The 72089-nt window shown below is 36.7% G+C and overlaps 4 protein-coding genes and 2 long non-coding RNA genes across 17 annotated transcripts; 3 read left to right on the top strand and 3 right to left on the bottom strand.

Moving 5' to 3' along the window:
- The first annotated feature begins 24598 nt into the window (after positions 1 to 24598).
- Positions 24599 to 29731, top strand: LOC113288270. 10 transcript variants are annotated; one of them, XM_026537250.1, is made up of 15 exons: positions 24603 to 24877; positions 25145 to 25296; positions 25519 to 25697; positions 25877 to 25958; positions 26068 to 26171; positions 26331 to 26457; positions 26551 to 26645; positions 26863 to 26986; positions 27196 to 27276; positions 27540 to 27638; positions 27811 to 27996; positions 28326 to 28418; positions 28543 to 28611; positions 28707 to 28859; positions 29218 to 29731. In XM_026537250.1, the coding sequence occupies exons 3-15, from the start codon at positions 25657 to 25659 to the stop codon at positions 29446 to 29448; spliced, it is 1485 nt and encodes a 494-aa protein (XP_026393035.1). In that variant the 5' UTR covers positions 24603 to 24877; positions 25145 to 25296; positions 25519 to 25656; the 3' UTR covers positions 29449 to 29731. The 10 variants fall into 10 exon arrangements, 8 of the variants coding, with proteins under 8 accessions (XP_026393035.1, XP_026393037.1, XP_026393034.1 ...); XM_026537252.1 differs by having other exon boundaries at positions 25510 to 25697; XM_026537249.1 differs by having other exon boundaries at positions 25145 to 25303.
- A 302-nt stretch (positions 29732 to 30033) lies between these two features.
- LOC113288273 (probable calcium-binding protein CML21) lies at positions 30034 to 32787 on the top strand. Its single transcript, XM_026537260.1, has 5 exons — positions 30034 to 30363; positions 31294 to 31539; positions 31742 to 31944; positions 32103 to 32277; positions 32374 to 32787. The coding sequence occupies exons 2-5, from the start codon at positions 31344 to 31346 to the stop codon at positions 32490 to 32492; spliced, it is 693 nt and encodes a 230-aa protein (XP_026393045.1). The 5' UTR covers positions 30034 to 30363; positions 31294 to 31343; the 3' UTR covers positions 32493 to 32787.
- Positions 32788 to 33198: 411 nt separating this feature from the next.
- Positions 33199 to 36434, bottom strand: LOC113288272 (myb family transcription factor PHL7-like). Of its 2 annotated transcripts, none has more exons than XM_026537257.1 (7): positions 36199 to 36434; positions 35344 to 35591; positions 34757 to 34833; positions 34637 to 34679; positions 34406 to 34463; positions 34056 to 34125; positions 33199 to 33930 (listed from the first exon to the last, which is right to left on the bottom strand). In XM_026537257.1, the coding sequence occupies exons 2-7, from the start codon at positions 35474 to 35476 to the stop codon at positions 33379 to 33381; spliced, it is 933 nt and encodes a 310-aa protein (XP_026393042.1). In that variant the 5' UTR covers positions 35477 to 35591; positions 36199 to 36434; the 3' UTR covers positions 33199 to 33378. The 2 variants fall into 2 exon arrangements, with proteins under 2 accessions (XP_026393042.1, XP_026393044.1); XM_026537259.1 differs by lacking the exon at positions 36199 to 36434 and adding an exon at positions 36078 to 36196.
- Positions 36435 to 37851: 1417 nt separating this feature from the next.
- Positions 37852 to 39787, bottom strand: LOC113291008. Its single transcript, XM_026540590.1, has 5 exons — positions 39305 to 39787; positions 39037 to 39188; positions 38562 to 38653; positions 38441 to 38455; positions 37852 to 38321 (listed from the first exon to the last, which is right to left on the bottom strand). The coding sequence occupies exons 1-5, from the start codon at positions 39785 to 39787 to the stop codon at positions 37852 to 37854; spliced, it is 1212 nt and encodes a 403-aa protein (XP_026396375.1).
- An 8835-nt stretch (positions 39788 to 48622) lies between these two features.
- LOC113285827 lies at positions 48623 to 50294 on the bottom strand. The gene is made up of 3 exons (XR_003328967.1): positions 50149 to 50294; positions 49767 to 49857; positions 48623 to 48807 (listed from the first exon to the last, which is right to left on the bottom strand). It is a non-coding gene; the product is annotated as an uncharacterized LOC113285827 (long non-coding RNA).
- Positions 50295 to 52611: 2317 nt separating this feature from the next.
- LOC113288269 lies at positions 52612 to 55720 on the top strand. Of its 2 annotated transcripts, XR_003330548.1 has the most exons (4): positions 52612 to 52794; positions 53055 to 54126; positions 54211 to 55284; positions 55360 to 55720. It is a non-coding gene; the product is annotated as an uncharacterized LOC113288269 (long non-coding RNA). The 2 variants fall into 2 exon arrangements; XR_003330547.1 differs by having other exon boundaries at positions 53055 to 55284.
- Positions 55721 to 72089: the final 16369 nt, after the last annotated feature.

Below are 72089 nucleotides of genomic sequence, written 5' to 3'. Positions count from 1 at the left end.
TTTATGAACGTTATACTCCAAATGATGATTATTATTATGGAGTTGAAAGAGGTAGTCAGGCAGGGACCAGTCGTAGGAGGAAGGGACTGAGAATTGATCGAACCAATGATGGGTACTCAAAGAGATCAAGGCGTGAAAGAGATCATTCCAAAAGGAGAACAGACCTTGTTAGGAATGAACGAATTCGCAAGGAAACGGAGGATGACTCGGAGAAGGACGAAGTGCTTAGCAGAAAGAAGCTTAGCGCCATGATTGATGAGTTGTTAACGCAAAAGCAATCTAGAGATGAAGAGCAGCAAATCTTATCCATGAAGAAGTCAATGGATTCTCCATTTTTTGGGAAGATAAGGCGATTCCGCCTACCCTCAAACTTCAGCCAGCCTCAGTTCAAAGAATTTTTTGACGGCAAGAATGGGAATCCGGTGGAGCACGTCCAGCGTTTTCAAGCCTCGATGAGTTTGTGGGGATACAGTGACGAACTACTTTGCAGAACTTTTCCAATGACTTTGACGGGTAAGGCTCTAACTTGGTTCTCACATTTAGAGTCTAATTCAATCAAGGATTGTGGAATGTTGTCGGATGCCTTTTTCGAGCAGTACAAGATTAATCTCGGGAGCAAGAAGGGAAGCAGTCATTTATTCCTCTTGCATAGGGAACCTGGCGAAAGTTTAGGTGATTTTAATATAAGGTTCCGTCAGGAAGTAAGCGAAGTTGGAAAAGTTGATGAGAGTTTCGTGATAGAAGCATACAAAAATGCAATGGAGTATGACGAATTCGGAATTTACGATTCATTAACAGTCCAACCAGCTGGAAGCCTCAGAGAGTTGTATGACAGGTCTGATAGATATGCTAAGGCAGAGAAAGAAAAGAAAGCAAAGTTGTCGCGAACATCAAGAAGGAAAATGGTCGAGGGACCGGCGAAACCGAAACAACAATTTGAAGGTAATACCAAAAACAAGAGCCATGAAGGTCCATCAAGGAAGGTGAGAAACGATGAAGATTCACGTAAGCCGCAAGAAAAGCAAAGAGTAAAGTTTCCCAAGCTGAATATTGGACTTGGGGAACTTTTTAAGAAGATTAAAGACTCGCTGCCCATTCCGGAGCCCCTACCAGCGGAAACAAGGGATAAGAGAGACAAGAATAAATATTGTTCTCATCACAAAGATCATGGGCACAATACAGATACTTGTCGTGCTCTCGCAGCGGAAGTCCAGAAAATGATTGAAGAAGGAAAGATGCAGCAATACGTGAAGAATAGTCTGGCACAAGTCAACACACTGGACAATACTCTAGATTTACGAGAGATTAGAGTAAGCCACGCAAGAGTTAACACAACTTCGAGAAAGGCTCAGGAGAATGCTACACGGTTGAAGTTACGTCATATTAACGATTGGCGAGTATCGAACAAGGTCGATTATGCCAGTCTGATTGGTACGGAGACCTTGGAAGAGGGGAAGACTGAGATTTCTTTTTCGAACGCTGATCTTGCTGGAGTATATCAACCACATAATGATGTAATCGTGATTCTATCTCTCATTGGGATGTATAAGGTACGTCGAGTTCTGGTTGATACTGGAAGTTCAATTAGCGTCATATTCTCGGGAGCATACTCTTCAATGCATTTGAGCGAGAGGCAAGTTGAAGCAGATGATAACCCTATCATTGGATTCAGTGGAGAAACGATGACAACAATAGGAAGGATTAATCTGCCTACGATGGTGGGAGGAAGGACGGTTATGCAATATTTCTCGTTGCTAGATTGTCGTGCACCCTACAACGCTATCTTAGGGAGTGATTGGATCCATGCAATGGATGCGGTAACTTCCACTGTCCACCAGTGCTTTAAGTTCATTACTCCAGCAGGGGTGATGAAGGTTAGAAGCGACCAGGTGGCATCTCATAAATATCACGAAAGTGCAATGGAGGAGTATAGAAAGTCAAAACTAAAGGGTTCAGAAATACTCCAGGTGGAAAAGAAATTGTAGCAATCACAGTGCTTCCCGACCTCTTATCAAGGAAGAGGAAAGGAAGGACCACCAACTATTGAGGAGTTGGTGGAAGTGCAAATTGGGGATCAGAAGGAGCAGACAACGTTTATCGGAGCAGAATTGCCGTTAGGAGAAAGTGAAAGCTTGATCACCCTACTGAAAAATAATAAAGATGTCTTCTCTTGGAGTCTCAGGGACATGCCAGGTATTGACCCCGACATTGCATGCCATCGGTTGAATATCAGTGAAGGATTTAAACCAGTGAGGCAGAAGCCACGAAAAATGGCTCCGGAACGGAAGGCAAAGGTTGCTGAGGAGATTGACAGGATGTTAGAAGCAAGAATAATAAGACCCGTCAAGTATCCAGAATGGTTAGCAAATATTGTAGCAGTTCCGAAGAAAAATGGGAAAATTCGGGTATGTATTGATTTTACAAATTTGAATAAAGCATGCCCAAGCGATCCTTACCCCGTACCCAGGATAGTTGAGTTAGTAGACGCTACCTCGGGATTTGAAAGATTGGCACTCATGGATGGATATTCTGGTTATAATAAAATTCCATTGTATGAGGAAGATCAAGAACATACGGCGTTCATAACAGACAAAGGGATATATTGTTACCTCGTTATGCCATTTGGTTTGAAGAATGCGGGAGCAACTTATCAGCGTCTCGTGGATGAAATGTTCAAGGATATGATCGGGAAAACCATGGAAGTTTACATCGACGATATGGTGGTCAAGTCCAAAAAGAAGGAATCTCACCTTATGGACTTGAAAAGAACCTTTGATCGGCTCCGGCAATATGGGATGAAGTTAAACCCATCGAAGTGCTCTTTTGGACTCACATCTGGGAAGTTCCTTGGGTATATGATGACACAAAGAGGAATTGAAGCCAATCCAGAACAAATTAGAGCAATTTTGGAGATGTCATCGCCAAGAAACAAAAAGGAAATACAAAGGCTTACAGGGAGATTAGCAGCGTTGAATAGATTCATTTCTCGGTTTTCAGACAAATGTAAGTCCTTTTTCTTAGCCTTAAAGAAGGCCGAAAAATTTGGTTGGAATGAGGAGTGTGAGCATGCATTTAACGAAATAAAACAGTATTTAATCTCACCGCCAGTCCTCACAAGTACAAAGACTGGCCAGACGGTCTATATCTATTTGGTTGCAAGTGATTATGTTATTAGTGCAGTATTGTTTGTTCGAGAGCCGGAGGAGAGGCCAGTCTATTTAGTTAGCAAATCACTAACAGATGCTGAGACTAGGTACTCAAAAATAGAAAAAATGGCATTAGCTCTTATGCATGCAGCAAGGCGTTTAAAGCCATACTTCGAAGGACGGCGACTTGTGGTTTATACTGAGTACCCGTTAAAGAAAGTATTAGGGAGAACTGATGACTCCAGCAGGCTGGCCACATGGGCTACTTATCTCGGTGCTTACACCATTGATTATGAGCCAAGAACAACCGAGAAAGGGCATGCAATAGCATCGCTGATGGCGGACTTCCCAGTAGATGACATTCCATTTTCAGAATCCATACTCGAGGAAGAAATATTGCATGATACGGAAAGTATACCTGCCTATCCCGCTACCGTGGGAACACATAAACGTTTACAAGAAGTCTTCAAAAGCAACTGGGATGCAAATGGGTAATAAGGACTCGATGATGACACCCAAAGGTGATAGTGGAATGTGGAATATCTACACAGACGGATCTGCAAATACCGACGGGGCAGGTATTGGGTGTGTGCTGATTTCACCCGAAGGATTACGGATTGAGAAGGTTGTCCGATTGGGATTTACATCCTCAAACAACCAAGCTGAATACGAGGCTGTAATTTCAGGCTTAAAAACTGCTATTCACTTGGGGGCGCGGAAGGTTAAGCTGATAACGGATTCAAGACTGGTATCAAACCATTACAGTGGCACATATAAAGCCAGAAATGAAAGGTTAGCATCTTACTTGGAATACATACATGAATTATCAAAGGAATTTGAGTTGTTCGAAATCGAGCAAAAGCCAAGGCTAGAAAATAGGCATGCAGACGCTCTTTCTTACGTGTCGGCAGCCGTTGTGTCAGACACAACACGGTATATTGTAGTCGAATTCCAAGAACTTCCCAGCACTCACAGCACCATCGACGCTGCACGCAAAGTTTACGCCGGTGAGAATAATTCTTCCTCACTCGAAATCCCTGAAGATTCTATGGATACCGATGAAGCAGATAACATCCAACCTAAAGATTGGCGTCAACCATACATTCGTTTCCTGCAAAAGCGAGAGCTTCCACAATATAAGAATCAAGTCGGGAAGATAACAAGGACTGCTGGGAGATATGCTCTTATTGAGGGAAAGCTATACAAGAAACCGATGTCGATGGAACCATACCTGCGATGTGTAACTCGAGAGGTAGGGAAACAATTGCTAGCAGAAGCACATGAGGGGTGCTGCGGAAATCATTCTGGAGGAAGAAGTCTGGCGCATCGGTTGCTGTCTCAAGGATATTTTTGGCCTTACATGCAAAATGACGCTAAGGAATATACCAAAAGGTGCGTGGCATGTCAGCTGCATGGACCTCTAATAATGAGACCAGCAAATGAACTGCATCCAGTCATGAGCCCATGGCCATTCAACAAATGGGGGTTTGGATATTGTAGGTTCATTCCCCACGGCACTTGGGGGCGTCAAATATTTGTTGGTCGCAACTGATTATTTCATGAAGTGGGTAGAAGTTGTGGCACTGGTAAGAACGGAAGCGGTTCATGTCCGTAAATTCATATGGGAGAACATCATTTGTAGGTTCGGCGTGCCAGCAATGATCGTTTCCGATAACGGGAAGCAGTTTGATTGTGAGTCGATAAAATCATTGTGTGAAGGGCTGCATATTAAACACAATTTCTCTACCCCATACTATGCACAAAGCAATGGACAGGCCGAGGCGACTAATAGGGTTATCTTGGATAACCTAAAGAAAACCTTGGACAAAGCCAAGGGAAGATGGACGGAATTCTTGCCTGGGGTTTTGTGGGCATACAGAACCATACCAAGACGATCGACAGGATTTTCACCGTTTACACTAGTATACGGTACGGAAGCAGTACTGTATGTGGAACTATTGGTTCCAACCACCAAGACACTAGCAGAACGGTAGGGTCAAAACTCAGAAATTCTTTCAAAAGACAAGGAGCTGATAGAAGAGGTCAGGGATGAAGCTTCGAGAAGGTTGGCAATATACCAGCAATCCATGATGCAGCAGTACAACAAAAAGGTGCGAGAACGGACTTTTCTTCCTGGAGAGAAAGTCTTGAGAAGGGGAAGACCTAAATCATTAGACGGAGGCGGTGGAAAGCTGGGAGAGAATTGGGAAGGACCCTTCCTAATTGATAGACCCGCTAGTGGTGGTGCCTATTGGTTAAGGAATATGAATGGGGGGGAAGAGCCCAAGCCATGGAATTCTTCCAACCTCAAAAAATATTTTCATTAATGTAGATTTAATTTCGTATTAATGTAGATTGCATTTCTTCAATAAACTTTTTTCCTACAACTAAAGTGTACTTTCCAAGAGTTTGGGCGAATAATGATTACTGCGCCAGAGTAAGATTTGCAAGCATGAGATATAAGCAAGATTGTCGAGGGCGCCTACATCCGAACAAGGTGTCTTTCCAGAAAAGATTGCAGGTCGACGAGCTAAATATCAAGGTATCAAATGACAAATATTGTATAAGTGTCAACATGGAATTCTCCAGTCAAAGTGAGAAGTTAGAGAAAATAAGCAGACATTCCGTTAAAGAAGGAAAAATAAATTAAGAGTGACAACTGGTCGCTAGGTCCTTACGAAGTAGTAAAAGGTTCATTGCTGCGCATGTACGGGAAGGGAAATAAGCAGAGCTAATAAGGAGCGCAAAATTGAAGCATCAAACTAGATGTCTAGAGTCCTATTCTAGCCTAAGAAGAATGGCAGGGAAATTTCTAAAAAAAAAAAAAGCAGGCAACTACTCTTCATTCCTCTTCCGGGTCGTAGAGTTTATCGTCAACACCGTCAATGGATTTTTCGACATCAGAAGGAGCAGCAGCATAACCTCCAAGGCCTTTAACCTTAATGTTGGCACGATCGCGTTGCTTACGCATCAGCTTCATAGCATTGTCAGCATCACGACCCTTTGCGTGGAGGCCTTCGATCTGGCGCTTCAATCTGTCATTCTCGCGCTCGAGACGGTGCAAGGCAAGTTCATGAGCTTTTTGTCTCCTGACTAAGGCCTCGTAATGGAGCTCACCAACCTTTCGAACAAGTGAAAGACCCTGCAAGGAGATAGGTTAAACATTGCATAAGAATTCGGAATTCAACAAGGAAGCAAGACGTATAAATTAGTAAAACACTTACGGCGAAGTGAAATTGAGCTGCACGGTCAAGAGCTTGATCTATGTCAATCATCTGGTCGTAACAATGACGATCTACAGGCAGCATACCGGAGAGCATAATGCCGCGAGCTACAGTTGGGTTCTGAATGGCAGAATCACCAATAGTCACCGCAGAGCCTGTTGAATTGTACAAGCCTGGGTGAAAAGGAGCATCTTCGAATGGCAGACGAGGTTGTTTTGGTGTTTTTGAGGGAGGTGTAGCAGGGTTGTACTCAGGCGACGAACAAGGATTGTTGGCTCGATTGATACTTCCAAGCTCGTCGTCACTTATTGCCACTAAGAAAGGTATTTTACTTCCCACCTCAGAAGTACCAGCATCTGCATTAGGAATAGAAGTTTTGTCCGCCTTGGTGGCTCCGTGTAAGTTGAGAGGCCAATCCCTGACAGCTGACGGGCGTTTGGTGGCACATCGTTTGTGAACATCTGCTTGAGCTCTAGTTTTCTGACGAATTGGCCCGACATCTGTCGAATTCCCTTGGCGGTTAGTAGATCGCTTGGGAGAAGTCATGCTACGGGTATTCAGTGGACCAGACGCTGGTTCTTTAGAAGATTGTTAGTGCTGCAATAGAGACGAAAGAGTCAAGGGATGATCAGTTAGTAATCTTCGACACGGAAGACGCTTCAAAGGGAAAGCAGTAATCAAATACGGGATTAGCTGATGTATCGATGTACCATGCAGCGCAAAACAAAGCAAGAGAAATTAAGCTGGCTCTGCAAGTTCGAAAGCTAATGTACTAGAACAAAAAAAATGAATAAAATGAACAAAGCCGCACTTACCCAAGGGAGCTGGCAAGGGAAGAGGGATAGCTGCATATGTGATTTTTCGACGACTATTTACCCATATTTATACAAAAAGATAAGGGTGGACGGTTGAAGTTTCAAAAGAAATCAAACTCTTTGTTTGAACGGAGACTAGATTCCTGCTGGCTATAGGTACGCGGTGAAGGAATATCATAGCCAGATTTCTCGTTGTTGTATAGGCTTAGAATTTAAATGAAAACGAGCTCTCTTAGAGTTCTAAGAGCTTTCAAATTCATTAGTTCTGTATGGAGTCATATTCCTCTTGGCAACGGTAGCCGTTGATGGAATATTGTTGTAAAATCTTCGGTCAGTAATGAATCCAAGATATGTGATGTACGCGGCAAAGCAAAGGCACTGGCGTTATCTGGAAGACTGGACACTTATCGGAGAATTGGCGAGAAGTGAAACCTGGAGAAGACGTGTCTCTGTGAGGTGAAACTTGTGGGCTTAAGTCACAAATATTGAGGTTATAAAGTTCCAAGGGACTATTGGAAGCCCATAACCATGATTGGCTTGTGGTTTAGCAAGGACGTACCCATACTTGACAAGCTGCATGTTTAGGTGACGAATTTCAGATACATATCATGTTTTTCTAAGAATAACAAGATAACATTCTTCAGTTTTCGTAGGAAAGGTCATGCATGATTTGCACTACGATGAGTCATGGTTCGGATTTAATATTCTTAACTCTTCGAACAAGTCGAGAGTTAAGAGGGGGCGATGTTTGTACCCTATCCAAAATAGCACTCGTACGTATCGCATGAAGCTTATAATGGAAGCTTAAATCCGGTTTATTGTGGAAGTCGGTTGGTTTATTAGGAAAACCAGTGGGTTTGTTTTGGAAACCCACAAGGCTTATTGTAGAAGCCTGGATTGGTTTATTGTGGAGACCGGAGGGTTTATGGTAGAAACCCACTTGGCTTAATATGGAAGCCCAAATTGGTTTATGGTAGAAATCCACCTGGCTTAATATGGAAGCCCAAATGTCCATGGGTAAAAAGATCTTAATAGAGAGGTTAAGATTTTTATGGAATAATTATTATAGATAATTATTAAATATTATTTAAGATAAATCCTGATGGAAGGAGGATAATTATCTTAAGTAGTAATAATTATTATTCAAGATAATAATTAGTTAGGATAAATGTGGATTATGATAAATATTAGGGTGTATCATGAATCTGGTTGTTATTTGGGATGAATACAGATGAGGGAGGTTATTTGGATAACTATTGAAACCTAAAGTTACATCTCTTTCTGCCTATATATAGAGGTTAAATCTCAACCCAAAGGGAAAAAAACGATTCTTTTCACCACAATATACTTGCATAGAACATCCGTTGACTTTAGCATCGGAATGTTTTTGCAAGTACCCCCACCACTCTGATCAATTCTTCGGAGGTTCTTCGTCAACGGCAGCGATTGGATCAACCTTCCCGCATCTCGAAGATTGTTGGAGTGAATATTTTTGCACCAACACCTGGCTCTTGTTTTTCTCTTCCCAAAAGTGTATGATAAAAGATCTGCTATCTCTCTCGTGCTTCCGTCCTTTTGTAAATCATGCCCCCTGTTGGTCGTCAGAAAGAATTCCTATCACAGCATAGATGGGCCACACGGATTAGAGAAGTCCAACCCATTTTCCATTACCCATTTTCATGTCAGCTCCACGGAACTGACGTAGGATTCTATTATTTCTCGGCAATTTCCTATGGTTGTAAAACTGGTCCGTTGGTTCACCTGAGTTTAGGTACGGTAGGAAAACCAGTACGTAGGTTCCTCTGAGTTGTTGTACAGTGAGGTTTTCTGACCGTATTCTTCCCTGACTTCTACGGCTGAAACATGAAACTCTCGACGAACCCTGTTAGCACCAAAACACTACTGCGTCCAATCTTCCCAGCACCAGTACGTCGCCCAACTCGTCTGAGCTTCACTCCCACTGTTAAACTTCATCATATCCATTGGTTCTCCGCAGTCACTGCAGCAACAGAAACCACAGCATCTCCCTCGAGTTCTTCTATGCAGATCAATCCCAGCATCAGCAGCCACAGATGGAAACTAATGACAACAGCACCAAACTCCATCTCTCCTACTTAACTCGATCTCGTTGACAACATACACCCAACCATCACCAAGCTTCATTATCACAGTTCAGCTTCATTTCGTCTCTGATCATCTCCCACTGCCACGATTGGCAGTAACAGCATACTTCCACTCTTCATTCTCACTTGCCATAATCGAGCTTCTCTTTACAGCACTTCTCCATCCATCAACAGCAACATTGATCCATGGTAACACTGATATCGCTGCCATATTTACTTTTCTCGAGCTCAACTGCCATGCAGCAACAACAGAGCTCCCATTCTCGAGTTAATATCATCACAAACACCATCAGACCGTCACTGCTTCATCACCGAGCTTTAAAAGCCACTCCATCCTCGGCATATGAGTAAACCTAAGTCTATCCTGCTCGAACTCTTTTTGTCATTATCAGCAGCACTTCCATGTTCTTTCATCGAGCAACAGACTCCTCACTCCTTGCCGTAGACTCCCTTCATCGTGATAAAATATCAGCAGCAAGTTATTCTTCGTCATCTAAACACCACTGAATGTAGAGCTCCATTGATCCCGGCCACTGCTACCATTATCTTCGTATTCTCCGTTCCAGGCTCGAGATATCTGCATCTTCGTAATCTCACTGCCAACGATACTTTTATAATCACTATTCAGCTGTCAGTTTACCAAGACTGAAGTTCAGTCTTCTTTTGAAGTTTGTCAGCCCCTTAACATGTGATGGGGTGTCAATAGCAATTCTGCGTTGTCTCAGTTTGTCGCAACTTCGACTCGCTTCAAATGCTCATAACTTTTTCATACGGCGTCGGAATCGCTCCACTCTTACGCCGTTCTCTTCGTATTTTCGTCCTCTTCAAGGTGATGTGAAGAAATCTCGAATTTGAGAGAGTTCCACTTCCTTTTGGTTAAGATACCCTCAAATACCTAACAAACTCAAAAGCAAACAAAATCAAAGCATAATGATACAAAAAATACCAACAAAGCATAGCACTAGAGTACCAAACTAGTGCAAATAATGCACCTATCAATGATCAATCAATAATGACAGATAATCAAATGAATCTAATTGTGTTTCAAATAGACTTGATCAATTTTTCACTATCTCACAGAAATATTCATGAACAAATTGAAACGAAATCGAATTGATTCGTAATCGTACAAAGTACTTGTACAAGAATCGATTCATGAACATTAAGATACGGTTTGGAAAGTTAATTTGCATTGAGAATCATACATAACCGATTTTAGAACTTAACCATTGTGTTCACAAACTGGGTACGTAAATAACAGCTTCGAACCTTGGCCTAGTCAAGCCGTTCGCGAACAACCGTTACAGACCCAACTCAGGTAAACCCGTTTGCATACTAGGTACGCAAACAAGAGTTTCGGACCTTCTCAGGTAAATCCTTTTGCATACTAGGTACGCAAAAAAGAATTTCGGACCTGAATCATCACAATACAGTTTGCATACTGGATATGCATACCGTGTTGTATCCAGACATGGGTAATCGTTCTAAACTCTCATTTCAATCATTGAAACATCCTTAGAAGACGATAATGGTAATCTTACACATACCATTAGCTTCAAGTAATTTTCAAGTGATCGAATGATCAATACGAAACTTCTCAAGCTAACATCAAATGACTGTCTCACATAAATCACATAATATGTTCAAGGTAATTTTCACATGATCATCTTTTTACTTAATATTTAGTTTCCAACAAATAAATTGTCTTAAACCCGTCAAGAATACGATGAACATAGCTAAAGCAAAAAGCTTCCAACACATATTTAGAGAAATATATAAGCGAGATAAACTCGGCTCGATATATCAAATGTGTATAATGTAAAAGTCTATATAGCTATACGACTTAGTCTCATTAGAATATAAAATATAATAGACTTATGAGTGATAGATAAGTTTTAGTCTGTTGATGAAGTTCCTCCAAGATCCTCAGTAGATCTTCTTCTTTAATTGGTGAACGCCGTGAAGTCTAAAGCTCAACTACACATTTTATCTAATTCGAGACATAGCTATAAGTAGACTAGAAATCTAGTATATAGTTTTGATCAATTAAACTTGACAAAGAAGCTTGAGATAACAACGCTTCTGAGTTCGACCGAGCAGTGCTCTAACAATCTCCCCCTTTGTCAATTTTAGTGACAAAACTATCAATACATATGGATTACAAAATAAGTAAACTTTGTAGCTTCTCATCCACCATGCTTGATTTCCTTGGCTCTTCAACTTTCCTTGAATTCTTCGATGCTACAAGTACTCCAGCGATTCTGAACGTGTTCAACTCAGCATCATTGTTGTTGAAGATCCGTAGCCATAACAATAAGCAAACATATGTTCTCAATCATTGTTATACAGTGTCATAGTATTATTATATCGAATCAAAGTCCAATTGCATCACAACTTTGAAATAATACTATGGTGATATGTATCACTCCCCCTTAGTCAATACTTCCATCTTACAATGAAAACCCCCCTTACATAATGATCTGTAAATCATATGTATGTAGTGTGAACTACCAAATAATTCTCCCATTTTTTGTCAATATAAATTGGCAAAGGTACGAAAACTACGGGATCATAATGAAATTCTCAAAGAGATAATTCATGACTAAAAGAGAACATATCAACTTTGTTTCGACGATTTCACATAGTCGAAACTTAGTGTATTCATCAAAGAGTTTATAAAGGTAAAAGATAACTTCTACAATATTCCAAGCCGCACTCCCCACAAAGATATGACAATTAAGCACAAGTTCATTTAAGAACTCTCCCCTGTTTGATGTCATTCCCAAGAGAACAACATGAGCGACCTTACTTTTACGAGAAAAAAAGGATTTTTTTAGACGTTAACAAATCACATGGATTTGTATCCAGCAAACGAATAAATTAACCACAAGAAGATCTTATTGATTAATTTAATCGGAAACACTCAACATAAGAAAAACTTACAGAGCCATACAGTACATTCACATAAAAGTGGATCGGGGAAAAATCAATACTGCAGAGTTTTCAAAAGTTCATTCTATCTTTTGTCAATATTTGCATAAAGACATAATAGACTTAACTATTGAGCATTTATGAGATACTAGCACAGTTCACGAAATACAGGCATACATCTCATAAGCAATTGCAATATATAAAATCAAAAAGATTAAATATTGCAAAATCATCTTCCAAATAACTTAGAGTTTAAATAAATAAATCTAAAAACATTGCAAGATGAAAATCGTTGGAAATAGTTATGTGTAATCACAATAATTGCTATTTTAAATCCTAGTTATCCTTATTAAAAATAAGAATAAATTCTCATAAGAATTTTCCTAGACAGAACAAAATCAACTCCTAAGAACCAAAACAAACACGTACTAAAATCAAAGTACACTTTCTGAACCCTCACTGGTTTTAAGACCTTTGAGATTGTGATTGACATCATCTACTGCTTCTTCGGAGAATATATCCTCATTGAGAAGATATTTAACATGCGTCTTCATGAGAACAAGGTCAGAGTTAACCTTTTTCAACTCAGTCAGTAACACATCGAGACCTTTGATAGTATCAGCGAGCTGTAGTTTTGCTTCCTCAAAGTATTTAAGAAAATCATGAACAACTTCCGCAGAAACCTTCTCATCATACTTTACATCTTGATGAGTATATGCATAGTAACATGAGACGTCAGGATAGTCTTCAAAGTTTTGAGATTTGAAAATGTCATCTTTTACTAGTGTTCTTTTGTTCTTCCCTTTGGAACCGTAACCAATACCCTTATCAAGAAATCCTTTTGTAAAATCACAAGTGCGAGAAGAATACAACATTCTTGATAAGAAAAAAAAATAACCTAGAGTGAGATAACTCAACTCAATAGGATAGATATATAAATGGTTTCATAGGGAATCTTATTATTAAGTTTTTTAGAGTCGGTTCGTGACATGTAACACTGGGTACCCGTACGAACATCAACTTAACCCATGAACGAAAATCTTAGAAATGCTGCAATGACCCATCCACAAGACGTAATGGTTATACATCAATTTTTTGGCTAAGTGAAAATTTCTTTCACAATTCTTAGCTCAATAAATTTATATTCTCACAGCAGGAAAATTTAGAGCACGAGAGTAGCACAAACAAAAAAAAATTGTGACAACTAAAATTCTCAAAATAAAAATTCAACAAGTAGACACTTTGAAGGAAACCTTAACAACGAAAATACTTATGCAGTGTCGTCTGTGAGAAATAGTCTAGCTATCAATTGACAAGACAATAACAACTAACTAGTTGCTATGCCATTTACTTTTAATTTCCGCATTATAATTGTTTTATTATAATTAAAGTAAATTTCACTTTGTACGTTAACATGGCACTTGATATTGATCCCATTGGTTTCGGTTATTTACGTTCCTTTTATCAAGTGATCACTTTGTTGTTGTATTGTCTCGATTTCATATCCATAGACAATCACACAAAATGTATTGGTTTTTCTCCACTTGCCTTTGATATTTAATTCATGAGTTAGGACAGTTCGGACTAACCCTATATCTAGTGGACACTGTGTTGAAATATTCCTTGAGTGATTGTATCTCCAAGAGGTTTATACACAGTGGGTCTTGTATAGGTTGTGATCAAAATAAAAGATTGTGGTGTATTTGGGTACCCTCGTCTTTTCAATTGGTATTAGAGCATGCAAACACAAAAAGATCTAACAATTTGTGTTAGGTGCGATCCAACCTATAAGATATGAGTCAAAATAAGAAAAGCAATGCTAAACTTATGAAGAACTCAGTTAACGTATGTCAAGATAATGAGAATACGATCTCAGAGAAGGTCAATGGAAATTGGTCTCGTAAGTCTTTTCGAAAATCAAAGAAAAAGTTTATGACTAATGACTTGACTGCGAATCAGGTTCCTGATCAGAAAAGAATGAATCTGAAACTCAAGAAACATGTTTTGGATCCGTCTCCAATCTCTAGTGAAAAATCGTCTGTTTCAAATTGTGAAAAGAGATTAGATTCACTAGTCTGCCCAAGTTTTGAATTTCATAAAGTATTGGAAAGATTTTTCAAACATGTTGAAAACTTTTCAGAAAATGGAAAAACCATTGACAGTCTAGACGATATCCTAGAACTTATTGTTCAAATGAATGTAATAATTTGTGAAGGAAAGCGAGAAACACTCAGTCTTCAAAATAATCTAATAGATTATGAGGAACAAAAAATGGCTCTCTGCAACGAATTTCATCAAAAGACTACAGAGTGTGAAATTCTTACACAATCGCTGGAGCATTCACAAATAAGAAATAAGATCCTTATTGAAGATCTTCTTAAAGAGACACGTCGAAAGGTGTATCTAGACAAGTGTTTAGAAAAACATTTCCAACAAGGAATGGATACCTTAAGAGGACATATAAAATGTATTGAACTAAAGACATCAACAATTTGTCGGATGGCAGATCTAGACCACACGGTTTCAAGTTCAAGGAACATACCATCCTGTGCACAAGATGTAATCAAGGATATAGCATCTCGCAATATTCCTGAAGTGGATGGATTCAAAACCCACACTAGGGATCATGATAATATCCCTAACAGTAAGAAGGAAGAAATTCCTCAAAAGGCATTTAGTGAGGAAGATCCTCACCCCAATGCTTATGTGTGTTGGAATGTGCATCCTTACAAGGCCCAATCTTCTGATAAGAAAGCACGCATATTTGGGTTATATGTATCCTGTCAATAATCTCTTATTCAATATAGAGAATTTACATAATCTATCTGAAGATGTTTAATCTATCTCCATGTGTAGAAAGGTTTTCTTGCAAACAACTTGTGTGAATAGGATAAGTTTCCTATCTAAAAAGTATCTCTTGATACTAATCTAGAAGATAATTTCTTTCGAAGAAAGTTGTGAATCAGTAACATATAAGATGCGAAAATCCTTTCAAATCTTGTCAGAATTATTTATTTAAGGCTGACATCTATGTTTGGTATGTGTTAAAGGTATTACTAGTATATGTACTCAACGTGTCTGAGAACTTATGTTGAAGGATGTATTCTCAAACCAGATCTCAAGCAAAACTTCTGAAAGCCTTGAGTGGAATGACTTCTAAAGAAATTGTTCATCTTGATGATACCTTCAAGAAATCTGGTTGTGAAGATATAGAAAATGAAAAGGAAGATGTGACTAATATTCTTATCCAAAACAGTTTGGATGCTAAGATTGATATTACCACTCTACGAAAAGTCCTCCTCAGTACTATTGAAACTCATCATAGACATGCAGCACTACTAAGAACTGTTATCCGTAACCAAAGAAAGCTGATTAAACTTGGAATCGGTAATGGGGAGTATGCTCGGAATATTACTCAAAAGGTTAATTCTTTAGCCTGTGAACATAATCAAGGTACTGTGTGCAGAATCCGAGATATCAGTCAAGATGTTGTTGATGAAGATCCTGAAAAATTCGAGGACATTTAAGATGATCTTTAATAATTTGTTTAAAGATCTGTCAGGAAAAATAGACATTAGTTTTTGATTATTACAATAAAGTATATTTTTAATAAATCCATTTGTTGGTGCAAAATTAATTACGCCAACACTCTTCGAGATGTGTGTATGATGATCGAATCGCCACCGTTGATTAGATTCTCCAAGAATTGTTAATAGAAAGTGGAGGGGGGTACCTGCAAAGACACTCCTATGCTAAAATCAACAAGATTCCTATGCAAGTAAGTTGTGGAGAAAAGGAATAGAAATTGTGTACCTTTTGAGTTGGATTTTATCCTCTATTTATAGGCCTAAAACCCTAATTTGGTTCCATAATAACCCTAATTTGGTTCCATAATAACCCTAGATTTGTAGTTATCCATAATAACCACTAATATTTGTACTTATCCTTGAAGATCCTTGTCTATCTTCACAAGATTTTAGTATATATCCTAGAAGATCCTTGTCTATCTTCATAGGATTTGAGTATATCTTGGAAGATCCTTATTATCTTCACAAGATTTGTGTATATCCCCACAACATTTGTATCTATCTTGGAAGATCCATATTTATCTCTTCAAGATTTGTTTCTATCTTGGAAGATCCTTGTCTATCTTCCAAGATTTATGGAAATCTCAAAATGACTCCTACAATAAGTCCTTTGGGCTTCCATAATAAGCTAAAATGGGCTTCCATAATAATCCATGCGGGTTTCCTCAATAAACCCACGGGTTTCCATAATAAACCGTATTGCGCTTCCATAATAAGCCATGTGGGTTTCCTCAATAAACCCACGGGTTTCCACAATAAACCGTATTGGGATTCCATAATAAGCCATGTGGGTTTCCTAAATAAACCCACGGGTTTCCACAATAAAACGTATTGGGCTTCCATAATAAGCCATGCGGGTTTCCTCAATAAACCACCGGTTTCACAATAAACCGTATTTTACCGATATCAAATAGCTTTTGCGGTACGCACGTACACTATTTTAATAGCGTACAAACATCGCCCCCTCTTAATTCTCAACTTGTTGATGAATTAAGAAAAACAAAAATGAACCGTCGCGGCTCATACAATTTCGCCATATACCGTTTATCGAGAAACCTTCTATGGCCTTATCCAGCTTGTTGCTTAGGTTTGCCCCAGCCATGGCCTCATAATCATAGTTCCAAAAATGGACTTTAGCCATCTCATAAGCCACTATTCCTTAATTATCAAACGCGTTCTGAAGTACCAATAATGTACCTAAAATTCCATAAAATAACTTCCTTTGTGGAATTTTATTACTGCCATCACTTGAGTCATAAGCCCACGTGTTAATCCCTTCCTATTTGTACCCAGAATAACCGCCCAAAAAGCAATAATGTGAATGTCCCTCTAACCTCTCTAACATCTGATCAATAAAAGGCAAAGGAAAATGATCCTTTCGGGTTGCTTTATTTAGCTTTTTGTAGTCTATGCATACTCTCCATCCAGTTTGAACTCTTGTAGGAACAAGTTCGTCATCTTGATTTCAACAGTGACACCTGATTTCTTAGGCACCACTCAAACCGGGCTAACCCATCTGCTGTCATAAATTGGGTAAATCATCCCCATACTTAGCAATTTGAGGATCTCTTTCTTCACGACCTCCATCATTGGGGGGTTAAGCCTATGTTAAGCATCACGTATTGGCTTAATATAATTTTTCATTAGGATTATACGTGTGCACATGGATGGACTAATGCCTTTGATATCGGCAATTGTCCAACCAATAGTCGTTTTGTGCTCTTTCAGAACTTTAAGTAGACGTTCTTCTTGTATTGGGTTAAGGTTCTTTGCAACAATCATCGGAAGTTCTTCTTTATCACCCAAGTACGCGTACTTTAAGTGGTTCGGAAGCGACTTCAATTTTAGTTTCGGTGCCTGCACAATAGAAGGTAAAGGAACCTCATTAGTTATGGGTAACGAAATATAAGAAATATTACACATTTTTGCTTCTTATAGTTTCGTCAAAGCACCACACATCTCTATCAGTTATTTGGATAAGTCCACGTCCAGGTTCGGCTTTCTGTAAACGTCTAAATCAATGTTATTACGTAACACAACTCGAAGTTCATCTTCACCGTTCAAATCAAATATTTGTTGTGCTAACGAACCAATAACATCAATAGAGAAAGCGGAGTGAACATCATTAGTATAACGCATGGATTCAAATATGTTGAAGCGAATCATCTCCTAATCAAATTTCATAGTAAGTGTACCGCTATCAACAATAATCTTCGTCTTTGCAGTTTTCATAAATGGTCTCCCAAGAAATAACGAAGTATATAAACAATTATATCCATTTTTCATATCCACAATGTAGAAATCAACCGGAAAGATTAACTCATTCACTTGAACTAACACGTCCTCCACGAGTCCCTTAGGATATATATATTGGACTTGTTTGCTAATTGAATCATAATCTTTGCCTCTTTTAACGGTCCAAGATTTAAAGAATCATAAATATCGGCTGACATAACACTTATAGATGCTCCCAAATCTAGCAAAGCACGCTTAAACCGTCGGTTACCAATCGTGATTGGCACTCTGAAACCACCCGGATCTTCACACTTCACAGACATCTTCTTCAATAACATAGTTGTGGCACTTTCTCCCACTTGAGTAATTTCGTTAGAATTTAACTTATCCTTCGTTGTGCATAAATCAAAAACTTGGCATACCTGGGCATCGTTTTGATGGACTCAATAAATGGAATGTTGATTTGTATCTTGCTGAAAATATCCATGATTTCCTTATCTAGAGCTTGCTTTTTTGACTTGGCAAAACAACTATGGAAAGGAGGTGGCGTAGCAAAGGTAGGAATCTGTATCATTAGGTTGGCCAGTTGATGTTGGCTTTTCCTTTGGAATGGTCTCCACCTCTACTTCCTTTCCGATGTCGTTACTAACCTCTTCTTGATGTTTCGCCCCTTCAACTTGCCTCCCACTTCTTAGAGTTACCACATTAGCATGCTCTATTTGGTTCACAAAAGGTTGTGATGGAAATTTTGTTGATTTTTGTGCCTTTAACAAATTCACAACTGTAGCCAACTGTCTCATCTGCATCCTCAAGTCCTTTATGGCCATTTCATGTTCCTGGTGGTTTTTTTGAACTGTTTCTTTTAGACTCTGTGTTGTAGATGCGACACCCTGCATGTTTGCATTAGCATGTTGAACTTATCCTCGATAGAATACCCCTACTCTTTAGGTTGTTGTGGTTGTTGTTGAAAACCACCTTGTCTTGCATGTGGATTAGGAGTTGTTGCTTGCTTGTTAGCATAACTGAAATTAAGATGATATTTCCAACCAGGGTTATAAGTATTTGAGTATGGATCATACCTTGGCCTCTGATTAGGGAATATATAAATCATTTCCCTCGGCCTCCTCTTTGTATGGTGGAGAAATTACCGAGGTTATACGATGAATTTCCTTTTCAATGGTGCTTAACCGGTGCTCTGCATTTGGAGATTATCCTATTTTGCTATCTCTTCTGACGTTTGAGTCGTGTCTTGTATAAAATTGTTGAGCATTCGATGTCATACTCTCAATCAGACTAGTTTCTTGCGAGATTGTCTTTTTAGTAAGTGAACCACCAGCGGCTACATCTATCAAATTACGCTTCTCTGGAAGTAATCCTTCATAGAAGTATTGAATGATGAGTGTTGGTGATATGTTGTGATGTGGGAAGCTTACCAGTAGTCTTTTGTACCTCTCCTAATATTCATAAAGAGACTCCCTAGTAATTTGTAGGATGCTACTAATCTCCTTACAAACAGAGGTTTCCTTAGAAGCAGGAAAATACTTCTCTAAAAATAACCTTTTCATCTCAGTCCATGTCGTAATACTCCCCGGAGGAAGGTAATACAACCATTCTTCTTCTAGATCTATCAAAAAGAATGGGAAAGCTTGCAGCATTTTCGTAACACTGTTTTCGGTACCTTGCCTAAGACTTGTCATCTTCTGCTGGAATTTTTGAAGATGACGGTTGAGATCTTAACCAGGACTTCCTTTGAATTTCGGTAAATGGTGAATAAGATTCGACTTCACTTTCATTGTGTCAGATAGAGTAATAAACAATGGTGGTGAATCTAAGCATGGAGATGTCAACTCTCGCAACTTCTTCTCCTGAGGCGGAGGAGGTGGATTTTCACCGTCTACCATATCTGATGAAGATTCTTATTGGTGTTTGCTGACGTGCTTGTAGTACCCTTCCCTTATGAGTTTGAATACCGCACCTCTGATAATCCCAATCTTTCGGTGCTAGAGATTAAGTACCTGAAACCAAAATCTAAAAAACTAAAATTAAAAACTAAAAGAAATAACAACTAAAGCTACCAACTGCTCCCCAGCAGCTGCGCCAAAATTTGATGGCTGTCGTCAGTGCAATCAAATTAATAATCTTATTTTTACACAATTATCTAGTAATATAATGGAAGCAATGATCATTCCCACGAAGAGCAGTGAGTTTTAGTTGTCAAAGTGTCAGAAAGGGGGGTTTTGTTTTAGATTTTAAACAAAGTAAATAAAAGCAATTGAAAATATTAAGTTGTAAGTAACAAAGAAAGATATGATAGAGGAATCCTTCTTCGTTAATAAACCGTCAATGAGTATTATAATTTCCTACTTTTCGTTAATCATATATTTTCACCAACCGTGTAATAACAGTTAACTCATTGTTATTCCCTAAATTTCTTTTATCTCTGAGTACGGAAGCTCTCCAATACCAGATTCTATTCGTCTAAACCACCTAGTAGTATCTCACTCAAGGTATAATTTGGTCGAATGCTTTATCTTTTCTGAATTTATAGGTTGATCCTAGTAGTTAGACTCTTAGCGCAAGGTCCACTTTCTAGTGTTGTTTCTACACGTGATTGCTCCACAGAATCCCTCTGCAAGGTTTCATGTTTTCTACTTATGTAGGGGTTATTCAACAATTACACGGATATCCTAACCCTTTACTAGCTTTAGATTAATCAATAAACTGATTTAGTTTGCCACCTAGACCAATCAATCAATCAATCATAATATTTACTCATAGTAGAAACAACGATAATCATATGAAGAAATCAAATTAAATTCATATATTAAACCAAATCAAGTTTACAACTTAGAATTCATCCTCAAGTTTACAACTTCATAATCATATGAAGAAACATCCATGATATACATATAATAAAAGTTAAGAGATATCGTTACGATTGAAGAACCGCTCTGAAACCCTAACTTTCGCTCCGTGTGTAGTTATTCTCTCCAAGCCTTATAATTTCGTGACCCCTGATATATCCTTATTCATGACCTAATACCTATTTTTATAGGTTGACATTGCTTGGCCTTCAAGTATCTAAGTCGGTTAAGGAACCCGACCCTAAGTTACGAAAGAAAGACCCTAAAAATAGTTCGGGAATTTTGGCCTTCATGGTTTGCGAACACTGTTTGTGAACTATTCCTCAAATAAAATTCAGGGAGTTTTTTTCTCGAACAAAGTTCCCGAACTGGTCAGTTCAAAAAATCCAGTTACGTCCGTTCTCGAACACAGTTCCCGAGCTGGCCTGTAGACGTCGGTATTTGATAACTTGTTTTGGCCGTAACTTCTTCGTCCGAACTCGGAATGACCTTATTCTTTTTGCATTCTTTTTGCAATTGAATTATCTTCAATATGGTGATAAGAAATACTGAATTTGAATGAGTTAAGATTGGTCTTTGTCCCGTGTCTTGATTTTGAGCGTTTGCTCCTTTTCATCGCACTTCTTCCACTTCTCTTCGACTTGGGCACTTGGATACTTGGAATACTTCTCTTCTTAGCTCTTTTTATCACTTTGTGGCTACTTTTTGGATGATTCACCTAATAGATACAAATAAGAGAAAACAAAAGTAAAAATAGGAAAATATGCAAGAATAATAGCTAAAACAAGTATGGAATGGACACAATAATCATATAAATTATGTACCTATCAGTAAGGGTATAATTATTTGCTTGAACTGGACTGCATGCAAAAATAAATACTTTGTTAATGAATTTGCAGTTGTTGTTGCTAAGATTTGTTTGATGCCTAATTTTGAATATATGAAAAGTTTGGATGATTGAGTTTAAATCTTGTTAAATAATTTAGAAATGGGGTTAATAAACAGCTGATTGAACTGTTGATGAGCTGACTTTGAAAAGAGTTCATAATGGGGAGATTATAACAAAAAGAAAAAAACTTGCTCACGCCATGATGACTGAACAAAGCTTCCAAAAGACTTATTTAAATTCTTAAGAACTTGAAAAAAAAAGAAAAAAGTTGCATGACTTATTAGATGTCACGAATAGTAAACTCACATATCTTTAAATGTTGTGCTAACTTTGACTAGTCTCCTTAGTCATGTTGTTGTCGCGACCAATTCCTATCAGAGTCCCGTACACATGATATAGAAACCTTTTATCTTAGAAGAGTCACTCCCAACTAATATTGCATGATTCATTTTATGATGCATCTATACCACCACTTCAATGCTGAAACACTTTTTCCAAATCAAAGCTAACCAATTGGAAGAAAAACATACTTTATTACCCATGAACAAATTTTTTAATAACCAACAGATTGAACACTCTTCAAAAAGTTTCTTACTGAATATCCTCTTTTTCTGCTGGTACAAAGAAAGCTCGTCGGAGCTTTCCGTTGATTTAGAAAAATAAAAATCAAGTTGCATATTCATGGTTTCCTTATTCATTTCTTTCTGTTGATTTTTAAAGGGAATATTGATAAACTTCCCCACTCTCAATTTCGGTTTAATAAATTGCCCCCGTTTTTTCTACTTTTCAAAACTGCCCCCACTGTTAACTTTTCCATCTAATTTAGTTTTCCATCCAATTTTTTACTTATTTACCCTTTAGTTGTCACGTTTATCTTCTACTTCATTTTTTCAGGTTCGTCGAGCTCGGTTCATGGATTTAGGGTACAGGGTTCAGGGTTAGGGGTTTAAGGTTTAGGGTTCAAGGTTCAAAGTTCATGGTTTTGGGTTCATGGTTCACGATATAGTTCAGGGTTAGGGGTTTAAGGTTCATAGTTCAGGCTTCGTTGTTCATGGTTCAGGGTTCATGGTCCATGATATAGTTCAGGGTTAGGGGTTTAGGGTTCATGGTTCATGGATAGGGTTCATAGTTCACGACATAGTTCAGGGGTAAATATGACTTTTTAACAGGTGAGATAACTGCCACCTTGCATTTAACGGGATGGAAAGCGTTATTTGAAGAAAAAAACAGGATAGTTTAGAAAAGTACAAAAAAACGGAACACTTTTTTTATCCTAATTCAAAACTAGGTCACTTTATCAAAATTCCCATTTTTAAAAGCTAGAGCCTGGAAAACCACATCAAGTACGTGCCTCGTACGCAACGGCTCCGGATCGTCTACACCAAATTTCCTCAACAATTCTGCACCGGCGAATAAATAGCTGTCACGTGTTCACTTTTAACATACCAAATCGTGATTTTTCGAGCTATACTATGAAAAAGGAAAACGTTTAAATTGAAAGATTTTTAAAGAGATAAAAAAGGAAAATGTTTGCCCTCCCTTACTTATCTCCTCCCAGGCTCCCACAGGCTCCCACTCATGGCTATTGTACCGTAGTCATTAGACTCATTACAGATTAGACTGTTGATGAAGACTTTCAATTCTCTCTTATAATTGTGGCATGAAGTTTGGATGCATTAATAATGAAAATTATGTTAATAACATTGAATGCTTGCATGGTATAAATCTTTCTTTTATGGTATGAGCTATGGATGCTTTATTAATGACTTCACATACTAAATGCTTGCCTGATAGAAATCGGTTACTATATCTATCAATGGTTTCTACATCTACAAAGATCGATGGTCATGCATATAATAGTCGATTTCACTGCCTCTTTCATGGTAGGTATTACAACAGTTGGCCTACGTTGGTCGACACAACTTGACAGAAGTCGAAATTCAAAACATCCGTTAAGATAAAAACACTTGCAGAAAAAATTAGTGCAAAGACTACGGTACATTACAGGGAATATGGTTTGAGTTGGAAGAGATAATTAAGGGAGATTAAAAAATTTCCTTTTTTATCTCTATGAAATTTTTTTAATTTAACCAACTGCATAAATCTGATTTTGGTATATTGAGAATGAACACATGGCAGCTATTTATTGGCTGTTGTAGAGATGTAGAGGAAATTTTGGTGTAGACGATATGGAGCCGTATGCAACTGTTAATCTCCAATAATGCATCATTCAGTTTGAATTAAGGAACCTAACACTAAAAGTACTTTGTCCAATAAATAAAAAGTTACGTACTAGTAACAACAACAAGTCAATCCTATCCGACATGGCAAAACTTTACAAACTAACGAAAACCCAACGGCCCTACATACGACGGTGTAGGGCGGATAAACTTTGTTTTTCGTTTTCTTCTCCGTAAGAAGATGCATCATATTAAGAGTCCGTTAAAACAAAGAGCAATGATGTCCCGCACTATTTTGCGGGTAGCTATTCCGTTCAAGCGGCTTCTTTATCATTAGATGACGTTAAAATCCAGATCAAATAATCTTGAAACTTTTAGAAAAAATGATGGATCATTTCCTGAAAGTGGTTGGTCCTTTCCGAACTGCGAATCTAACCATAAATTTAATCATCTAAAAATAAAGAAACCCGCTTGAGCGGGATAGCTTCCCGGTGCGGGATAGCATTTGTCTAAAACAAATCTAAATTCTAATAACGCGTTTTGTAACACGGTAATATTGTTATCACTCAGACTGATAGACTCAAAAGACTACTCAACTGAAGTTGCTCAAAATGTATAGATTTTAGTGAGTGGGCAGTCAGTGAGAACAGCAAATACCAAATTAAAAAAAAAAAACAATAATTTCCCACCCTTGTTATTTGATTTCCACTTTAATCTCTCTCTGTAGTCTCCCTTCCTAAAATAAACCGCTTGTACTTGTGTTCTGTTCCAACTATTTTTAGTTTTGGCTTCCTCCTTTCATTTCAACAGCTCTTTATTGGTATTTGTTTCTGTGGTGATACTGATAATAGTAATACCACCTCATTTCAGGCTCAATACTGTGGTAAGTGGAATTCAAAAAACCCTAAATTTTGAGTAACCCGTGTGTTATTTTTTGTTTCTCTTCAGTCTCATTCACTTTAACTACTTGTTCTTTGTTTCTTTTCTATCATTCTTCTCTTTACCATTACAATTGTTGTCGTTTCTCTTCTCCTTTTGCTCACTCGCTCCTTTCCTTTCTTTGCTTCTCTTTTAGTATTTTATTTTTCATGTCAATTTTTTTAAATTTTCATTTTTCTTAACAATCATGCCCTTTCTCTTCGATTTCTAGGGTTCATATCGTATATGGTCACACACAAAGTTTGAAGTTTTGGGGTGGAGAAATACTTAATTGATTCTGAGATCTGAAAAAATTGTTGAGAAGAGGAATATAATTGTTCAAGGACTGTTCTAAAGATTATTGATTTTATGGATCTGAGGATGGTATGAGGTGTGACTTTGTTGTTCCGCTGTTATTATTATACAACTCTGATTTTGAATTTTACGCTTTTGGAGGGTTTACTGTACATTTTTACTTCAAACTCGGTGGGGCTACAACGGCTCCAGATCCACAACGTTTTTTTCTGAGATTTTTACCAGCTTCATTCCTGAATTTTGAATCTGGCAAAATTGGTGGAGAAGTGAATTTTCTTTCAGTGTTGGCAGAGAATTGAATGGAGTAGAGTTTTCCGAGAACTTGTGGTAGTTGCACTGTGGGGTTGGTTTTAGGAAAGGATTAAGAGCTCAAATGTTGTGTGGCCAGTGAATATTCGCCAACATTCAACTGCTTAGTAGAAAAGGAGGATGATTGAACAATTCATTAATTTCGTGATTCGGCCTCCCAGGTAATCTCCTAAATTTTTGATGGGTTTACTAATCAGTATGTTTTCATCCAAATCTGTTGCATTGGGATGCACTTAAAACACCTGTCTAAATTTTAAGATGCTGAATTGGAATCTCTTAGTGACTTTTTAAAGCTGCCTTATTTATTCTGTCATGCAATCTGATATGTTGGAATATACAGGGCAGACTACAACCCAGACCAGTATTTATGGGAAACGGATTTCACTCTAGCCGGAAGGAAATACAAAAGACAAGACTTGGAGGCAAGTACGAAGATGTATTGACAAGGTTTTACTTTCCAGTTATTGTAACACATGCATTTTTTTTTTGGTTTCTCAACTTTTTGGAATTTGTGTGTTTCAATGTTAACAGCTGACCAATGGACGGGGTCATATCTTACGGTGTAGTCATTACATGCCTTCTCCTTTACCAGAAGACACACCTCTTCCCTGTGTCATTTACTGCCATGGGAACAGGTATATTATAGTTCTCGTGAATGAATTTTGCTGCTCCGACACACATTAGAAGCAGTACAAAGCTCTCTTGTTATATTCACATCAATACATTTTTTTGGACAATATCAGTCTGCATATGAAAAGCTTAACACCTATTCATTTTGTTCTTGAGTGGTGCAGTGGATGTAGAGCAGATGCAAATGAGGCTGCTGTGATCCTTCTTCCCTCCAATATCACTGTTTTCACACTTGACTTTTCTGGTTCAGGACTATCCGATGGCGAGTATGTCAGCCTTGGTTGGCATGAGGTGTGTTGGTCATCTTTTACTTCCTTTAGATTCCAAACTCTTATGTATGTAGAACTTCTAAGGATTTAGTATTATTCTTCATCTACCTGTCAGAAAGATGACCTTAAAATTGTGGTGTCTCATCTGAGAAGCAACAAACAAATTTCACGCATAGGTCTTTGGGGACGATCAATGGGTGCTGTCACAAGGTATGTAATCTTAGAATTATTTGTTACTTTTCTCTTTCAATGTTCAAAACACCTAGTACAATAAAGAAAAACTAATCAGAAGGCATGTCCTGGCCATCAGTACCACTACTCCACTGCCACTACCACCTCTATTGCTAACTACGTAGTACCAGATTGCTAGGCAATTGATATTGATAGTATTTGTAAGTAATTATTTTCTTCAATGATTATAATGCAGTCTTCTTTATGGAGCAGAGGACCCCTCCATAGCTGGAATGGTGTTGGATAGTGCCTTCTCAAACTTATTTGATCTAATGATGGAACTTGTGGATGTCTACAAAATTCGACTTCCTAAATTTACAGTAAGACTTCGTTATCTGTTTGTTTCTCAGTGCGCGTTAAATGATGGAGTAGATCATTCTTTAGCCATCGGTACTTGGCTCTATGACAATAGTTGCTAATAATCTTTTCCATAGAGTATTATTCAAGGGTCCCGTGTTGGGCTTGTCTAAGATAGATGCCCTAGCATTAACTGCTTCATTTTTCAGTAATGCTTCATGATGTTTTGCAGGTAAAAGTGGCTGTCCAATACATGCGGCGTGTCATTCAGAAGAAGGCTAAATTTGACATCATGAATCTAAATTGCATGCAGGTCTGTAAGTGTTTTGTGGTTACGTTTGCTGAGATTTACTTGTAACCCCTTTTAGATCAGTGCCTTGATATGGCTTTTTAAGGTTTATGGGACATGTTTAATTTCATTCGGTAAGCTGGTTTTGTTTGACACTAACCTCATTAGTTCTGTCTGTCAAGGTTGCTAAAGTCCCTGCATATAGTCCAAAGACTTGCACTGCCCCTTTAGAACACATGCTGTAAGATTGCTGGATTCATTTTGTTAATGTTCTATTACACCTGCAGGCTGCACCGAAAACTTTTATTCCATCTTTATTTGGGCATGCAACTGAGGATGTATTCATTCAGCCCCGCCACTCCGAGATCATCTTCAAGTCTTACGCGGTATTAGTTCATTTCATCTCAAGGGGTGAATTTTCTTTACTTGTCTTGATAAATTTTTATAACTAACCTAGAGTTTAGAAAAAACAAGGTTTATTTTTGATTTTTGTAGATTCCATTTAATTATTTAGATGTACACCATGGACATTGTTTCTGATATTTGATCTTTCTTCAGGGGGACAAGAATATTATTAAGTTTGATGGTGATCACAACTCTCCACGGCCACAGTTTTATTATGACTCAGTTTCTATTTTCTTCTACAATGTTCTTCATCCCCCTCAAGTTCCTTCTGCAATTTCAACAAAGCTTGAAAAATATTATGATCTGGGGGACCTAAAAGTTGGTGGTGGTGTAGATGAGGTAATTCATTCAAATTATCTTAAATTCTTAGAGAACTCAAAACAACAATAGTGTATCTTTTCATTGCCTGCTGTAACAATGGCATCGACCCTGGAGATTTAGAGGTTGCAGAATTTGTAGTTAGCCACTGTCCTATGCTTTGTACATCTCTATTTTGGCTGATACAGTTCCACATTCATACTGTATGTTGGGGACAAAAAACAACAATGTTGACTCCGTTTCATTGGTTATACTACTAGTCATGACACTCTAATTGCACCACTGCACCTCTTGTATGAAATTCTTGCAATACTTTAGCGACTAACCAAGTGGTGTGCTTTTTGTTTTAGAGCCTCCTTTATGAGATCATCTCTGGTCTTCGTTCAGTGCAAACTGATGCTGCAAGCTCCTCGTCAGTTCCTCCTAGTATTTTCGCTGCAACTGTAGGCATATTTGCTCTTCTGAATTTGAACCGCTTACATGTGTCTTTGTAAGATTCCTAGTCGTGGAGTCATTCCCTTGTCCCATGTTAGTCTGGTAATAAAAGCTGCTTCCTTTTTTTCTTAGCAGGATTCATTGCTTGATGAAGACAGTAGGTCTAGTACAAATATTGATGACATTCCACCACATCTGCAGGTAGTTTATCTGATTCATCTCTTGTATGTAAAACGACTTTCTCGGTGATCTCATTTCAACAGTTGGAGTTTATTTGATGATTTTTGTTACTGTAGGGAACTTCACAGGAAAACACTAATGATCAGAATGAGGAATGCTGCTCGCATTCCAGTTCAAATCGAGAGAGTTGGGGAAGGTGCTCTTCTCTAGGAGGTAGCGATGGAGATCCCTCTTCTGCTGATTGCAAGAGCGCAAATAACAGACATCAGGTTCCTACTTGTTTCCCTTAGCCTTCTTGTTTCCTTTCATATTGTTATTTTCTTGAAACATATCATTTGTAAGCATGTGCAGTTTAAGTGATTGAAATGGAGAATCAATTCCATTAGAATTTCGGATCTACTTGAATTTCATTTTAATCCAATTACCTTGAAATTCCAATTACTTGAACCAAACATGTTATAAGAGAAAGTTTGGGTAAACCGAGGATGTAAAGAGAATTACTTGATGGTGACAGGTCAAGGGTGACATGTAGAATGCTTAATTTGTTGTGCTGAAGTTCCTCCCTCTATTATTGGTATATGAAGTTTTGCTGAATGAAAGATTTCTTGTGGTTTTAATTTGTTGCAGAGGACTCTGAAGGCGCTTGCAACCCCTCTTAGAAGGATACAAAGGAAATTAGACCCGCCAAAGGGAGAGGAGGAGGACAAGAAGAAGAATAGTAGTAAGAAGAAAGATCCAATAGTTGTTCAGAAGAAGGCGAAAAGTGAAAAGATGGAAAAGTTTGAGGCTCTGAGTCAGCGGATACGACTCTCCATTCTAAAGCGAGTTAACCACCATCGGAGACAGCGTTCTTCATGAGAGCGTCTGCTTACCATTCTTCTGTACAATAATGCGAAGTGTTGTCACATTGTTTCTCACTAGCGTGTTTTTTTTTCTTCTTTTCTTTCAGTAATCTACGTCTCTACTTGTATCTCTCTTGTGTTTTTCTTTTTCTTCTTTGGCATGCATAATTGGGCAGCAAAATAGTAGGTTGATCGACACCAAATAGTATCATTGAAGTATTTAACTATTGTAAAGTTGTAGCTGTGAAAATCTGGAGATATCACCAAGTCAAAAGCTGCTCGTCAGATTCATAGATGCATTATTAGTCCATGTAGATAGGTAGAACCAAGACGAAGTCTTAACAATGAGCCAAATCATCAGGTGATGACCAACTCTTATTTCATCATTTTTCATTTTCTCCTTGGCCAATAATTATTCAACTGAGGTATAAGAAATTGTTGGCCGGGTTGAGCTGTTGCTTGCCGCAAATGAGAAAGTGCCACGGCCTGAAAATAAATATATGAAAATTCAGCATTTCAATGCAAAAATTTGTAGTCTTTTGAGTCGAGAAGACGAGCAATAGTCAAAACTCACATATTACGTGGTGGATGCAGCGATCATCACGGGATGAATGTGTTTTCAGCAACTCCTTAAAATCTGACGACAAGAAACCACTAATTTTAGTAAGGAAAAAAAAACTTCTATCCTCTGCCAGCTCCACCCATTCATCCGTCCGTCTCCTGTTGATTCCATTTCCACCACCACCACCACCACCACCATCACCTCTCCGACCAACACAAAAGAAGAAGAAGCCAGACCTATTAATTTCTTGCAATCATCTTGACACCCACTTATCTCTCCGTGTTCATTGTTCAATCAGCTTGCCTCCTTTCTCTCTCGGTTGCATGGAGATCCCCTGAAACGAAGCTGAAATTAATAAATATTGGCAAGGTGAGTCTAGGTCTCTCTCTATCAAACACAACGTATGCTATTTATCTTTTACAACTATGTTCTTCTATCTGGATGCAAATAGCGTGTATTTTCATTCTGTGTATCCTTTTACCTGGTTTAAAATTTTTAAGACCCTTTATAAAATCACTTTCTTGTATCCCTTGATTTTGATAAGGGATGGATCTCTAGGAAAAGGCTTTTGATGGATTACTTTACAGTCAGTTATGGGAAATTATCAAAATGGGGGTGGCATCAAATTGTTGAACTGGTCTTAAAAGAGATAAGAATATGAATAATAGATTTGGATCATTTAGGGAGTCACCGATTCCTCATTAACTTAAGGAGAAGTGCAAAAATGAGGGGGCTGTAGAACATGAATTATCTAACATTATTATATTCTGCAACCAATATCGGCGAACAATCTTTCTCTTCTATATTTTATATGTGTTCTATTCTATGAATTTTTGTTGATGTTATCGATAGGTAGAGCCTAACTTAATTTGATGGTGCTCTATAATCAATTATATTGTATGACTGAAACCCACTCAGTGTTATTTATTGAATTCCTGTGGAATAGATTCTACATTAAAGTGGTGTCATCTTTATTGGGTGTTCACTTGAAGCTTGGTTAGGCTATCTTATGTTGTTCATCATCGTGCCTCTTCTGTTCTTGTGCACTTTAGAGTTCCTACTTTGGCGTGGTTTACATTTTCACACCAATTTTCCAACTTAAATGCATGGATCTACTACTTGTTTAGCCAAATGTAGGAAGAACTACAAATTTTACCTTTTGACATAATATCTAACGTGTCTATAAGTTATGCTGCGGGTTCTTTTTAGGTTTATGCGAAAGTTATCTCTCTCCATCAAGGGTATGAACAGATCTATGTCAAAAATTTCGCATATTTATTAAATTTACTGTTTGTCCAGGTCCATAACTGGCTTCTTCTCTGATTGACGATTTGTATTACTAAGCCACGATGGGAGGTGTAGTAGGAAAGGATGAGTCACTTGGAGGTTGGATACCAGAAACAAAGCTCGAGGCAAAAATGGTTGAAGCAATGCAACGGAAAGCAGCAGCAGGAACTTCGATGAGATCATTTAATAGTGCTATTTTGAAATTCCCAAAGATTGATGAGAGCCTACGCAACTGCAAAACAATATTTGAGCAATTTGGTTGGCTTTCTTTTCTTTGTCCGGATTTTCTCTGTTAGTTCGCATTCATGAATGTGGTTAAGATAGTCAAGTGAGTAGATGTTGCTTGTCTTTTATGGTTCAGGGTTCAGACAAAGCTTACCCTACCGATTTGAAAGATGCCTGGTAATTTTATGGATGTCTTATATCCGTTGATTAAGAGTTCTTTCCTTTTTATTTTCAGATGCGGATTCAAATGGTGCAATAGATCCACAAGAGCTTAAGCATTGTTTTGATAAACTAGAGATCACTTACTCGGAGGAGGAAATAAGTGATTTATTTGAGGCATGTGATATCAAAGAGAATATGGGAATGAAGTTCAACGAGTTCATTGTTCTCCTCTGCCTTGTCTATCTTCTCAAGGAAGACCCATCTGCCACTCAAGGTGTATCCAACATACAACTAATTTTCATTAATTTTAGTTTTTTACTGTTTAGATTTTCTCTTTGTATTTAATGAATGTAGCTATATCTGCGGTGGAACCATTTCTATCTATCATAAATAAGGATCTCAATATTTCTGAGTTTCCATGACTAAAACGCTAGAAATCACGGATGGGCTTACCAAACCTGGAGGCAACCTTTGAAACTTTGGTGAATGCGTTTGTGTTTCTGGACAAGAATAAGGATGGATGTGTCAGTAAGAGCGAGATGGTCCAAGCCATAAATGAAACCACTTCAGGAGAACGCTCTTCAGGGCGAATAGCCTTGAAAAGATTTGGTCAGTTCTCTCTCTCACTTTCTCTCTTTAGTTTCTCATATCCACCTAGGCATGTTTTCGGCAACCATTGGTTAACATCTGGTTCACCATTTTCAGAAGAAATGGACTGGGACAGAAATGGAATGGTGACCTTCAAGGAGTTTCTCTTTGCTTTCACCCGCTGGGTTGGAATTGACGAGCTTGAAGATGAAGAGGACGCAGAAGAAAAGGTTTGATCACCTGCTGGGTCATCTACATGTTATTAGTAGGACACAAGACACACAACGCCCTCTACCTTTGCTACTTCTTACTTTTCCTATTACTACTATACCTGGGAACAAAGCTACAGTTCGTAGCATTTTGAGTCCGTTGTGTAAGGTTTTGTTGTTTTGCATTTATTGGCTGTCTGAGTAGAAATGCATGTTTTTTAAATCATCTTCTGGGATTGTGGATTCTTGTAAAATATTCCAGTAACTTAACATTGAATGAAATAGTACATCCTGCTGATGGAGAAGATATGAATTAACCATATGGATCAGAAAACAATTACAGTTCGGGTCACAGGCATTCCATACTCAGCAGGTTTCTCTTGCAGGCACTGAGACTAGTGTGTATCATGGATATTTTTCACAATCCATACGAAAAAAAACAGCGTATCAGCTATGTAGTGTTAGATGGTGATGAAATAGCTCAAAATCACAGTTCAAGTTGATCACGGACTATAAGGAAAAGAAGAGAGTTGAATCCGTTAGGAGAACAGTTATGCCTTTATTAAAGAAAACTGGTGATCCTGGTTTACATTATTTTTGGCTCTGCCGCAATTTAACATGTGGTCTGTAGATGCACAAGCTGGACTGTGGAAAATTCAATGTGTACCACTTGGTCAGCACTCTTGATTCCTCCAACTTATATATGAAACTAAGTTGCTATGGCACGTGAATGTGAATCGCAAGAAGGCCAACGATTAAACTATGCATTTTTACATTTGTACCAAATAGAAATGGTAAAGACGGCATTCTGTGAAAGTTAACAGAAGTCTTTGAACTAATCATCTCATCTCCTGATACATCTAAACATAACTCAGTTCCCCTGAAAACAACAGTCTAACTTATATAAAGATAATCACTCTAAACTTTTTGTAGCCTCTTCTGATCGTTTTTCATCATATGGGGAAGTCCCAGAATGAGAAGCAGAATGACCTGAAGCTGGGATTTCTAATGGTGGGGGCATCTTGAGAATTGTGCCTGGGTTCGACTCCAGTATCGGGTGTGTGACTGCAGTCTCTGGTTTTGTGTTTAGCGCCTCCCCCACGTTCACTCGCTGCTTCTTGACCCTTTCATCTCTAGGACTCTCAGATGGAGAACCACCAGCAAAGCAACCTGAATCTGGAGTCCATGGTTCATGCAGAGAAGATAAACACTCCTTAAGAGCTAGCTTTTTCTCGAGCATCTCTGTCTTCACAGCTTTGTTTTCCGAGGTTGCAGCCGGAGTTGATGGGTCGGTTCTATTATTATCAGATTCCGGACAGTTGTGATCACCTGATGACATGGGGAAAGTGACCCCAGAACATGATGGTGATTCAGCAAGAACGCTACTGAGCCGTTGCTGCTCGTCAATGATTCGCTTGAGGTACTTTCCTTGGGCTTCAATCCTCAACTGGAGTTGCCTCTGCACCTGTTGAATTTTGAGATTTTAGAAGAACCAAGTCAAGACTTCCCTCATTTTGATCAATAAACTACACACACTAGCAGCATCAAATCAATTTGGGGAGCCAAGTACAAACTATCAGAAAGACTTGCCTCTAATTGTTCATGCAGCCGTTTTTGTACTTCCATCTGCAGCTTGAGTGCTTCTGTTATTTGCATCCCACTGCACACAAATACACTTGCAGTGCATGAGATTCAGTTTTAGGTGATTGGTAAATGACAAACGAGCCACCATATTTAACCACCAAGCGGTTCTGGATATATTCTTAGTACGGAATTCTGATGGGTACCATAAGTTCTTAAGTATATTCCTCCGTGTAACTGGTCTCATGGCTTCAATACCATAAGTTACCACATACAAAATGCTATGCTGGCCGTTGTTTATTTCCTACTCGAAAAATGAAACTGAACTACAAAAAGCAAGAGAAGAAAGTTCTACTTACGGTGTACCATCCGAGCAGGTAAATTTGTCATCTGAGTCATTCCTATCAGTCCTTTTTCCTAAAATAAGGAAGCACCATTAAATTGGTTTTTGAAGCATAATGAATTGGAAGGCCGGAAAAAAAAGATAGAAAAAATTGCCTCGGCTGCCTATGATTTCTTTAAAACTAAGAATATAGATCCCAATCTCTTTGCCATTTAAGATCACTACTGATTAAGTCAGGCACACATACCATCAGGTGTAGACTCCGGGAGGTATTTTGAGAGCCGGTATTTCTGTACCCATCGGTAGAAACTGAATTAATGATCCAAGAAGTACAAATGTAAGGTACGAATATTGCAGATGTTATTACCTGTAAGTGGCTTTTGATATGGTATATTGTCAAACTCTGCACACCCATAACGCTTAGGACTCCTTTAGGAGTTGCCTCTGCACAAAGGGAAAAGGAAATGTGCATGGTTAAATGTATGGCTTAAATTTCAGGAACAGAATCTGCTTAGGAGAAGGCACTTCTAATTTTCTAAAGGCTCATGCATTGACTGTTGGTACAAAAAAACTTCATAGAACCTCCACGCGTTCCAGCAGAGTGAAATCCTTGGCCAAACCTAAAATCTCAAACTTAACTAAGTTAATGCTCTTAGTTCCACTTAACCAACTAAGTTATTGTATTGCAAGGATGGCTCCAGCCACCTACATTACATTATCGGGTTACCAAGCATAAGAGCCTCCACTCCCTTTCTCCTGGACAGGAACAACTGTAAGAGGTCCACTGTGTCCCAGGTACAGAGAGAAGCTCTAGAGACAAACTATTTTCCTAGTAAATGGAATTCACAATCGGGTCGATTTAGTGTTCTCATCCCATAATATCTCACCACACATGATTCTAAATTTCATTATTTTTGACTCAGAAAAGTAAGGTGTTGAATTCTAAGTACTCACTGTCTGGTCCACCGAGCTGTGCAACCGCTTCTTCAAAGCGTTCATGAAGCTCATCCGTCCAACGCAACCTTTTCCTGCTTGAAGCTATACCAAGATCACTGTTGGTGTTGTTTCCATAGTTGTCGGAGCTCATTGTCCTTGCACCACTTTCAAATCGCAATCATGAATTACTAGGTACCTGTTACCTGAATTAGCTAGAACCAGAGGATAATAATGATGGTTTTCTAGGTTGATTATTCAGCATTCATCTACAAAACAAAACAGCCAAAAAAAATCATCAAGCCATGAGGAAATAACCCTCAAAAAAATCATTTAGCAACCAGAAAAAACAAGAGGCAACAAGTTCATAAAAGATAAGTCCACTTCTGTAGCCAAGGGTTCTACTCGAATACTCCTTTTCTAAGCCAAATTCTGTTTTCAGACACTCTAAAACCTTCTTCAAGAGATGAAAGGATTTAGGGTTGACATCACCAATTCATGAGGTGATGAAGGTAGAACTAAAAAAGACACCTTTAACAAATGAAACACACACAATTTTGTAAACACAAACTTTTTTCCTGAAAAATTCGGAAATGCCATAGATGGCAACAAAAATGGAGCAGAAATTATAATTGCCACCCTAATTCAGATTTTTGAACAAAGATAAACATACAAAAATTCGATGTTCATACAGTCTCCCACTTCCGTGGAAAGAAAAGTAGTAAATATGTCTGGGTAAGTCAATCTGAACTTACATAGCACAAATTGCTAGCTCAGTAGAAACTATGATGAGAACCCATCTCCATTAAAGAGTATAATTGAAGCTAAAATGACAAGAACTAAATAAAAAAAAAAAGAGAAAAATGTGTGCATTACTCATTTTTGAGAATCTTGTAGAAATTCTTCCAACTTCAAAGCCAAGGAATTTGGTAAGTCGAGAGAGAGAGAGAGAGAGTTGCTTGAAGGAGAAAGGTCAGAAAGAGAGAGTGTTCAGCTGGCACTCTTCTAGATTTTCTAGTGGAAAAAGAATTTAATTACTGAAAACGAAAATTAACGTACTAGTGCTTGTTTTTAATTTATTTTTTGCTACTAATTTGCGTTTCTTAATTTCACTAACCTTAGTTAATTAATTAGTAGGAGTATGTTTTTGTTTGACATACAGTAGATGGGTAATGTAGCTCTCTTCATTGGCGCTTGGCTGCCAGCAAAACACACCTCTCGTGGCCCTAAGTGAGTTTGAGAAATGAGATGCTTCCATGAGAATCTTTCTGGGAATATGCCTTCCACGATTCTTTACTTTACCTAATTTCATTTTTAATTCGATCCGTAATGCGGATTATCTTGAGTTAGTTGTGTAAAAATAGTCTGATTGCGTATCTATTCTGGGATTTCTTTTAATTTTTCTAGAGTTTTTGAATTAACGTTTAAATTTGAATTAACGTTTAAAGAAAGAAAAAAAAGGAATAAAATGAAAAAGAAATCAGACGACTATGGTAGTTTTTTTATTTTCTATTTATTAAAAGAAAAAATTCGTTAACTAGAATTGGAAACTACTTTGTATGTATCCCCTATTATTGCAGAAGCAATAAAAGCAGAAGCAATAAAACTTGGAGGATGATATCAAAAAAAATAAAAATTAGGAGATATTGTAACACTTCTTAATTGGGGACCTAAAAACTAATTAGGGCCCCTTTTATTTCTTAAAAAAGTTATTTTATATTTTTTAAATAATTTTATACTTTTTTCATTTTATTATTATTATTTTTTAAAATAACGACTCTTTAAAGACATGGTAGAGTTGTTATTGTAGAGGCGCCATTAAAACAATAACGACTTTTTAAAGACACGATATTGAAGTGTTATTGTAGAGTCGTTATTGTTGTTGTTTAATGACGACTTTAAAGAGTCGTTATTGTCCAATGACGACTCTAAAGTGTCGTTATTGTCAGACTCTACAATACCGTGACGACTTTTCATACAAATCTGGGCAAATAAAAGAATTGCAAACAAAAAAATTGAAAAAGTTTTCTTTTTTTTTAAATGATTAAACTCTGATTAAGTAAGATTAACACTAACCAAATAAGAGTAGATTAGCCATTACCTAAAATATTTGGATAAGGGGTTATTGAAATTAGGTTTCGGTGACCTTTTTTCATCCTCTAGTATGAGACCCCTAATTGTTTTTTGGGCCCCCAATTAATAAGAGTATTGTAACCGGACTTTAAGGGTCTGTTTGGCAGCTTGGAAACCCAACAACATATCCTAAATAGAGATATCAGTTATCTAACTAGGAATTGGTTAACTTGAATTATGTTTGTCTCAAATTTTATCTTATCCCAGATTAACATAGAAGTTGTTTGGTTAACATCTCAATCACCCAACAGAAATCATAAGTATAACTTGAATCATGTTTGTTTCGCTCTCGAATTTAAACAACATGCAAATAACAGTATCCAAGTCTAACTCATCCAATTTAAACAACAATATGAAAATAACAGTATCCAAGTCTAACTCAACAGTATGCAAACATTAGCCGCGGCAGCGACGCTGATAATCATTCCACATTGCATCTGCGATTGAAGTTCGAAGTTCTGAAGCTACTTCTCGTTGTCTATTTCTCCCAAGTGTAGGACATTCACTGTCTTGTTGCATTCTTGTATCGGTTTCTAGTAGGTTTTGTAAGTTCTCATCATCGAAAATCAAGTCATTAATGCACTCTCTGCGGATGTGGTTATGAAGGATGCAACATGCAAGTACAATTTTCACTTGTGATTCGAATGGATATTGAGGCTGCAGTTGCAAAATAGTGAAGCGTCTTTTAAGTATACCGATAGCACGTTCAATTGCATTCTGTAACGATGCATGTCGGAGATTGAATAATTCCTTTGCACATTTTGGACGATTTCCACCAAATTCCTTCAAGTGATAACGGACACCACGATATGGAGTAATAAACTGCGGCATATTGGCGAATCCTGCATCACCGAGATAAAATTTACCTGTACAAACAAAAAAAGGCTAAGTTATCAATCAAGCTCTCCGTGGATATAACATAAATGTGATTATAGACTCTACTGCATATATGATCTTCTTCCCCATTCTAAAATGAAGTACAAACATTGTACAATTTTCCCTGCAACAGTAGGAATAGGAATGGCAGCTATTGCAATGCAGTGCTAAAACCAACAGTAACTACCAAAACCAAAACCCTCGTTACTGCTCGTATTTTACTCGTTTACCATTTGGAAGACCACTGAACTGAGAGCCACCCGTGAGTATCAATAAAATGGATTCACAGATGAGATTAAGTGGGTCTCGGAAGACCACTGAACTGAGACATGGGGAGTGTAAAAAAACAGACAAATAGTTCCCAATAATCATTAAAATTTCATGCTCACAGATGAGATTAAATATCATGCTCTAGGAATTCCAAACACATAATTCAACTGGAGGGTTTCTTTGATAGTAAATGATGAATTGAACAAATGATGAAAAATACAGCATGACCAGCATGCCTATCTATCTAATTAAAAAGTAGTTGTCTACCTGAGCTTCCCGTTAAAAAGATGTCAAAGCTAGAAACATGGGTTGGCAATAGTATTTGGAAGTAGAATGAAAAATATATGATAGCACGTTATACCTTCGGGCACAATTAATCTATCGCATCTTGTTAGAGCTGAATCTAGTATGCGTGAATCAGCAGCCGAGCCTTACCAACCAGCTAGAACATACTGAAACTGTAAGTCAAAGGAACAAGCTACTAAAACATTTTGCGAAATGAACCCTTTTCTGCACCAAAAAGGGACTTGTTCGTCGAGACCAACCATTGCTGGTATTTGTGTTCCATCAATGGCTCCTATACAATCCTATAATGAAAAGAATACGAGTAAAAAGTAGTTGGCTTTGGATACAAACATATTTATATATACAACAAAAACTAATTGAGTTTATGTGATAAAGCTTGGTTGAAGATATGCAATACCTTGAAGTATGGATAAAATCTTGGGTTTTCTAAGATTTCAGTGGGGGTATCAGGCCCTGCTGGTACAAGAAAATCATCTGCCAATGCAACAATAGCATCCAAGACTGCATTAAAATGTCTACTAATTGTCTCACCTGAATGCTGAAAACGCTCTTGAAGTATCCTGTTACGTTCATTATGTCCAACAGCAAGCATAAAAATTGCTACTTTTTCTTCAACACGAACTCCATTACTATGACGAAGTAACTCCTTTTCTTTCAACATATCACATAATCTTAAGAAAACATGTTTTTCCATACGAAAACTATCCTGACATCGTGCATCATGACCATTTAAGACTTCATCTACATGAGCTGCACCACTAAGAATTGAATCATGGCATATTGTTTTCTCCAAAAAATATTGGTAATAAACAGCAATTAGTGTTGTTGTGGCTGCTGTTACAACTACTACCAAATCTTCTTCATCGTCAGAACTCGCCATATTGCGATATCTTATATGTACCTACCAACAGAAAGAATATAGAAGAAAATATAAAAAAAACACACAAAAATTAAAAATCAACATGGAAACTTTAAAAATAAAAACATTTCAATTTAATTCATAGAGCAGGAACATAGTTCATAAAAAATGAAAGGAAAACTACTATTACAGTACCATAACAACACTAAACTTAAACATTAACCAAATTAAATCTCTGACACAAACTACTAAATGAAAAGAAACTTAAACATAACCTAGTAATTCGAAATCCCTGAGAATACTATGTGGCCAAACTTCACCCTATCAGACACCTAGTCACTTAAATTGGAAGGATAATATGCGGGAATATTGAGCTTCGATAACAACCACTGTCGTTTCCTGTTCCCAGTCAATGCAATGAAAATCTTAGCTTTCTTTTCATCTTCCAATAAATCTAGCGCCTGCACAAAAGTATCATCATCCAAATTTGGTACATCCTCGAGTGCGGACACTAAACTTGCCTCTAAAGATGATGATATTTTGTTTTCTTCTTTCTTAGTCGCAACATTGTTCACAGCCGCTGCCATTACCTGAATTGCATCTACCATTCCTTCTCCTGTACTCTTTTTGTTCTTTCTAAAAGGACGTGAATTCAGACCTGTTGAAGCTCGAGCCCTTTTTTGAGTGTCAGATGTACGCAAGTCCTCATCCTTATATTTATATCCATTCTCATTCTGTTCTTGAGGGGTATCTGGAGATTGCGTGTTATCTAAATTTTCATTATCATGGTCATCATCATCTTGCACAGTATTGTCATTCCTACAACGGCTATACCTTCCATTGGCCCTATTATCCCCAAATATAATAGCTAACTCATCAAAGTGATCAAGGGTCTTTTTCCTCCAGCATTTGACATCAGGATGCTTCTGCAAGTGGAATTATAAAATTTTCCTATTAGCATATCTTCTAAATACAAAACGAAAATCAAAATTCATTAAATTGTTAAAGAATAAGATAAATTACAAACCTTGATATAATCATCCCATACAGCATCATCAGCAATCACAATTTCTCGCGACTGATCCCATCCAAATCCACTTTGACCTCTAAGAGTACTCACAGCAACATAGTTCTTCTTCAAAGTTTTCATACGATTTTCCAACACATCCTTGGTAAAAGAAGAACCAAAACTCTGCTTGAAATTATCAACAAAGTGTGTCCAAGCATATTTGCTGAATTGACCATCGAGTAGTTGTCCTTTCTGTACTTGGTCTTCCATTAGACCTATGAACAGTCTATCCATGGGAGGAGTCCAAGTTGTCCTTCCAGTTTGGGGGTTGGATGATTGATCACTCTCCATATTCTATAATCAACTGAATATGTAAGCTATTGCTAAACAAACTTTTCAGGAAACTTGGCCACACAACAAAGCTTAACCCTGTGAACTTGGGAAGCTAGTAATTACTCAAACAAAGCTTGTCATAAAAAAATGAATTACCTACTGATTCAATCAAATCTACTAAAAAATCTTTCCCAAATTTAAGTCATACCAACCTACTATAAACAAACAACCTAAATCATTATAATTGCGATGATACCAGCAACATGCAATTGATAAAAACAAAAGAAAATATATGTAGTAATGAGAAGAAAAACCACTATCAACAGAAAAACCAAATCATTAATCTATGAAGATGATATCAGCAACATGCAATTGAAAAAAACAAAAGACAACATACACAATAATAAGAAGATGGATAAATACTCATGCATCAACAAAGATGATAAGAAAAAGAAAGAGGATGAATATGGTACCAGTAACTTGCAATTGATTCCTAGCAGATATGATATGAAAACCCTTCTGTAAAAAAAAAAAAAACAAATTGAATCAGATTTTATAGCAACTTGCAAATCAGATTTGCATGATAAGAAATTGAATCATAGAAATTACTAGGATGAATTGAATCATAGAAATTGAATCAGATGTAAAAAATTACCTACTAATTTAATTGATCTGTTGCAGATTTGATCGGTAATTGCTCTGTAAGAAAAACCAAATCAGATTTGTAACAAACTGAATCGTAGAAATCAACTGGGATGAATTTGTTAAACTAAACTAGTTGAGAAGAAGAGAATACCTTGTGCCAATTTATGTGGGATGAATTTATCTGGGATGAATCGTAGAAATCAACTGGGATGAATTTATGTGGAATAGCTTTGCATCAGTATATATAGGATAGGGAAGAAATTGGGTATGAAAAACCCTATCGTGGGTTTAGTAATGGTGATACAGGTATCATGGATTCGTGGGAATGGTAATGGGATTGTGGAGTTCTATTCTTGGCGAGGAAATTGGAAAAACAGGTATCTGAGAGAATACCTTAATCACACCTTTTTAGCATACGAAAATCACGGTGGGTTTTCTTATTCTTATCCCAAGTTGGGAATTGAGGGAAGACAAACAGGATATAACCGTTTTATCTAGATAACCCATCCTAGGATAAGGATATCCAAGCGGCCAAACACGACCTAAAAGTTTTAAAAGTTCGAGCATGTCTTGCTAATTTGTTACCAGGCTTATTAGATACTCTGCTAATATAGTTGCAGGTCCATAATGGATAACTATTTAACTTCACCTTAATATCTAAAACAATAGAAAATTCTTCCCATGCCACTTGTAAGTATCCCCAATGACCCGATTGTCTGCTTCAGCTACGAATTTCAACGCGAAACACACCTAGAAAAGGAAAGGGTACTATGTACACCACCAATTTTTTCGTTCGGCAACCTGTATGGACATAATCGAATACAATTGCAAGCAGACCAACTTAATGATGCTTGACAATATGTATATTTCTTCTTAATTAGAACGTATAGACTATGAAGCCCGTGAACCAAATTGTTATGTTGAGTACTTGGACGATCTCAAAAATCAATGTCAAAGATTAATCTAGTTGTATCCAAATAACCAAATCGGAATTCTGCCAAGAAATAAACTTGTTATCTATCTTTCAAGATACAAATTCTACAAGAAACAAGTCTTGTAGTCGATCACAATTATATAGACGATTACCAAGATCGAATACGCATTACTTGTGTAAATCATATTATAAAGATAAACAATATAATGCGAAAAGGGAAAAACACAAGACACATGAAGTTTTGTTAACAAGAAAACCGCAATAACAAAAAAAACTTCGGGACCTCGTCCAGATTTGAACAACAAACAGTATTAAGCCGCTAAAAACACTAGCCTACTATCAGAATTTGGACTAGACTGTAGTTGAGACCGAATTCACCCTTCAAGCAATTCAGTTACAGTCTATAGTGATTTACACTGTAAATGGATAATCAGACTCATGACCCCAGGATCTACACTGCAAAATTGATGAATAAAACCCTCAGAAGGGAGAAAATGAAACTTGATAATAATATTCGATAATTATCTTTGATACAGAGCGGATGAATAAAAGAATAAGGGTGGTCAGGCACAGGTGCCCTTCCCACACTCGTCATTAACATGATTGACAACAGCTAATTATCGACTAATAAAACATTAATTGAAATTACAACTACTAGTACACCCGATCTCAGGTGGCCCTTAATAGAATTGGTAGCCCTTAAGTCGGGAAATGACAAATGCCCACTCCTTCTAAAAATCCTTGTCCTCAAGGATCAGACTTTCAAATTGATGTGTCATGAATTGTTTTTCCTCCCAGGTGGCCTCATCCTCAGTCATTCCTTCCCACTGTACCATAACTTGCTCCACCTCTTGATGATTCTTCTTTATCTTACCAGAGTCCAAAACATTTAATTAATGGGTTAAACTTTAAATTCTATGTTGAATCTGTAGCATGCATCTTAGTTTGTGGCTTCATTCCTTTTCCCAATTTGGGGTTGAGCTGTGAAACATGGAATGTAGAATGAATTTTGGTGCTGGTAGGTGATAGACACACTTTTGTGTCTGATATAATCTCAATTGTATATGTTGATAGTGCACGATTTTGAACTTATTATGTTATTTTATATCTTTGTCGGTGTTTTTAGAGAAATAAGCTTTTGTGGAAAACGTTGCTCGAAAAATGGCATTTGAACCTCCGGAGAAAATTACTATAGGCACCCCGAAAGTATGTTGGAGACGCCCCAGAAAAATGCTATTGGCACCTGAAAAATTCACTAGAGGCACCCATCAAATTTACTAAGGGCACGCTATTGTTAGATAAGGGCACCCCATTACATGCGCTACGTGGACTCTGGAATTGGATAGGGGAGGTGATCATCTTCTCCGTTTGAATTTGAAAGTGGCAGGAAATTTGGGTTTCATGAACAGAATTTAAGGTTTGATTTTTGGGAAGTTCTGAAAGAGATTCAATCAAAACTAAACATGGTTGGTATAGTGGATTGATTCGGTTAGATTTGGCTAGATGATCGAGTTTGGGATTAAACAGGGTTCTCGGTTTTTGTTGAATTTTTTTTTGGAAACTACCTGAGCTTTTGGGAAAGACTTGAGCGACATGTTCTTGTAGATTTTCTACAGGTTTGGTTGGGAATGATCCAGTGCATCGAAACATGGAAGGTATTGAAGTTATCTTCGATTAAAAAGGAAGATTTATCTTATTTTCGGCAAAACATGGGAGGACGAAGGTTACGGCATTTTTGTGGTGTATATTTGGAAGTTATTTGATGAATTGGAGAAGCTATATTTGTCTATGATCGATTTTATACTTTGAATAGAGATTGTATTCAAGAAGAAGACGCGTATCAAGAGTTTGGAGAGAAAAAAACTCCCATGACCTGCGGGGAAAGAAAAATAAATAAAGGGAAGATAAACTCGAGATATTTTGGGAGATTGGAAGAGCCTGTGACGCATAAATGGGAGGGTCCGAGTCATAGAATATCTATCGAGAGTTTGGGTATGCTGCTGTGAAGAAAAAAAGCTCAGAAAGGAGAAAAGCAACAGCATGAAGAATGAGAAGAAGAAATTGCATACGACAAAACAGAACTGTCGTTCTCAAGAACAGAGAGTCATTTATTCAACCGCATAAAAGAAGTATCGTTGTTCATCTGTAATATTCAAAGGCCTTTGGTGACTAAGTCTGACTCTCTGAAAAAGGCTTATGCCACAGTTTCTTGTAACATTCAACGCTTTTCTGATATTTCTTCAATAAAAACACCTTTTGAGCCATGTTTGTATGTTTTGAGAGTGTTTTGAGCATGATGAGCTAACCCCATCACCGAGACGACGGAGGAAACCGTGTTTCATATTTGATTGGTAACTATAATTGATTCTTTTGACTCTTTGCATTGTTCTTAATTGATTTATGATTTTTATTAACTAATTGTGATTTCGTTTGATGGCATATGCTTAGACTTAGAGCTTTTGATGCGCCATACTTGTGATCTACAATTAATGTTTTATAAAAATCTACTTTTGGCAAAGAAATAGAGTATACAAAAGAGCTATAATTGTTATGAACCATTTGATTTTGATTAATGGTGGAATCCTAAGTCTTAGTACCTCTTGATCTTGTGACAATATTGTGTATATATTTTCTTTATTTTTAGTGTTTTCTATTGAAAAAGCGGGGGTCTAACAAACACATCCAATATTTCGCATAGCAATCTGTATGAACAAACTCCAGTATACTTTCGAGAGAATCAACTAGACAGTCAGACTCAATCTCAAAAAAAGTATATCCAAGAGTTGTATCTTTGTTTCACAATGTAATCAGCAAATCAAACAGATAGAAATCCGTGAGCCTGATTATTATGTGAAACGACTTGAACGGTACCAAAGACCAATGTTCAAATGTCAATCAATATAATCAACAACCAAAAGTTGGATTCTCTAATTGATTGAACTACACACAACCTGTGATATTTCTATTATGTAAAAAAATATAATGCGGAAAAGAAATAACATAGACACCAGAAATTTTGTTAACGAGGAAACCGCAAATGCAGAAAAACACCGGGACCTAGTCCATATTTGAACACCACACTGTATTAAGCCTCTACAGACACTAGCCTACTCCAAGTTAACTTCGGACTAGAATGTAGTTGAACCCTAACCAATCTCACATTAATCAAGGTACAGTTGCGTTCCTTACGCCTCTTGAACCACGCCGGATTCTGCGCACTTGATTCCCTTAGCTGATCTCACCCACAACTAAGATTTGCTACGACCCAAAGTCGACGACTTAATAAACAAATCTGTCTCACACAGAAAAGTCTATTGTATAGATAAATCTGTCTCCCACAGATAAACATATGAGTTTTGTTCTGTCTTTTGATAAATCATGGTGAACATGAACCAATTGATAAACCAGACTTATATTCCCGAAGTACAGCTAGTATTATCAATCACCTCATAATAATCTTAATCGATTAACGAAACAAGGTATTGCGGAATCACAAACGATGAGACGAAGATGTTTGTGACTACTTTTCAATCTTGCCTATCGGAGAATAAATCTTGAGAAAATCTTAAAGAAGATAGTATTCAATCACGATAGAAAACAACAAGATCAGAACACGCAACTACAGAGAAATAGTTGGGTCTGGCTTCACAATCCCAATGAAGTCGTTAACCTATAAGGTTTCGTGAAATGATGTTCATGAAATGATTCGAGTGAATCAAAATCGATTTTTCTTCGACTGTGTCTTGTATACTTCTATGAGAATATAAACAATTGAACAACTCTCTAACTAGTTTCATTTAAGTCATTTGGACTAGTTATGATAAAAATGAATAAGGTTGATATGAAAGTGCTCATATGGCTAACCTCGGTTAACTATTGTTGAACTAACTAAGTGTACATGTTTAGGTACGGTTACCTTTATCTAAATGATGGTACGTTTCATTTGTGTATAACAAGCTAAGTTCGATCTAACGGTTGAAAGATATTAGCTTGAATCTAATCAGTTTTTTTTGCAAAAGATTGCATTACATATTATATAAATGTATTAATTCATGAACAAACCGATTTCAGAACATAACCTACCCAAGGATAATCGAATCTGGTCGCAATTAGTATCACACATGAGATGTGGGGATTAGGTTTACCAGTTGCTAGAGTTCTCCTTTATATAGTCTTCAAATCAGGGTTTGCAATCAATGTTACCTTGGTAACAAAGCATTCAATATTCACCGTTAAATGAGTACACATACCTAAGTAGCCGAACTGAGTTTGGTTACGCCAGTACGCGTACGGGTACGCATACCATTTTACACTTCCAAACTCCAGCAGAAATTCACGGAACTTGAACTTCCGCCAGTACGCGTATGGGTACGGATGCTTAGTTTCCGGACATCCAACAACCAACCAGTACGCGTACGGGTAAGCATATCATGGTTTCCGGTTTTGGACTTTACACAAATGTGAATACACACTATGTTTATATCCAATCATGGTTACATGTTCTAAACCCTCATTTCGGTCTTCCTATTTTGCTCTCAATCCAAAAACACGTTTGCTTAAAAAGCCACGGAAACATTACCTATACAACAAAACTAAAACAATGAGAATGGCAACGAAGTTCTGTGGATTCCTAATGAAAAAAAGCAAAATAACTGAATTTCCTACTGTAAAGCATAAGCGCTCTAAATGCCCCCACCACCATCCACACTTATATATAACAATTTTAGAGATATATTTTGATGGACTACCAAATTCATTATTACAGTACTTGATTAGTCTATCATTCACGGCCAGAAGAATTCCTAGCTCTCGTTATGGCACAAAAAAAATCACCTTAATTTAGTGATAGTACTTAAAAATCTGAAATCATTACATTCTTTGATGCTTATATAATTATCAGTTATTCGATAAGCATTTGGGGTATATGCTTATCCAAATGCTCACCTCTACTAAAATAGTGGAGACAAAATTTAAAAATTTGTTTCATACAAATAACCACCGGCATAGAGAGCGAGTAGAGAGGAATGAACAAGACTACATTTTTGTAAACACTCTTAGCAATTTCATTAATAGCAAGGACATAACTTTATAGGCTACAAAACTCAGAATGACACACTCCAGCCAGAGTAATTAAGAAGGCCAGCTTGCCTCAAAATGATTAAATATTCTAGGATGAAAAACAATTTGCACAATCAAAACGAAAAAAATAAAAAATTCGGCACATACAATATTAACCCTAGAAGTTGAATTGAAATTATACTATCAATAGCAATCCTAAGCAAAAAAATTGGCCCTAAACTAACTCTAGAATTTGAAATTACACAATCAAAAGAAAATTTCATCAACAAATTGGCCGTAACCTAACCCTAAAATTTGAAAGCAAACAATCGAAAGAGTTTTTATCCACAAATTGGCCATAAACTAATCCTAGAATTTGCAATTAAACAATCAAAAAAAATATTCAGCCACAAATTGGTCGTAGATCATGTTTACTTACTTGGGAAGTGTCTCCGAAGTTCCGTCGTTTTATCTTGTTCATATGGTACCACCTTTGTCATGGATGATTGGCAAGGGGGAAAAAACCCAAATCTTCGTTTTGATGTATTTTTGTTTCGGTGATGTGTTAAGTTAATCGAGGAGAACGAAGAACACAGACGTTTTCATAGATTTTTTTCTCAATTTCATAGTTAATCGAGGAGAACGATGAAGAGACTTTCATGGACGAAGGAGTTTTGGTTTTCTGCAGATATGTAAGAAAAAAAAGTTAAAGAAAAAGGAAAGGTAAAAAAACAAAAGCGAAAATGGAGTCAGTGAGATTCGAACTCGGATTCACTACGTCGCTGTTTTACAGAATTAACCTCTTTACATTTTCTTTTTAAAGTAAATTTTGGAGGAGAAACAAAAATCCATAAAGATATTCTAGTCACATGAAAAGGTTTCACCAAACAATTGGGTCTTTTTTTTATATTAGTACTAGCAAAGACGCACGCGGGATGCGAGTGCCGTCCATTTCGTTCCAAGTCTCACAACACGTATCGTTAATTGATTTTCATATTTAAGCATTTCAAAAAGATAGATTTCCATTTTTAAGTTGTAGGATTCCAGCGACTACACCGACTCCTGCAACAACCAAAAAATTCAATATTGAGATCATCAACATTTCTGTGCTTACTGCAAAGAAACCATTAGATAACCAAAGTCATGTCAAGAGTTAATTTTGTTTTAACACATCATATCTCCTAAACTAATACAACATAGATACATTAATTGCTTGCATAGTACCTTCCAAGCTTTCAGAGAGGGTGAGTTTCAGACTTCCAGAGAAAAACTTGCAAAGTTTTAGCTCTAGATCCTATCCTTGAGCATTGTTAAAAGAGTATTCTTAAATCGTTCTTCGTGACTTAGTTAATGTAAGAAAAGAAGCACAATGCTAGAAAGCTAAAAATAAAAAGATAATTTTGATTGCATCAATAATGTCAAATGCTGATTAAGTAACTTGGTCTCACTGATAAAAAAACCGACAACCCAGTGAGGTCAAAGCAGCAATATCGAGTCAACAACCCGGTGGGGCTAAAGCAGAAATCTCGAGTCGTCAACCCAGTGGGGCTAAAGCAGCAATACTCCTCCTCCTTATCACAGTAATGTGTTAGAGGAGACCAATGCTCATGTATAATCATATTTGGCTTCAATGTAACTGGACAACCAATTTCCTTCCGGGATATCTTGTTTAGCGAAAACAAAAGAACAATCATATCCCAATTAGACGTCCTAAGATACTTCTCCAGAATCCCATTTTAGCTCTCCCACAATCATACTTGGATGGACATTATGTGATCAAGTATTTTATTTATGCATAAAGATCAAATGTAATGTAAATGGTGCTTTAAGGGAAGTGTAACACACCAAGCATCTACCAATTATCCAAAACAAACATGATGTGGCCAGACAAAAGCAAACATGACGTGACCATCTCATATGGTCATTGGTTTGGGGACCTAAAACATTACACAATCACCCACCGAACCAATCAAACATACATGTATAACCAGAGCTGAAATTGAAAGATAAAAAGTATTAACCTCATATGGTAATCTATTTTATTCCTATCAACTCTTGAGTTCATTGTTGTCCACTGCTACGGAGAGGGAAATGATGACTTCATTGTGTCCACTGCTACAAAGAGGCAAAAATATAAGTATTTTAGTAGTATTACAAAACCACTGTTGACAACTATCTCTATAATACATATGAGAAATTGAAATTAAACTTTGAAGATGTTTGAAAATGAGCAAACATCCGAAGTTCACAAATTATGATGCATATTCTCTTACTCGGCAGTCTAATTAATGGTTTAATTCAATTTCCTAATTAATCTTACTAATGCTAACTGATAATAATATCCATATAAAAATTGATTTCACGAAGGTAAACCCTCTTCATGAAATTCAAACTAACATGTACCTCCACTTTTCTCATTTTTCTATGTTCTGAGGGGACTGAGGGTCTTGGTACTTCAAAATATATACGGCAATACCCAAAACTGAAAGAGGAGGGTGGTGGCGGTGAGAGTCGAAATATGAAATTGAGGAAGTGATTACGGTGATGGTAGTCGGGGTGCTGGCTACGACGATGACGGCGCTGGTGGTATTTTGTGCAAGTAAGAGGTCTTTTTGGTGGTCGAGATTGCATGGACAGGAGATAAGAAATATGTAAAACATGGAGGGGTAAAACGGACTTAGCAGGTGCACATGACCACCAAAAGGACCCATTTTGTTTATTATAGTAAGATAAGATAAGATGTTTGTATGATTTGGTGGATAAGCGCATTTTGGTAAATTTGTTGAAGTTTATAGGTTGGCTGATGTTTTGTTGAAGTTTAAATCCCCGCTTATTGTTAAAGATATTGTGAAAAAGTTTTATTTTGGTAGATTTACACTGTTTCTATAGGTTTTATCTTGATATTTTAAATAATTTGTGTTTTAATGTATAATATTTTTGTTTTTGTTAGACTTTTCTGCTGATTTTTTGTGACTTCACAAAAATGATGATGACTCGGTACCAGACTTATCTACAGCAACAGGAAGAGCAACATCAACATCTATATCAACTGCAAAAAAAAAATTGGATTCAGCAATGACAGGTTCGAAGTGTGTTTTATTTTTTGGTACTTTGTTATTTTTCTTTACTTTGTTTTTCTAAACATTTTACTAAGTTTGAAAAATATCAACACGAGCCTTCAAAATGGTCCAAGCCTCCTCCTCCCAATCCATTAAGAGTGGATTCCTTTGGGAACACTGATGGCCGCTATGGTGCCATATTACGGAAATTTAACGAGATTACTTTAGTCGTATGTGCTGGAACTAATCTTGTTGGAGATACTTCAATTGAGTACAAGCAAATGCTGGCAGCACTTTCAGGAACGAACCTCGCCAGATAGTACATCAATGCAAATCAAAATAATCCGGATATCGTAATTAATCGTGTTCTTGTGTACACTGAGAATTCATATGTTTGTAGCCTTTTGAATAAACCGACTACAAATATTCATGGTCAGGGTAGTCAAAGATGGATTGAGGTCAAGCAATATATGTTGTTGGAGTATCCACGTGCTTTTTATTTTGGCTACAAATCTGCAAATCCAGCTAACTGGGTAGCACAGTGGTTAGCTCACAGTGATCTGGATTTGGCTTATGGTGATCAAGTGCCACAAGTACCAGAACTCACGCGCCTAAATGAGGAGGACCAGAACACTACACAATTTTGGCCTCCAAGGATGCAGCCTCAGCCTCGACCAACCGCGCCTCAGCCTCCACCAATGGGTCCAGCAGCATGGCAACCTCGGCCTCCACCAATGGGTCCAGCAACATCGCAGCCTCGGCTTTAATTATAGGAGTTTTTTTTTCTCTATTTGCCCGGATTAATTTTTAATGGGGGCGTTTTTTAAGGGGGATATGAGAGACAAATGAGATGTTGACATGTGTATTTCTTATTAATTGATTCCAACAATTTTTGTTTCCAAAATATAAAAGAAATGTATTTTTGAATAAAATATTGGTTATCTTAATGTTTATATTTTATGTTTGATATTTTTGGAAAAAAGATTTGTGGGATCAATTAATATTCCTTCTGTTTCAAAAAGACTGTCGAATATTCCATATTCGTCAGTTTCAAAATTGTGTCCAGCTTGTGCTTATAGTTATATATTTCCAATGAACTCTCTAATATACCCTTAAATTTTTTTGTATATTCATAAATTCATTTTTAACGGGATCCGATCTAAATATTAAAGAAATTTGTATAATTAAGGAAACAAATATATCCTTCATTCCTTTTAAGAGAGTATATACTTATATCCAAAAATTAAATTCCTTATAAAGTTAATACTCCATAAATTCGATATATTTTAATTTTCTTTTATATTTCCTATTTATAATCCTCCTAACAATTTTAGGTAGTTTTTATTGATAGTATTTTTATTAAAATAAAATAGGTAAGTAACTAAGGATAGTTAAGTAAAATACTAAAGTCTTCTTAATATATTGATAAAGTCAACGAGGACCATCTTTTTGAAATGGGGGGAGTATGAAAAACACATGTCAACATTTCATTTCATTTCCCCCCATGCCTCCATAAAAAAACGCGCCCGTAAAAAATTTATCCAAACACATGTTTATTATTATATCGTAGAGCAGTGTTGTCCCGCGCAGTTTTGCAGAAGAGCTAAATAAGCAAGCACGTCATTAGTCGTTAGATCAACCCATCACCCGTTGGATTGAATTTACCTTTACTTTTGTAGTTGCATACATCTGGAGAACTTAGGAAATTAGAGTCAGGTCCCTTTAAAAAAAAATCTAAAATAAAAACCACCCTCTATACATAATAATAATTTCTCTTAATAAGTACCATTAAATTATTAAGAAAAGAAGTCGTTTCTTAAGAAGAAAAAAAAACCCACCTTCTTCATCTGTTATGTTTATGGTTTTGTGGAGGTGAGTCCTAGACGAAATTTAACAAACGATTTTGATCTTAATTTACAAGATGATTTTGATTTTAGTGTATGGAATGCCCATAATAATTTGGAAGAATCATTATCATGCGCAGAAAAAGGTACTGTTCAAAGAAACTTCTTACATCTTGCGATTTTCTTTGATTGATTTTTATTTTTTAATCAGACTAGTAATTTGATTATTATCTTTTAATCCTACAATGAAATAAAGAGGATTATATGTCATTAATTTTTAATTACGATTTTTTGGAGAACTCAAAACCCTAGTTATCTTTGTAAGATATATCTGAATTAGGATTTTGGCTTACACAAAAAATAATTAATGATTTACTTAATAAACATTTTCCATGATCATATATAGATTCTCAACCGACAAACGAAATTTCATATGAAGAAGAGGTAGACAGAAACAACTACAGGGAACACAATGAGAACATTATGTCAATAGATCGAGAAAAATTTTTGATGGGATTGTTGATGAAGTAGATCCATTGAATAACACATAAGAGTTGTCCGATGAAGAGATCAATTGTATTCGCCTATACATCGGGAAAGAATTTGAATTACAAGATGAAGCTTACAATTTCTATAATCGGTATGCAGGTAGTACTGGATTTAGTATTCGCTGGCATACCACTCACAAGTATAGAGTTGAGACTTTTGAAGTGATACGACGCACATTTTGTTGCAATCGTCAAAGGGTACGAGATCCTAAATCTAAGCCTGTTGAACAAAGAAAAAGGAACCATGCTGATATAAGGGCAAACTGTAATGTCGCTATGGTTATAGTAAAGAAAAATAGTAGGTGGGTTGTAGCTCATGTTACAAAAGAACATAGTCATAAGATTGTCTCTCTAAGTAAAAGACACAATATTCGGTCACTGAGAAAAATAAGTAGCAGCCAAAAACAAGTTCTCGTCAACATGCGCTTAGCAGGTGTCAAAACAAATCAAATGATGAATTACTTAACAGTTGAATCAGGTGGTGTTAGGAACATTGGATTTCTTGGAAAGGATGCAAGAAATTATCTAAGTACAAAATGTCAGTTGGAGCTAAAACGTGGAGATTCCTAAGTTGTACTTAACTACTTTGAACGTCTACAAGTGGAGAATCCATCATTTTTTTATTCAATCCAAGTTGATTCTGAAAGCCAGATGACAACTTTTTTGGGGCTGATGCTAAATCTAGGATGGATTATTACTATTTTGGCGACGTAGTAATGCACGACATGGATGAGGCCGCTTGTTTGTTCCGATTGTGGGATTTAATCATCATTATCAAATTGTATTGTTTGGTGGAGCTTTGCTTTATTCTGAAAGTGAGGAATCATTTGAATGGATAATGAAAACATGGATGAGGGAAATGCACGACAAAGCACCGAAAGTGATTCTTAGAATCATCTATTGGAGGTGCTATTGCAAATGTTCTACCAGGTACGCATCATAGATTTTTCTTTTGGCATATATGTAGAAATGTTATGAATAATTTGTCTAATGTGAGGAAAGAATTCATTTCAGAATTTAACAATTGCTTATATGGATATGAAACGGTTGAAAACTTTGAGCGGGCAACAATGCTTAAAAATCACAATTTGGAAAAAAAAACAAATGGTTTTCGACATTATACAGCAAACGCGTACATTGTGCATCGGTCTACACGCGTGATATATTTTGTGCAGATATGCATACAACACAACAAAGTGAAAGTATTAAATTTTAGTTTGATGGATTTTTAAAAAGAGATATACCTTTGTGTGAATTTGTCCAGCAGTTTGGAAGAGCAATAGTTGCAAGAGGAGAGGCAGAAAACAATATGGAGTATCAAACAATATATACAAGTCTTGTATTAAGGTTTCGAATGTGTATTGAGAAAGATGCAGCTTTGGTGTACACAAAGATAATTTTCAGTAAATTCCAAGAACAGTTAACTGATTTTTTTTGTTATATTCATGAAAGAGTGGAAAAAAGTGGAACAATGATCACTTATCACGTATCTAGAGATGAATATGTGCATAAACACCGAACAGTGGTATTTGACTCTTCAAGTAAGAGTGCTTAGTGCAGTTGTGTATCGTACGAGTTTGCTGGTTACTTGTGCAGATACGTCTTAAAAGTTTTCGTAGTCAAGAATGTTCAAAATATTCCAACTCAACATGTTCTAAAAAGGTGGACCAAAGATGCTAAATCTGGACATGTGCTGTTTGAACAAGGAAAAAAAATCATAGCTGATTGTCAGTTAACAAAAACAGTTAGATATAGCAGACTTTGGCAAGATGCAATTAATATTACAATTAAAGGCTCGACATCAATCAAGCTATAGAAACATGGCAGTACAAGTGTTACAGAAAACTTTAGAAAAAATCCTCTCAAGTAAATCCAAATGGAGAACCTGATGTTATACATTATGAGGATACTTTTAAGACAAGAAGAAAATGTAGAAAACCAATCAAATTTCCAAAGATCATTAAAAGAACCACCAATTGTAAAGCGTAAAGGCAAACCTGGTAGAAGGAAGTCATGGGTTGACAAGCTCAATAGGGATCAGAAGAGCAAGAAAACGAATAGAAAAACATGATCAAAAGATTCATTAAGGTACTGTAATAAATTAAGTTATTAGACTTAGTAATCAATATGTAAAAAACATTAACTAATTTTATGTATATGCAGGTTGCCGGCACCAACATCAATTGAATTGGACATTGCTAACTCTCAAGACAAGCAACAGAAGAAAAGTAAAAAATCAGTCGCATTAGATAATGCGAAATCTCAAGACAAGCAACCGAAGAAAGGAAAAACATGTATTGCGTAACTATTCTTCAATCTTTTTTTTATAATCAACCTCTTCATTTTTATTCTTATCATCAACTAACAAGTTTGGATTTGGTAGAAATGAATTTAGAAGATGTATATACTAGGATCTGGTATAAATGAATTTAGAATATGTAGACACTAGATAAGGGTGATAATTTCTCTCACACTTGTTAGTTAGTAGATATGGATATGTTTACATTTATTGGCTTTTGCTTTACTGGATCATTTTTATTTTTTCCAAAGAGATTAATCGTATCATTTTTATACAAATATGTCTTTTTTTAGGATAATGATCTACATGAATCATTATTATTTTCTTCTTTGGAAACAGTCTAACTTTTGAATTAACGCACTTGATGTTGAAGGCAACTTAATCACTGAAAACATGTGTCCATGAATGTGATGTTAAAATTTATCCACTAAATGCGAGTTGATGCTTCCGATGGATCCATCTATTAATTCCTATCCTTCTTAGCAATACCAAGTTGAAAAAACAGGGAAACCTCACATATTATGGCATTTGTATCAAACATTTTTAGTGTATAAGATGTTGCAGTAATAAAAAATCTGTGCAAGTACAAAAACCAACCTTGTGTTGAAATTTATATAGGTTAAATTTGCAACATGGTTGAATTTGATTGATTTATTTATTAGTACGACTATATTACACAGATATCAATATATATTTCAGCGTCGAACAAGGATGGTTTCACTGAAATAAGCATTCATTAACATAAAACTTTAAGGTGTGTGTTTTTCGTTTAATAATGGTCTCGACGGTTCTCCTTTTTATGCTAGCTAACAATATTTGCATAACAATTATGCTAATTCCATTATCTATTTTGTATCTATATACAATACTTCTATAAGTAAAAGTGCAGACATGCCACACCAACCAAGTCAAATGAGTGAAATCGATCTTAATATTGATCTTACTGGTCATAGTTAGGTAATATTATGTTCACATATTTCGTCCAATGATTATATATTTATATTAGTCCATATAATCACTAATTAATATAGTTTAATGGGGTACAAGATTCACATATTTGAATGCTTGCTACTGGTATCGTCAAGAAGAAGGAACAAAATGGTGGTGTATGAGCTTTCTTAAGATTTTGTATCCATGAAAGTTATGCAGTTCATATATTTTGAATGGTTTTGTACTACAAATGCGTCTATATCATATTTGATTTTGAGAACTTCAACAAAAACTCTGTTTATGGTAATCCGAGTCTACTTTTAATTACTTTTAATTGTTGTTTTTATTGGTGTTGTGCCCAAAATATCTCTGTTCCTAACTTACTAATACCTCTAACGAGTCAAAAAGTTACTACCTAATTTCAACATCCATTTTTCACAAGAGCATCCTACAATCAACGGTTTCTCTCCCACGCTTCTCATGAGCTCGGTTATTGGAGCAAACATGTCCTTACCCTTACCGTTGGTTTATTTATGCTTAAAAAAAGAAACAAGACATGGTACGAAATGAAAAAACTTAAAAGGACCCGACTTTAATTTCCTAAGTTTTTCAGTTGTATACAACTATAAAAGTAAAGGAAAAGTCAATCCAACATGTGGTGGGTTGATCTAACGACTAATAACATGCTTTCTTATTTATCTCTCCCGAAAAATGGTGCGGGACAACACTATAATCATATTGTCCATCTGTCCCCATTATAAAGGCGGGGAAGTGGAATTGTACTCTTAGTTAAGAAAGTGTTTCCTTTTCATACTTTATGTATTTTTAGTTTTTATTATTGACATAAAAATCAGATAGTCCCTCCTCCCCGTTATATGGAGGGGAAGTGAAATTCTATGTTAAGAAAGTGTTTCATTTTCATAAATATGCATTATTATTTTTTTTCGTTATTAGCCGTAACGGCACTATGGTGAACCATGAACCCTAACCTAACCCAAATCACTTATAAATGGTATTCTAATAATGTTTAATTAAGGATAGAGAAAATGGGTAACGTAACATTCATTTAATTTAATTATTGCCTCTAGTAGTAATATAGTTATCCTCTGATGTATCCTCTAGCTAGGCCGAATCCCACATTTTTATATTAATTCTTATAATTTCTTTATAATTAATTCAGATGGTATGTACATTTGCATGCCATTACCTATCCATCCGCTTTCCCTATTATTCCAAAATTAAAATACGAAAAAATTAGAGTGAAAAAAGGTCAACATCGGCCATACAGAGAAGATATCAAAACTAAAGTGTCTAGTCAAGTTATGCATGAGAGAACCTGATCAAGAGCATGACAGTTGTGCCAACTGGACCAGGTGGTCACCATGCTACATGTAAGACTAACAAATTTAACGATTTTGTGTTGACGCACAAAATTTACTTACTCCATTCAATTTTGTACCAACACTCAAAAACTGTTTATTTTACCCAATTTTGTGACAACAATTTTTTTTTAATTATTATTCTCAAATTGGAATGAAGCATAGCATCCTGGCTCCTATTGGTTGAAGGCTAGCTTGTCTAAGCAATGAGTGAAAACCTCCCTCTTTTGGTTGCATTAGAAACCCTAGTTATGATTGAGAAGTAATTAAAATATAACTAGGTTTAAATCGTCACAGCCGAAGTCAGTCGTGGAGTAATCCCGACCACCAACTTGATCGGCCAATCTAGTTATCCCAATGCCTCCGGTGATTGACCAATCATGTCTTACGTCGGCTGCTTGTATCAATCGACCAATCAGATCGCTCGTAGCCTACCTGTTTAACTCCCAATGACCGTCCAAATAAGGATGGTCGAGATGCCTAAAAACATAATTAGGTTAAGTCATGATCGTCCAAGTCAGTCGCAGAATGATCCCGACCACTTAACTTGGTCTGCCAATCTAACTAATCTAGCTCATATCTTGATTGACCAATCAGGTACCACATTTGCTACCTGTCACCCCTATTTCCAATCAACCAGTCAGGTTGTCCATAGCTTACTTGTAAAGCTCCCATTGATCGGCCAAATAATGTCGCTCGATCTGTTCCAAAAGTGTGATGACCTTTAAAAGGGTCTGCAACTCATTCGGGCCGTCTAAAACACATAATTGTAAACGATACCTTGCATTATCGAATAATTTTGAACGACTTACTCAATGTAAGTTGTTTAACCATATACGTACATGTATTGAATATATTTAAATAACTTACTTAACGTGAATTATTTAACCATGAGCACAATGTGCTGGTTTTTTGAGTACTTCTCATGGAAAGACATATTGTTATGAAACTTGACTCTCCACTCACGACCTACCTGCATCATAGCTCTATATAATTGGTCGAAACATGTGGGTCTTATATATACGACCAACATCATATACTTAGTTGTTTGGATGACCAAACATCCTCTTCTCCACTTCTCATGACCACTTTTCACATGTCATGGTGTCAAGGAGAGGGGTTGGATAACCACGTCCAACACGACGCAACTTGCCAACCTAGTTATGTAGGTCAAGCTAGTCATACACGTCGACTTATTTTATATTTTCACTTGAGACATCAACAATGTCACAAAGGAGGGATGTTCATTAGGGTATTGGTTTGGCGGTCTACATCATGTAGTGTGTGAAAACATGGGAGTACTAAAATACACCACCAACTTTTTCTTAGGAAACATGTATGGACAAACTTAAATACAATTCCGAGAGTTTGACATAATGAATCTCAATCAAGAAATAATATCTAGAGTTATATCTCTTTCTCTCACAATCAAAAAGTTTACAAAGACTAGTCTGTGAACTTGATTTACGTGTGAGAGTTCTTGGATGATCCCAAAAATCAGTATCCTAGAATCAGTTGATAGACACATTTTTGTGTCTAATTTGTCCTCAATGTCCGTATTGTTGGCACTCGATTTTGTACTAATTTTGTTATTTTATGTATTTGTAGGTATTTTTTGGAAATAAATATTTTAAGAAAATTCGGCTCGAAAAGTTGATTTTGGCACCCGGAGGACAAGTGTTATTCGGACTCTCGCTTTTGGATAAGGGGCGACCACTGGATACGGGGCGACCTTCTTTCAAAATTCAAAATTTGTTTTGGCGGGAAAATTCTTTCCTTTACTGGCAGATTTTCAATTCGACATTTGAAGGTGTTTTAACGAGATTAAATAGCTGAGACTTAATGGGTATATGTGATATGAGTATATGAAGATATTATGGTGGTTGGGATCGATCAAATTTGTCCAGAAAATCAATTCCCAATCAAAACAGAGAAAAGAATATCGTCTCATTTTTGGAAAGAAAATCACGTAAAAGATGTTGCATGTTTGTGTAGTTAAGCCCAGATATTCTCCTAGGATGCGTATCAATCAGTTTATGAAGATTTCCAAGACAATTAACGTACACAGAGGAAGAAATAAGAAATTATTCTCAAAAATATTTTTCTTCATTGTGAAGATTTTTGAGGAGTTATGGCGAGATTCAATGAGGCTTAGGTGTATAAATAGGTTTCTACTATCACAGGTAAGGGCTGTCGAGAGTTGGGAGTCGAAAGGAGGGCCAGAGGAGCAGAAATCAGAGTTTTCAGAACTCTGTTGCTGCTGCTGCTGCTGCCCGTGAAGAACAAGGAATCGGCCACGGTTTCTTCATCCATTTGCAACTGTTTCTTCAACTGCTCTGCAACGTTTATCTTCATCGCAACAGTTTCTTCATCATATTTTGCAACAGAGAAGTAAACCACAGCATTTATTTTTCCGTCACCATTTGTTTCTCTGTAACAGTCCAACATCGTCTTCGCAACAAGAACTGCTGTTGCTATTTCTCTGTTGCATTGTTTACTCAAATGTAATCAACTTTGGAGCAATAATAAAACATTTTGAGATTATGATTAATATGAGGAGCTAAACCCAACATTGGGACGACGGAGGGAGTCTATTTTCGTCATTGTGGTAAATTTAATTTATTCTTTTTATGACTTTTGCACTGATTAAAAATTGAAAAATGATTTTAATTAATTAGTTATCATTTTATTTGATGCGGCATGCTTGCTTAAATGTTTGATGTCCCATGCTTACGATTTATAACTAATATTCTGAGAATCTATTTTGGCAAAATAAGAGTCCATATATTTATGTTTTGAGCAGTAATTGTTAAGAATAAATAAATATACCACATGCATGAAGAATTGGCCAAGTCCTTAGTCCCAAAACCCTACCTCTCGAACATCTTGTGACAAATTTGTACATATATTTCGTTTTAAAATCTATTCAAGTCCAAGCAACCGAACTGTTTACTTACCTCTTGAAAAATACAATAACAAAATGGCGCCGCTGCCAGGGGACTTGTTATATTGATTATTTTTTTAGGTTTATTATTATTTTATTTTTTAGAATTGTTTGTTCCCTTTTTACGTTTCTTTTTGTCTTTATTTTGGCAGGTTCAAAGTGAAAACTAAGGACTTGGAGAAGGAAAAATCTTAAAGCGAAAAGCGAAAGAGAGAAAAAAAGGACAATTTTAGGATTTAATTTTAATTTTTTTTTTAGAGGTGTGAGGAAAACTGTAATTTTTTTTCTTTATTTTTATTTGGACTTTGGACTGGACTCTTGGACTTTGTTATTTTTTTTTAACCCTACGGAAGGGGTATTATTATTAAAAAAAAAATTATATAAACTGTGTGCAGGGAAGGACGACGATTACTATATCGTCTCGGCCCCTCGGGTTCGTACACGGCATAGGAGTCTGGCCCGAGTCGACGACAACGGTTCATCGCCCGTCTGGTACGGGAGGTAAGTCCAATCGAAACACCGCGAATCTCCTGCAAGCGGGTTACTGTCTGCCTTAGGTGATAATTGTTTGAGGACGAACCGGACTGTCTTTATTTTCCTAGTAAAGGGCAAGGCCTGGCCAATACAGATAAGGGTTCGGATTTCATCACCGCTCCCTCTTGCCCGCCTAGGAAAAACGAAACCTAACGCGAACCTAACCTTAAAATTTGGAATAGAACAAGACCGATAGGGTAACGAGCTTAATAGGAAACTCGTTCGAAAAATATTGGTTGCTCTTTAAGCACACTCCAAAGTTCATGATGGTTTCTGTGAGTTGAATGCGTGACTGCGCCGCCTTGTGATAGCGGTGAGGCCTTGGGTATCAAAGCTCCACTGAGCTTCCCTCGCCTCAATTCAACTTACTTTGACTCGGATTGATTCCAGAGGGGTTTGCTCAAATTGCAACGAATTCCCTTTCGAAAGATAGAAGCTGGTCTAGAAACAATCTAAGTGGAGCCATCATGCTTTTTGTTTGCTAGAAATCTTTAGGTTTGTTTTGGTGGAGTCGAGTCGGCCTTGTTTGTGGTTGTGTAGAATTCCCTTGCAATTAAGAATGTCGAACTGGTATGATAGAAGCCAATACAATGAGTATCGACCTGAATTTGAATATGGACATCATCAGTTTTATGACCATGGTGGGAATAGTAGTTGGGAACGCCAACCTTTTCAAGGTTATGGTTCATACCATGGTGAGCCCAATTACTATCCACACATGCATCAGTCTTACGAGCAAGAAGATTATAGTAGTTCTTCGTCTCTAGAGGATACAATCAAACTATTGAAAAGTAGTCCTTTTTATGATCCTTCTGATAATTCCTCTTTACTAGAGTCAACACGTAAGTTAGCTGAGTCGACGCGTAAGTTAGATATGAATAGTATAATTATAGACGAAAGAACTACAATAATGAGTGAACCTTCTTTAGAAGACCACCTCAAGCGGATAGCTGAGACGAACGAAAGAATTGCTCGAAATTACTTGAATTGCCAATATAGTGTATCCAATAATACCCTTGAGAATGAAGATAGTTATTTACATAATCAAGAGAACGAGGTTATAATTGGTAACACTACTTATTTAGATAAGGTTCAATCATCTTCGTACTATTATAATGATGAGGATAGTAGTGATGAAGAATCTGAAATATGTAGGCATAGTGATCAGGAATCTAGTAATCCAATTGAGCTTTATAGTGATTATATTATTTCTACTTCAAATCCAAATAATTTTTATGATTATTCACCTATTCAAGAGGACGAGGATTTGATTAGGAATACCACCGTTTTAGACGATGTAGTATTTCCTTTTGATTACGAAGCCGATAGTGGTTTAGAGGAACGGGTTTATTCTGAAAATGCTGTTTTAGAGTCTAGCGACTTAGAAACAATAATCTTGAATGAAGAACATAGACTCGTAGAGATGAGTAAAGATGCACTACCTGATAATAAATTAGAAGAATCAATTGACCATTTTCAAGAATCTAATGATCCAGAAATTAGGGAGATTGTAACTAGTCTATCTAGAGACACTAAAAACTCTAAGTTTGGGGGTGATTATCACCTTCATAGTGCCTTACCTTTAACTCTCAGAAAGTCCCTTCACTTAGGACTTGATATCTCTGCCTCGACAATTTTACAAGATTACCTTCATACTCGTTTTCCCGAACCTAATGATGTCCTGAAAAAGGTTCAGTCGTTAGAAACCCATCCTCTGGTCGATGTGGTTTGCCCAGGCTATGATACCCAGATTGACTTTGTTTTCCCACCAAATAGTTTTCTTCCAATTGTGGGAACGTATAGATTTCAAATGTGTCACTTATTAAGTTCTGAGACTAAGCCTAAGTACTTTAGGAAATTAGAATCGACACATTTGCTTCAGAATGACCACTACTCTGACCGTGGTCAACTTTGTAAGTCATACCTAATTGACTTAGAGGATCCTAAATTATTTAGGTTATTTTGTGACTCCAGGTTCTTATCTGAGTTTTTCCAAACTCTAGGACCTAATAATTTGGATCCTACCTATGAGGAAATGCATCCGAGGAAAATAGTTTATTTAGACCCCTTCATAGAACCTGAACCTGAACCGCAATTAGCGATAGTTATCAGGAAACTAGGTAAGGGCATGCTAGTCTTGTACATTTTCTTGGTTCACTGCAGTTTCCTTTTGTCAGCTCTTTTTGGTTTTAAAGACCCACAGTTATTCCGGCTACTGTTATACGGTTCGAGTTGACTAAACCTTTCCTACGTCTGGCTGAAGACTTTAAACTTAGCACTTCTTGGGAGGTAACCCAATCTCATGCAACACGGTAATATCTTTCCTTAACTCTTTCGCTTCAAATGGTAACAGTTTCTCCTTGTTCATGCTTTTAGTTTCATCTTTAGAACATTGAGGACAATGTTAGATTTAAGTTTGGGGGTATGGGAGAAACTTTTTAGTTGCAATAAATAAACTCCAGAGCCTAGAAATTTATGCGTATTTAGGATAGCACTAACCAATCTAAGTGGATGGAAACATTTTTGTTTTAGGAGTTGAGGACACCTTGTAGATGGAAACATCTATAGAGTTATTCATAAAAGCACAGAGCTCAGGTGTTAGAAATAACATGATAGTTTCGCCATATCTTGTCGAGTCCTTTTCACTTTCTATTTTTAGTTTTCTTTTGTTTCAAGTGATTTGGTGGGGCACACGATTCAAGTTGTTACCTTTGCTAGGGTGAAATAGAGTGACTGAGTTACCTTTTTCAAAAAAAAAAAAAAAAAAAAAAAAAAGACCGGACCAGTTAGACCAATCGGAATAAGTATTAACACTTGGATAGCAATATGCGTGTGTTCTCCCTGTTTCCGTCGCCTAAGCAAGCGTGGAATGCAGGACCCGTGGGAACTATCGTGTAATCTGCTGACAAGAAGCATGCGCTTGGATCCAAAAGATCTATTCATGCCGTTAAGTTAAAAAAAAAAAAAAAAAATGGTTATTGTTATGTGTAGTCAACTGCTGGTTCCCTTGTATTTGCCAGTTTGTTGATCTAGATTTAAGTTATTGACCACTGGTTCCCTTGTATATGCCAGTGTGTTAATATTAGTCAGACCGGTATCTCAGTCATTTAGGTTAGGTTCATCTTGGCAGAGGCCTTCAGACAGATATGGGAAACACCGTTCCTTTTCAACCATCTACATTTTTCTTTTTCCATCTTCTTAATCTTTTCATGTGATTAGTCTGACTCCGAGTATGATGTCCATCGTGAAACTATCTTAGTAGAGCTCTGTCAATTTTAGTATGCTTGAGTGCAAACTCGTGTACAGCAATTGGAATTTCGCATCAGGGTTCTTCCTCTTAGAGTCAATAATTGTATGCCAACCAAGGAGGTTCTTTAGTGCTTTCCAAGGTTCTGCGTAGATAGCTAGGGTCTGGAGTATTGGTTTTTGTGGGTACACCTCTGATAAACCCACCCGAGATTAACTCGGTCACTTTTCAAGAATAAATTTTGCTCGAGGACTAGCAAATAATAAGTTTGGGGGTATTTGATAGACACATTTTTGTGTCTAATTTGTCCTCAATGTCCGTATTGTTGGCACTCGATTTTGTACTAATTTTTGTTTTTTATATTTGTAGGTATTTTTTGGAAATAAATATTTTAAGAAAATTCGGCTCGAAAAGTTGATTTTGGCACCCGGAGGACAAGTGTTATTCGGACTCTCGCTTTTGGATAAGGGGCGACCACTGGATAAGGGGCGACCTTCTTTCAAAATTCAAAATTTGTTTTGGCGGGAAAATTCTTTCCTTTACTGGCAGATTTTCAATTCGACATTTGAAGGTGTTTTAACGAGATTAAAGAGCTTAGACTTAATGGGTATATGTGATATGAGTATATGAAGATATTATGGTGGTTGGGATCGATCAAATTTGTCCAGAAAATCAATTCCCAATCAAAACAGAGAAAAGAATATCGTCTCATTTTTGGAAAGAAAATCACGTAAAAGATGTTGCATGTTTGTGTAGTTAAGCCCAGATATTCTCCTAGGATGCGTATCAATCAGTTTATGAAGATTTCCAAGACAATTAACGTACACAGAGGAAGAAATAAGAAATTATTCTCAAAAATATTTTTCTTCATTGTGAAGATTTTTGAGGAGTTATGGCGAGATTCAATGAGGCTTAGGTGTATAAATAGGTTTCTACTATCACAGGTAAGGGCTGTTGAGAGTTGGGAGTCGAAAGGAGGGCCAGAGGAGCAGAAATCAGAGTTTTCAGAACTCTGTTGCTGCTGCTGCTGCCCGTGAAGAACAAGGAATCGGCCACGGTTTCTTCATCCATTTGCAACTGTTTCTTCAACTGCTCTGCAACGTTTATCTTCATCGCAACAGTTTCTTCATCATATTTTGCAACAGAGAAGTAAACCACAGCATTTATTTTTCCGTCACCATTTGTTTCTCTGTAACAGTCCAACATCGTCTTCGCAACAAGAACTGATGTTGCTATTTCTCTGTTGCATTGTTTACTCAAATGTAATCAACTTTGGAGCAATAATAAAACATTTTGAGATTATGATTAATATGAGGAGCTAAACCCAACATTGGGACGACGGAGGGAGTCTATTTTCGTCATTGTGGTAAATTTAATTTATTCTTTTTATGACTTTTGCACTGATTAAAAATTGAAAAATGATTTTAATTAATTAGTTATCATTTTATTTGATGCGGCATGCTTGCTTAAATGTTTGATGTCCCATGCTTACGATTTATAACTAATATTCTGAGAATCTATTTTGGCAAAATAAGAGTCCATATATTTATGTTTTGAGCAGTAATTGTTAAGAATAAATAAAATATACCACATGCATGAAGAATTGGCCAAGTCCTTAGTCCCAATACCTCTCGAACATCTTGTGACAAATTTGTACATATATTTTCGTTTTAAAATCTATTCAAGTCCGAGCAACGAACTTTTACTTACCTCTTGAAAAATACAATAACATCAGTCAAGTCGTATCCAACAAACAAGGATGGATTATCCACTTTAATTGATTTACGTACAACCTGTGATATTTCAATTATAACGATAAAAAATATAATGCAGAAAAGAAATAACACAGACACCAGAAGTTTTATTAACATGGAAACCGCAAATGCAGAAAAACCCTGAGACCTAGTCCAGATTGAACACCAAACTATATTAAACCGCTATAGACACTAGCCTACTACCAATTAACTTCAGACTGGAATGTAGTTGAGACCGAATTAAACCCTCATAGCAACTCAGTTACAATCGCGTTCCTTACGCCTCTTGAATCCCAGCTGGACTATGCGTAATTGATTCTCTTAGTTGACGTCCTTTACAACCTAAGAGTTGCTTTAACTCAATTGAAGACTTTAAACCAATATGTCTCCCACTAATAAGCCTATATTTTTGATTTACTTTTTGATCAATGGATCAAGATGAGACTGGAAATCGATAGCAATAGACAAAGTCTAGCTAACCTCAAAATCCGGACTTATGCTTCCCGAAGAGCATCCTAGATTATTATTCACCTCACAAGTATTAAACCCGAAGAGCATCTATATATCTTATTTGAGTGAGTAGCTCAAAAATCAAACAGTATCAGGATACACGAACTATCAAGATAAAATATAGTTGGACTTGGCTTCATGAATCCCTATGAAGTCTTTTTAGTCGTTAAACCCTAAAAGGGTTTGAAGGAGAGGACGAATCTAGTTTACAACTAGGACACACAAGAGTAGTGTTGGGATTCAAAGATCCCAGTTGCTTGAGGTTCCCCTTATATAGACTTTCAAAGTATAGGTTGCTTTAGGTTTAAGCTAAGATAGCTTTGGAACCAAGCAAATAATATCCACCGTTAGATGAATCTTTGAAATTTGATTAACATATCAAGACATACACTCTGGTTAGGATGAACCGTAACCGAACCTTGTACAAAGACATTGTTCATAAACGGTTAGCCGAAACTATCCGATTGAACCATTAACTTAATCATTTTCATTAACACTTAATAATTTAAGCTTGAGTCACAACAATAGGTTATAATATGATCAATCATGTCTATGGTGTCTTTAGAGATTTATTCAAATGTTAATTATCTCACAGAAATAATTTTATGTGCATCTGAAAATATTTGGTAAGGCAAGTACATGTACGGGTATGTGTACCCTTAAGAAAAAAACCGAGTTCAGGAACTCACCGAACTTTTCCGATTTGCGTACTTTCTATGGATACCACACCGGTTTCAAAACCAACAGTTCTTTTACGGTATACATACTGGGTTTGCGTACCATTCCTGATTCACTAGCAACAGACTTTTTAAGGTATGGATACCGGGTATGCGTACTAGAAAGTTGTTGTCAACATATAGTACGTGTACTGAGTACATGTACTACGGCTCCGGACCTATGACAGTTCTCCCAGTATGTAAACTGGTACGCATATTGTCTTGTATCCAGATTTACAATAGTTCTATATTTCTATCTAGATCAATTCGAAATATTCCCAAATAAAATCACTGACGCATATCACTGTTCCAGGATATTTTCGAATGATAATCTTGAATCACGAGTTAGATTATGAACAATAAATTATTCTTAACCGAAATCCATCAAGTATGAACAAATGTTCATTAAGCTTAGTCATATGTATTTCGAGAACTAATTACCAAGATAAACTTGACTCGAAATTCTTGATATGCTTGCAATAGTCTAATTAGTCATGCGACAACATCTCATAGATAGAAAGATGAATATAACTTGAGAAATAGGTTCAGTCTTCACTTATCTTTTATTGAAGAAGTAAAATCTTCGATTGATCTTCGACTTCAAACGGTAGAACGCAGTGATGTCCGATTCTCAACTACATACTTCAATACTAATCCGAGAATTAACTAATAGTAGACTAGAAATCAAGATATAGTTTTGATCATCTAAATTTGAAAACAATCTTGATATAGAAACACTTGTGAGTTCGACCGAGCAATCCCCTCACAATCTCACCCTTTGTCAATTTTAGTGATAAAACTATCAATACATATGGATTAAAAAATAAAGCTTCAAAAACTCCTTGAATCCATCATGCTTGATTTCCTTGGTTTCTTCAACTCCTTGAATTCTTCGTTACTTCAAGTTGCAATGATTCTGAACATGTTCAACTCAGATCGTTGTTGTTGAAGATCCTTAGTGATAACAACTTTGAAAACAAACATTCTCAATCGTCGTTATACAGAAACATAATATTTTTTATCTTATTCAAAGTTCAATTGTATCACAACTTAGAAGTAATACTACGGTGATATGTTTCTCCTTCTTAATCAATAATTACATTTTTTGCATAATAGGTAAAACCTATATATATTGATTCACTCCCCCTTACATAATGATCCGTAAACCATATGTATGTAACGCGAAAATACTGTTCATTCTCCCCCTTTTTGTCAATAAAAAATTGCAAAGGTACGAAAATCATGGGATCGTAATGAATTCAACCAAAACATACCTCAAGATTTAAAGGAATTACGTATCAACTTTATTTAGATGATATCATAGAGTATGAAATACTTAGCGCTCATCTAGGATATTTAAGATACAAGCATACCATTTAAATTCCACAGCCACACACCCCACAAAGATATGGCAATTAAGCACAAGTTCAATTAAGAACTCTACCCCATTTGATGCCATTCCAAGAGAACAACATGAGTGACCTTAATTTTGTAAAAAGAATTATTTTGTCGGACATTAAAAAATCACATGGATTTGTATCCTAAACATCAATATAAATTAATCTCAGCGCCAGTTACGAACAAAGAGACAATTTTAATCGAATTGACTAAGCATAAGAAAATCTTACGGAGTGTATAGTGCAGTAATAACATAGAAATGTGGTCACAATAAGATCGATAATGCGAAAAATTCTCAAACAATTTGTTATATTTTCCTTTTATAAAAACCATAATAGATTTAACTTTTGAGCATATATGAGATATCAATTCAATTTACAAAAACTAAAGGACACATATATCTCATAAGACTTTGCGATATATTAAATCAATAATGATTACATACTGCAAGTTCATCTTCCAAAAACTCTATAATTTAAATAAATAAATCTAAAAACATGCAAGATGAAAAACGTTGGAAATAGCTTGTGTAATCACAATTTGTGCTAAATACCAAGCCCTAGTTATCCTTCTCAAAAGCAAGAATAAATTCTCACAAGAAGTTTCCTAAAAATGAAATAGAAAACAATGTAAACTAGATTTTTCCAGACTCTTCATTGCTATTAAGACCCTTGAATTTTTCATCAATTGTATCCACAAGCTCTTCAGAGAAAATATCCCCATTGAGAAGATTACAAACATGAGATTTCATGAGAACAAGATCAGTAGAAACCTTTTTCAACTCAGTCCTTAACATGTCTAGACATTTTAGCGTTTCAACAAGTTATAGTTTTGCTTCCTCAATTGTTTAAGAAAATCATAAATAAAATTAGCAAAAATCATCTCTCCACGCTCAACATCTTGATGATCATATGCAAAATAACAATTCACACCAGTATAATCTTTGGATGATTCAACAACTTTGTCATCAACCAGAGTTCTATTTTTTCCTCTTGTTTCAATACCATCGTAATTAAGAGATTTTCCATGCTTTGGAAGATTCGTGACATAGAAGACATGCTTGGTTGCGGAACTCCTTGGATGAAAATTTCTCAATCACAATTTAGGGTATATAAACGAGCTTGTAAAGAGGTATTTTTTGGGTTGACGGTCGGTTTGTGACCTAACTTCAAGTTGGGGTTTTTGCACGGGCATAAGAGAAAAGTGCGGGTACATCTCATGGTACACAAACCAACGTCCCATTAAACACAAACTTTTGAGGATAGTAAACAACTTTTAGAGAGAACAAAATATTTTCAATACTGTAAATACTCTACCTTTTCATATGATGATATTCCTTTTTGAACATTAATGCATTCTTAGCTCAAGACAAAAACCGAGTTCGTGACTATTTTTGTCATGGTATATGTACTGGGTATGTGTACCATTAAGACAAAAACCGAGTTCAGGAACTCACAGATCTTTTTCGGATTGCGTACCGGGTATGGATACCACGCCGGCTTCAAAACCAACAGTTTCTTTACGGTATGCATACTTTGTATGTGTGTCATTCCTGGTTCACGAGCAACATACTTTTTAAGGTATGGATATCGGGTATTGCGGCTCTGGACCTATGACAGTTCTCCCAGTATGTAAACTGGTATGCATATTTTCATGTATCCAAATTTACAATAGTTTTATATTTCTCTCTAGATCAAGCCTAGACTCCTGGACTGCAAGCAAATCGGGACAATTTTGGAATTGATGGTTGGGGTCGTTACAAGCAGCACAAACAGATGAAGCGACATGTTCTCGGAGAGTAGTGGTGGAAGGTTTTGAATTTTTATGTAGTTCTAACTCTTCTAATCTCCTAACTATTGATGCCATGTTTGCTCTACCCTCAAAATCCGCTTCAATCCTAAAAGCCTTTGCTTCGGATGTAGTCTTTCTGGTTTCACGGATGGATTCCCACTGTTGCGTCTTTTCAGCTACTTCAATTAAGAAGTCCCAAGACGCGTCAACAGTTTTATCTACGAATAGACCATTACACATCGACTCAACCGTTGTTCGGGTGGACACATCTAGACCTTCATACAAAATTTGCACAACTCTCCATTTTTCAAAACCATGATGGGGACATTGGAGCAATAATTCATTGAATCTCTCCAGGTATCTAGCTAAGGTCTCACCTTCTAATTGCACAAAGCTATTCAGACTTTGACGAATTGTCGCAGTCTTGTGGTTCGGGAAAAACTTTTTGAAAAACTCCTTTATGAGGTCATCCCATGTCATGATGGATTGAGGCTGTAAAGCATAAAGCCAGGCCTTTGCCTTATCTTTCAGGGAGAAAGGAAAAAGCCTTAACTTCAGGGTTTCGTCGGTCATTTGAGTGAAACGCAGAGTTCCACAAATTTCCTCGAATTCTCTCACGTGGTGGTACGGGTTTTCATTCTCAACACCTCTAAAAATAGGAAGCATCTGTATTGTGCTTGATTTCAGCTCATAATGGCCATTAGCCTCGGGTAGCACAATACAAGAAGGTTGACTGGCTCTAGTTGGGTACATATAATCCTTGAGGGTACGTGGTTCTCCCATTGTTTCTGGTTGATCTGGACTGTCTCCCTCAGAACTTAGAATTTCGATAGGTTCGTCTGGGTTAATTCTAACAAGTCTGTTTGTCTGGTCTCTGTAGGTCACAATCATGTCCTAGTAGGTACCTTAACTAACATGTTGGTCAGACAGAGCAATCGGAAACAATTCGGCCCAAGGGTTATGAAGATTTGGTTTTGTATGGGTTTTGGTTTAAAGAAGGGGTTTTGTTTTTGGTTTAAAAATTTTGGTTTTTTTTTTTTTTTTTTTTTTGAAAATTTTGAACTAAACCTATCATAAATTATCACAACTCATAAAAGAAAATAAAAACAATAATAATAATTTAAACAAACCCATAAAAGAAAAAGAAAAATAAAAGAAAAATAAAGAAAAACAAAAAAAGAAAATAAAAAAAATTATTACAATCCCCAAATAAAAAAAAAAAGAAAAAAGAAAAAAAAATTATTACAATCCCAAATGAATAATTAAACAAATTATTACAAGCCCAAATTTGAATTTAAATGAGGCCCAAGTGGGTTAACTCATGGGTTAGGCTTACTTGTTTTTGGAGGGAAGCCCAAAAATAGGCTTTTAGTCCCCTTTTAGTTGCAAGG

The sequence above is a fragment of the Papaver somniferum genome, chromosome 6 (assembly GCF_003573695.1).
Source record: "Papaver somniferum cultivar HN1 chromosome 6, ASM357369v1, whole genome shotgun sequence".
NCBI classification, from domain to species: domain Eukaryota; kingdom Viridiplantae; phylum Streptophyta; class Magnoliopsida; order Ranunculales; family Papaveraceae; genus Papaver; species Papaver somniferum.
This window is presented reverse-complemented; position numbering and strand designations above follow the sequence as displayed.

Coding starts and splice junctions, on each gene's coding strand:
- LOC113288270 (XM_026537250.1), top strand. CDS start 25,657: ATGATTGAACAATTCATTAATTTCGTGATTCGGCCTCCCAG. Junction 26,987..27,195: donor TTCGACTTCCTAAATTTACA/GTAAGACTTCGT, acceptor GATGTTTTGCAG/GTAAAAGTGGCTGTCCAATA. Junction 27,277..27,539: donor TGAATCTAAATTGCATGCAG/GTCTGTAAGTGT, acceptor TTACACCTGCAG/GCTGCACCGAAAACTTTTAT.
- LOC113288273 (XM_026537260.1), top strand. CDS start 31,344: ATGGGAGGTGTAGTAGGAAAGGATGAGTCACTTGGAGGTTGGATACCA. Junction 31,540..31,741: donor AACAATATTTGAGCAATTTG/GTTGGCTTTCTT, acceptor TTTTATTTTCAG/ATGCGGATTCAAATGGTGCA. Junction 32,278..32,373: donor AATAGCCTTGAAAAGATTTG/GTCAGTTCTCTC, acceptor CACCATTTTCAG/AAGAAATGGACTGGGACAGA.
- LOC113288272 (XM_026537257.1), bottom strand. CDS start 35,476: ATGAGCTCCGACAACTATGGAAACAACACCAACAGTGATCTTGGTATA. Junction 34,680..34,756: donor ATATCAAAAGCCACTTACAG/GTAATAACATCT, acceptor CGATGGGTACAG/AAATACCGGCTCTCAAAATA. Junction 34,126..34,405: donor ACCTGCTCGGATGGTACACC/GTAAGTAGAACT, acceptor ATTTGTGTGCAG/TGGGATGCAAATAACAGAAG.
- LOC113291008 (XM_026540590.1), bottom strand. CDS start 39,787: ATGGCGAGTTCTGACGATGAAGAAGATTTGGTAGTAGTTGTAACAGCA. Junction 39,189..39,304: donor GATTTTATCCATACTTCAAG/GTATTGCATATC, acceptor TTTTCATTATAG/GATTGTATAGGAGCCATTGA. Junction 38,654..39,036: donor CAGTATGTTCTAGCTGGTTG/GTAAGGCTCGGC, acceptor CCCATGTCTCAG/TTCAGTGGTCTTCCGAGACC.